Below are 71,516 nucleotides of genomic sequence, written 5' to 3'. Positions count from 1 at the left end.
ACCAGGATGTGGGTAGGTTTCTGCGGTCATATTGTCAAGACCGGCCGGGGGAGTGGGCGGCGTTCATCCCCTGGGCAGAAATGGCCCAAAACTCACTCCGCCACTAACCTTTCTCATTACCAGTGTGTACTGGGGTATCAGCCGGTTCTGGCACCTTGGCATCAGAGCCAGATCGAAGCTCCTGCGGTGGACGAATGGTTTAAGCGCTCGGAGGAGACCTGGGACGCCGCCCATGTGCACCTACAATGGGCAGTGAGGCGGCAAAAGGCTAGCGCCGACCGGCAATGGCTAGTAGACCGGCGACACCGACCGCCGCCTGAACAGTCGGCGGTCGGCGCCGCCCGTCTACTAGCCATTGCCGATCCACTTTTTTTCCCCCTTTGGTTTTGTCTTTGTTTTCACACACCTGTTTTCCATTTCACAATCATTTGTTCCTGTATTTAAACCCTCTGTTTCCCCCATGGTTTTGTGCGGGATTATTACATGTTCAGTTAGGTTTATTTTGATGGCTGGTTTTTTGACGGGTGCTGTGTTCACCCGTGCTTTATCTTTACCGTCTTGTTTTGGTCAAGTGTAATTGTTACCTTGTGCCTTGTTGAGTAAAGTACGTTGCTCACTCATTCTGCTCTCCAGCGCCTGACTTCATGCACCAGCTACACTCACCTTCTGACACAGGGGTGTATTCATTCCGCCAATTCTGTTGAAAAACATTTCTAAACAGAACGAAACAGGGATAAATATACCTTAATTTGTCCAAAATAAACTATTTTTTGCAACTGTTGGACTAATGATTGTACCCTAGATCAGCTAGATGCGGGCACGAGTGTGCAAGGCGGTATTGAATGTGTCAGTGTCTGTCACCTTGATTACTCAAATTTCTCTCAACCTGTGCACCTACGTTGTAAATATTCATTCTTAGGGTAGGTTGTAGCAACCTCATGATAGGTGTAGGGAACATTTGAGTATCATATAGTAGCCTAAACTTACCGATGTTACATTGAGCTGGGCGAATGGATGATGAATGACAGTCATCCAATATGCTGTAATAGAAATAAGGCCATGCTCAACAACAACAAAAAATCATCCTCCCTCATCTTAAATGTCACCGACTGCCACTGCACAATAAACATAAAGTTTAAATGCAGAGACTCCGAAATCTATAGCCTATCTCTGCTGCGCTGTATCAGCACAATGGACAGCGCCCTACAACAAGGCCATTTGGTAAAGAATATAGGCTACAAAACAGATAGATAGATAGATAGATAGATAGATAGATAGATAGATAGATAGATAGATAGATAGATAGATAGATAGATAGATAGATAGAGCAATTCCCCTATTACAAACAGCCTAAGTGAATGCAGGCGTAAGTAGTAGGCCTCGTAAAACAAAAGGCTATTGGATTCGGGTTTGGCCGGGGTAGGCAGTCATTGTAAATAATAATTTATTCTTAACTAACTTGCCTTGTTAAATAAAGGTTAAATAAAAAATGTAAATATTTAATTAAAAAAATAAAAAGTGGTCCGAAACCTGAATACCGACACGAGGGTCAAACAAATTCCCCTCTAAGACAATCACTGGTACAGCTGATTAGCTGTCTTGAGTCAAATATCTAGAAAAACTAATCTAAGTGAGACTGTCCTACAACACTCATCATCAATGGGAACCATCGAGATAGCTGGCTAGCTATCTTCCAGACAAAACAACAGTAGAAGATGGGAAAGGGGAGACCCCCATACAAGCTTGCCACTGAAAGGCCAACAACCTTCCTAAGGAGGGCTGGTTCCGGCAGAGATAAATGGCAAACAAAGGCATTCACACATAAATACATTCATGATTTTTTTTATTCCAAACAGGCAGCGGTTCATGTGTAAACTATATGATTACTTTGAGAATAGTTCTGAAATGTATCGAAGATAAGTGTATTTTTTTCTCTCTCTCTCTCCCTCTCCATGTGGTTGAGTAAAAGCACCATATTGTGTCAGTCCGCTAGGGACCTTTGTCTCATGTATTATGGGTGTTTGTTTATTTTTGTTTATTTACTAGTTAGCTAGTAAAAAAAGAATTAAACCAATTTGTGTACTACTGAATCATGAGTAAGGCTGGGGTTTTTGCAGATGGATGAGGTTACAACTGTTCAGAATGATATGATAAGAGGTAATGATTAATAAGAGGTCAGTTTATAAGGTCTATATCTATTATATCGATAGAGTTTAATTTGGGAGATGGTAACTATTTAAACAACCTCTTCCATGGAGCCCCAAGTTCCTAATGAGTTAATTGTTACATGATTAATTTAATCGGGTAACAGTTAAACATAGTTAGTGGATTAAATAAATAACAGTCATCAGATCAATAAAAGTAAAGTCACAACACTAGCTAACCAACAGCTGTAATGATGTATTTGAGAGACAACAAGTGCTCATTGTGCAAATGTATTTATGTTTTCAATAAACATTGGAAATTAAATATAGCTTCTGTCAACAATCTAAGCCAACCCCGTCTGTTTTGCCTTATAGTTGCACACCTGGCAGATTTGTTGCAAAACAACCAACCTGTCTATGGCACGAAATATCCACTGCGCCCTATCAGCACCTTGGACAGCGTCCTACATATTAAAGCAAGATTTTTGATAAACCAAGCAGCTAGATTGTTTCAATCTTATCTTTTCAAAAGACTTGCAGCCTCCTTGATGCTCTGTGGAACTTCCTGAGTAATCAATCAATCCATTCTCCCCTAAATCTTATTGTAAGAGCCCTCTCAAATGTCAGTTGGATTAGTTGAGCTTTCCTCGAGTGTAGCATGCTTTTTCTGTGCTGACTGAAAAAGTTTGTCAAAGTGGAAAATGAGTTCTCGCATGTAGCTGTGGACGCCCCAAAAGTCAGTTCATGTTTCAGTGCAGTAAACATTGTCGGCATAGCAGAGAGCGGCCCAGAGAATCGTTGCAGGATATCAAGTAGGGTCCATTTGTCCACATTGGAGCCAGAGCGGGCGATTTCAGCAAAAACTGCCGAGTGACACTAAACTCAGCTTTCACCAAATCTGTTTTGCTTTGATCAGCAGTGGTTTCACCTTTTTCACATCTAGAAAGTGGCTCTCTGGGTCAAGGGCACACAGGGCCTCCTCAGCTGGCTGTTGCGTTCTCTGAATTGTTCTGACATTTCACCAACGACAGCATCTAACGTGCTGAAGAACAGTCTTTTACACTCAGTCTCTTCTCCTCTGTCCTGCTGGCCTACTGTACTGTCCACCATGTATTGCTGGAGATTTGTACTTACATAATGTCATAATTTGATTGGAGCTGGTGGTGGTGTGTAAGTAGCACTGCACTGTGCCCCAATGGCTTCAAAGGAACTCGCTGTCGCACCTCAGCTTCTCAACGTACTCCAATGCACAGCCGACCACTTTGACTCCAGTGTAAAGATCCATTGCTTTTGCCTGGAGTAGTTTGTTTGGAGGATCGAGAAGACTGAACATTTTGTACACCATGGTGGTTGTAAACTTAAAGCTGGGATCCGTCACCGCCTTCAGCGGCCCTGTAGCCTCGAGTCTTACTTCTGTGTTGTAGGAACACATTCATTCGAAGTCAGAGAGGAACTTCACACTGCCATCACAACTTTTAACAACAACACAGTAGCCAGGATTCCAGTCCACCTTTGATCCAGTAGTCTTTTCGAGGTTTCTCTGGTGTACAGGGTAGCCATTGTTGGTTTATTTAAGAACCTGTAGAGTGAGTCACAGACATTATAAAAGTCCTCCAGTGCTATTTCAGATTACATTGCGTAATCGACCACTAAGTGAGTCTGGTGGTTTTAACAGTGAATATATGGCACTTCTCTGTTTACTTTGTCCTGCAATATTCTCTGCATACCCCCCTTTTTACCTGACATCACACTCACGCCGTCATAACATTGACTAAGTATGTTTTCTGTGTCAATGCCTACCTTTGTTAGCTCGGTAAGAACAAGGTTTGTAAGTGATAAAGCATCACAGTATTTTGAAGTTGCCATTCATTTTCATTAGATTATAGTCATTTAGCAGACGCTCTTGTCCATAATGACTTACAGTACATTCGGAACGTATTCACACCCCTTGACTTTTTCCACATTTTACTATGTTACAGCCTTATTCTAAAATGGATTGAATAAAACAATCTATCCTCATCAATCTACACACCACAATACCCCATAATGACAAAGCAAAAACAAAATATTGGAAATCTTTGCTAATTTATTAGAAATAAAAAACATAGATACCTTATTTACATAAGCATTCAGACCCTTTTCTCTGAGATTTGAGCTCAGATGCATCCTGTTTCCATTTATCATCCTTGAGATGTTTCGACAACTTGATTGGAGTCCACCTGTGGTAAATTCAATTAATTAGACATGATTTGGAAAGGCCCACACCTGTCTATATAAGGCACCCACAGTTGACAGAGCATGTCAGAGCAGAAACAAAGCCATGAGGTTGAAGGAATTCTCCGTAGAGCTCTGAGACAGAATTGTGTTGAGGCACAGATCTGGGGAGGGGTACCAAAACATGATCAATGGAAACGTGATGCACCTGAGCTCAATTTCGAGTCTTATAGTAAACGGTCTGAATCGTTATGTAAGTAAGGTATCTGTTTTTTGTTTTTTTAATAAATTAGCAAACATTTCTAAAAACCTGTTTTCGCGTTGTCATTGTGGGCTATTATGTGTAGATTGATGAGGGATTTTTTTTAATATACATTTTAGAATAAGGCTGTAACATAACAAAATGTGGAAAAAGTCAAGCGGTCTGAATACTTTCAGAATGCACATGGGGATATTTGTGTTGACACCGATGTTTCCATAGCACTTCAAACTAGTTTTTCTTTCCACAGTGCAGTGCATTTCAAATGCTTTTTGTATGATAACTGCCTAGCAAATCCAAAATCTTTGGTACAATCAATAGCATTCATCCAGTTAAAATACTCAGCTTGAGCGAAGTCCTTGTCTGCGTTAGCATTGGATCCAACAGAGAACTTTCGACATGGGAAACAAAATTCTGCATCAAGCAAGTATTCCGGGCACTCTCTTCCTATGAAGCAGTTGCTATTAAATTAATGTTTTTGGACAGAACCTGCGGCAAGGGTAGGATTTTAGAATTTTAGGATAACCTGGGCTGGCTCCTCCAATACTGCTGGGCTTGGCCGTCACCTCGGTGGTTTGATGCTGCTTGCAACTGCTCATCACTCTCCTTCTCCATTGTTTGGGTACTTTGGCAAAGCCAATTTCTGATATCCATCGTGGCAGATTAGCTGGTTTGAGCTAGCTAAATAACACTTTGTACAGCTAGCTAAGAAGCAAACTGACTTGGTAATGGTGTGGTGTGAGGCAGAGTTGAGTGAAGCAGCTTCAACAGTAAACTTATAAATCAAAATAAAATAGTACATGCGGAAGTGTATCATGTTTTTCCCCCCACTTTTCATGGAAACCCAAAGGAGTCATACCTAACCGCCCAGTGGCTGTCCATACCCCTGCTACACACACACTGTGGTGCAATCTGTCCATTGTGATGTCGCATTGGAGATTAAGATTTTAATATTTTTTTATTTTAATTTATTTTTTTGTGTGTGAATTTTACCCCTTTTTCTCCCCAATTTCGTGGGAACCAATTGTTTAGTAGCTACTATCTTGTCTCATCGCTACAACTCCCATACGGGCTCGGGAGAGACGAAGGTTGAAAGTCATGCGTCCTCCGATACACAACCCAACCAAGCCGCACTGCTTCTTAACACAACCCGGAAGCCAGCCGCACCAATGTGTCAGAGGAAACACCATGCACCTGGCAACCTTGGTTAGCGCGCACTAGAGATGAACGTACTTTGGTGCGAAAAGTGCAAATACATCCCAGAACAACAGCAAAGGACCATGTGAAGATGCTGGAGGAAACAGGTACAAAATAATCTATGTCCACAGTAAAATGAGTCCAATATCGACATAACCTGAAAGGCTGCTCAGCAAGGAAGAAGCCACTGCTCCAAAACCACCACAAAAAAGCCAGACTACGGTTTACAACTGCACATGGGGACAAAGACTGTACTTTTAAGAGAAATGTCCTCTGGTCTGATGAAACAATAATAGAACTGTTTGGCCATAATGACCATTATTATGTTTGGAAGAAAAGAGGGGAGGCTTGCAAGCCGAAGAACACCCATCCCAACCGTGAAGCACGGAGGTGGCAGCATCATGTTGTGGAGGTGCTTTGCTGCAGGAGGGACTGGTGCACTTCACAAAATAGATGGCACCATGAGGAAGGAAAATTATGTGGATATATTGAAGCAACATCTCAAGACATCAGTCAAAGCTTGGTCACAAATGGGTCTTCCAAATGGACAATGACCCCAAGCATACTTCCAAAGTTGTGGCAAAATGGCTTAAGGACAACAAAGTCAAGGTATTGGAGTGACCATCACAAAGCCCTGACCTCAATCCCATAGAAAATTTGTGGGCAGAACTGAAAAAGCGTGTGCGAGCAAGGAGGCCTACAAACTTAACAAAATTCACCCAACTTATTTTGGGAAGCTTGTGGAAGGCTACCCGAAACGTTTGACCCAAGTTAAACATTTTAAAGGTAATGCTACCAAAAACGTCTGACTCACTGGGAATGTGATGAAAGAAATAAAAGCTGAAATAAATCATTCTCTCTCCTATTATTCAGACATTTAACATTCTTAAAATAAAGTGGTGATCCTAACTGACCTAAGACGGGGAACTCTTACTAGGATTAAATGTCAAGAATTGTGAAACACTGAGTTTAAATGTATTTGTCTAAGGTGTATGTAAACTTCCGACTTCAACTGTACTTAGTTTTACCTGCATTCAATACTAATTGCAATACTAATTTCTGTAATACAATGAAGGTAGACTGTAGTTCATATAGAGCCTGGTCAATCATGGGGCAACCTGCACATCTGTTGTTGTTTTTTCTGTTACTGCCACACACACACCATCTCTCCTCACGGAACTCTTGTCTCCCTGGATGCAACTTCTGCCTGCTCATTGGCTGAAGCGGAGAATGCCCTTGCCGCCGGTTGGCTCAAAGTCTGTCCACTTTGTTTTGACATATAAGTGTAACTGTTGATCTGAACTGTGGCGTACGAATAGCCGTCCCACAAATGACAAACCCCGCACCCCATCCTGCACAGAGTGGATTCAGACAGCGATGTACATAGATCCTGTCCTGCTAGAGAGCCTATATACCTTACTAAACAGGTTAATATCCTAACATATTTTAGTTCATATATTATAAGCCTAACATTTCTACAGCGAATAGGAGAAAATATTTTTCTGATATTCTAGTGGATATTAAATGAAATTTTTGTTCAATCTCCTCTTTGTATTTGAAGAAGAAAAAGGCTCACCATGCTCTCTGCTTGTCTGGAGTTCCTGGGGATGGGGTTGTGCCTAGTGGGCTCGCTCCTGGTCATGATCGCGTGCGGGCTGCCCATGTGGAAGGTGACGGCGTTCATCGATATGAATATCGTGGTCGCGCAGACCAACTGGGACGGGCTCTGGATGTCATGCGTGGTGCAGAGCACCGGCCAGATGCAGTGCAAGATGCACGACTCGGTGCTGGCGCTCAGCCATGATCTGCAGACAGCGCGCGCCCTCACGGTGATCTCGGCGGTTCTTGGGGTGGCGGGGCTGGCGGTGACTATTGCCGGGGCGCAGTGCACTAACTGTATCAAGACCGAATTGGTGAAAGCAAAAGTGGTGCACGCCGGTGGGGTGGTCTACATAATCAGCGGTCTATTGGTATTGGTTCCCCTCTGTTGGATGGCCAATAACATCATAGTAGACTTTTACAACCCAGATGTGTCCTCGTCCAAGAAGAGGGAGATAGGAGCGGCCATCTATATCGGCTGGGCCGCCACAGCCCTGCTCCTTCTGGGGGGAACCATGCTGTGCTGCTCCTGTCCCCAGCGAGGCAAGAGTGCCTATCCCATCAAGACCATCTCGGCCAACGGAGACTTCGACAAGAGACATTATGTGTAGGTGATGAAAAGAGAGTTTTGCGCACATCCAAACTTGCCACAGGAGCCGGACAGACAAGTTAATGTCTACCCTTCTTGTTTGATGCCCATCACATACGTTATCTTTATTGTGGTCACCTAGAACGGAGGCTTTGATAAGGGAAATTATGTGTAGGCTAGACGATATCAGGATAATTTTTTTCATTTGGTTTGATTGTCTGTTATGCATGCCGACTTCACCAAACTTTAACTTCCTCAGTTTGAAATCAGTGTATATTTTTTTCGAACATATATTTCTGTGTGTTGTAGGCTACACCGTTGTGTAGGGGTCTGGCGACCAGAAAATAAAAACAGAAATGTTGCCAATGAAGCCATACACACCGAGAGCGCAGCTAACCAAGGTTACATTTTTGGTTGATCTTCAAGCTATCCATTGTGTAGCGTTTTTTATAAACTCTTGTATTTGCATATTACTATTTCATCAGTATTATATAGGCTAAAGGTAAAGGTAAAGATGTTTTAAATGTTGATGTTATCATTTGACACTAGGCTATTGTCTGGCCAGAGTGGTCTGTCAAGTCTGTGTGCTCTGTGAATAAAGCCTATTGTTCTCAACTGGCTTTAGTGTCTGCATGTAAGTTGTAAATAGCTACATACATAGAAGCAGGGACTGGTTTTCAACATAGTTAATAACTTTAGGTTCCCACACTGGACGTGTCCTTTGTAAGCAGTGAATGCTACTCAGAACAATGTGCCCTCATATGATGATCAAATGAGCTTATTTGCATTTGAATGCTGTTGTATTGTACTGTATAACTAGCTGATTGTGGACCTATCTGTTTTCCTGGCCCTCTTTAAACTATTGGGCAATTGATGTTTTATAATAAAAATGAAATCACAAACCCCCTTGTGTTTCTGTGTAGTATTATTGTCTGTTACATGTGCATTAGGCTATTTTTATTCTAATAGTATGTACTATTGACTGTTTATTAAGCACAGTTCACAATACAGTTCCAGTTGCATTACTGAGGTTTCTCTACATTGACCTTCTACCACACACACAAACATACAATATACAGTGCATTCGGAAAGTATTCAGACCCTTTCACTTTATCCACATTTTGTTACATTACAGCCTTATTCTAAAATTGATTAAATAAAAAATGATCCTCATCAAACTACACACAATACCCCATAATGATGAAGTGAAAACCGTTTTTAAGAACTTCTTGCACATTTATTGAAAACAAAAAACACAAATTCCTTATTTACATAAGTATTCAGTCTCTTTGCAATGACTCAAAATTGAGCTCAGGTGCATCCTGTTTCCATTGATCATCCTTGAGATGTTTCTACAGCTGTGGTAAATCAATTGATTGGACATAATTTGGAAAGGCACACACCTGTCTATATAATGTCCCACAGTTGACAGTGCATGTCAGAGCAAAAACCAAGCCATGAGGTCGAAGGAATTGCCCGTAGAGCTCCGAGACAGGATTGTATCGAGGCACAGATCAGAGATGTTCGATCGGGTTCAAGTCCATTCTCTGGCTGGGCCACTCAAGGACATTCAGAGCCTTGTCCCAAAGCCACTCTTGCAGTGTCTTGGCTGTGTGCTCAGGGTCATTGTCCTGTTGGAAGGTGAACCTTTGCCCCAGTCTGAGGTCCTGAGCGCTCTGGAGTAGGTTTTCATCAAGGATCTCTCTGTACTTTGCGCCATTCATCTTTCCCTTGATCCTGGCTCCACATCCAACCTGACAGAGCTTGAGAGGATCTGCAGAGAAGAATGGGAGAAATTCCCCAAATACAGGTGTGCCAAGCTTGTAGCGTCATACCCAAGAAGATTTGAGGCTGTAATTGCTGCCAAAGGTGCTTCAACAAAGTACTGAATAAAAGATCTGAATACTTGTGTAAATATGATATTTCAGATTTTTTATATTTAATACATTTGCAAAAATGTAAAAAAAAAACAGTTTTTGTTTTGTCATTGTGGGGTATTGTGTGTAGATTGATAAGGGGGGGAAATAATTTAATACATTTTAGAATAAGGCTGTAACAAAATGTGGAAAAAGTGAAGGGGTCTGAATATTTTCCGAAAGCACTGTGAATACATAAACATAGGACTGTGTGTAATCGTAGCCTCTGCTAACTCAGCACACCCCAACTTTCAACTTCTGGTTTACAATGACATAAACAAGGACTGATGAATGTATTACTGGTTGTTAAACTTGAATCAAAGTGACTGAAAAACACAAACTAATAACAGTGGTCCACAAACATTTATTACCCTGTGGCCTAAACGTTTGTCAAATGTTATTTGGAAAGCAGCAAATGTGAGTCTAACAGAAAGGGAGAACTACAGGACTGTTCTCTGAACACAGTACAGCACATCTCAAATAGCAATGTATAATTAAAGGAGGAAATGGAAAAACAAACATCCTGACATAGAATTTAACAATGGGTGAACAATTTATCAGATTTTCACTACAGGTTAGGGGTTAGGGATTAGGTGCTAGGGGGTAGAGGGTATAGAGCAGTGGTGCATTGTCGTAAACAACAGGTGTAGACTAACAGTGAAATGTTTACTTATGGAACCTTCCCAACAATGCAGAGAAAAATAGACAAATATTAGAAGAAAAAATAGAAAAAAAAATACAAATGATATACACACACACGAGGGGGGTGGGGGGGTACCAGTACTGAGTCGATGTGCAGGTTTGAGATAATTAAGGTAGATATGTACATACAGGTAGAAATAAAATGACTAGGCAACAGGATAGATAATAAACAGTAGCAGCAGTATGCGATGAGTCAAATGTAGCCATTAAGTCAAACTCAATGTCTGGACACCCGAATGTCTGCGGGTTGTCGCTTCTCCCTTGAACTTGATTAGGAACTCCCCTCACCTGGTTGTCTAGGTGTTAGTTGGACACAAATGGAAAGGAAATAATAAAAACCACTAGACCGTCCAGGAATGAGTTTGCCACCCCCTGGTATAGGGGCTAGGGGGTATGAGCTAGTAGGGTAGGGGCTGAGGGTGGATTTGGGATCGGTGTGCCTCTACTGAAGCCTGTCTGTGCCTGCAGTCCTCTTCAGGTCAGAGGTCAGGGTGGTGTCTTATCTGGTGTCGTTTCCGGTCGCCATCTTGGGAGAACCTCTTCCCACACTCAGAACAAATGTATGGTTTCTCTCCAGAACGCCTTTCCACAGTCAGAGCAATGGTGAGGTAGCTCTCCAACATGTACCTGCAGGTGACTATTTAACATTGCCTGTGTAGAGAACTTCTCCTCACACATAGAGCAGTGGTAACGTGTCTTTTCCTTGTGTTTCCGCTGGTGTCTTTTTAGATGTTCCAATCGAGTGAAGCTCTTACCACAATCAGAGCAGTGATTAGACTTATCTTTATGTGTATGCTGGTGTCTTCTCAAGTGATAGGCTCTGGTAAAACCTTTACCACAGTCTGAGCATTGGTGAAGTATCTTTCCAGCATGTTTCTGCTGGTATCTTTCAAACACGAGTAATGACTGGAATAGTTGGCCACAGTCGGTGCAGAGGTGAGGCTTTTCCCCGGCATGCACTTTCATGTGACTTCTTAGTTGTGCTGCTTTAGAGAAACACTCATCACAGTTAGTGCAATGGTATGATTTGTCAGTCATATGGCTTCGCTGGTGTTTTTTCAAATGTTCCGGTCGAGTTAAGCTTTTACCACAATCAGAGCATTGGTGAGATTTCTCTTTACTATGTGTTTTCTTGTGTCTTTTAAAATGATTGACTCAGGTAAAACTATTATCACAGTCTAAGCAGTGGTAGGGCTTGTCTCTGGTTTTAGAACTGTTGTCACAGGCATCATCGTCACCATCATCATAATCATCACCATCATCAACACCACCATCATAATTATCAGAGATTGGGGCAATTTTCTTCCCTTTCTCCAACGTTCTCTGACGCAGTTGCCTGTCTATATGTAAACTGTCCTTGCAGTCAAACATTGTCTCTGTAGAAGTGGTGTTTGCTGTGTCCATTAAAAGCTTTTGATGATTTGGCCCACAGTGAAGGAAAGCTAAGAGTCCCGATGCTGCTGTGTTGTCCTGGAATCGTGATATAACCGACAACTCTTCACTGCAACCAGTCAATTTTACATTCGGAACGTGAAAGAAAAATAATCGTTATTCAGTTAACTCAACAAGAAATATGATTAACGAAAGTACAAAGTAAACTCTAGTCTTCGCAAACGTGCTTGTTAGCTAACGAAGTATGCAGACGTCAACAGTGTGACGTCATCATACGCTTATCACGTGGTTTATGTTATAATAACCTGAGCCGCCGTGCACAGGTCAATGGGCAAAAGCGGTGCCGGGGAGCGCCAGTCTCAAATGGAACAGTGATCTGCAGCGCTCGGTCATGTTGTCTACAAGGCAGCATGTTGCATCGTCTAGAAACATACAACATATTTTTTCCATAAAATATATGTTCGAATTGTCAAACTAGTTTTCATTGGGAAGGCAGATAAGGCGTTTGTATCAAAAGCAATCACCTTTGTATGTGAAAACAGAATCCACCTCTTTACTCCATGTCCTTAATCTAGCTCAGGCCACGTCACTTTTGTTTTGAGCCAACTGCGCAGTGAGCTTTGAACAGGGCACCACCCCGGTGGCAGCCCGGTTCCAAAAAGTATGCTATCACTTTTCACCAGGTGCAACCTCCGGGGTAACCCGGGCCAGATAATCGAATCCCTCAGTAGTGTGTGATTTCGGTCCGCAATTCTGTGTATTCCACTATGTGGACATTCATACATTGATCGCCGCACCCTCCCCCCCTCGAGCGTCCCATTGGTTCCTGCATGTGGCTTGTGTTTAAGTGACACTTTTGATATTCTCCATTTCCCTTATTTGTCTATGCGATTGAAATGTGGGTCAAAATGAAATTACAAGTATTATCCGAGTTTTTCGTTTAGGCTGTGACATCATTGTAGTATAATTAATGTGCAACGTTTTATCTTAAAATGTATGTGTAATCTGTTGATGCGTTGGATGCCAGATGTAACAGATATAACAGGCACCTAACCCCTCTATTTTTTAAAGCTGTGAGGAGGTGATGTAATGAACAAAACAGACACAGAAGCCACAAACGTAACATTAACAGAACTACAGGAAGGCAGTGCTCAGTAGGCAGGGACGAAGGACACTTTCAACCGGTGTTTTAGCTAGCTAGCAGTGTCGTCCTTTTTTTGGTATTTTTATATCGGAAGATATCCTATAAGGTGTATTGCCGCCGCCTCCCACATGTGTACCGGAGTCCTAATTTAAAAATGGACCAATAGAAGTATAAAGAGGAGTTCCTGCAGATACAGGAATGGACACATGCAGGAACGCTCTGAATTGCAGGAGAAGGTGATCACAGCCTTCTCCATAATCTAGCCTACTGAGATAAATTACTGTAGTAGCCTTAACTGTTAATCCTTTGTTATGGGTCAGTTTAATGCACCATGCAAACTGTACAAAATTGATAGAAATATTGAATTATGAAGAAAGGTGTGAATTATAAAATAAGAAATTAACATAAAGCACTTTGAGGTCCAAGTGAAAAGATTCCACACACACACAGAGACAAACAGAGAAATTGAATAAGGGCCTCAGAGGGAAATGTCTGTCTCTGGTCTCTGCTGGGAGACTGCAGCTGACTGAATAAACGATGCAGATTTCACACATACATAATAATAAACACAAACATACAATATAAATACATACATTGGAGAGACTGTGTGTAATCGTAGCCTCTGCTAACTCAGCACACCCCAACTATCACCTTCTGGTTTACAATGACATAAACAAGGACTGATGAATGTATTACTGGTTGTTAAACTTGAATCAAAGTGACTGAAAAACACTAACTAATAACACAGTGGTCCACAAACATGTATTACCCTGTGGCCTAAACGTTTGTCAAATGTTATTTGGAAAGCATCAAATGTGAGTCTAACAGAAAGGGAGAACTACAGGACTGTTCTCTGAACACAGTACAGCACATCTCAAATAGCAATGTATAATTAAAGGAGGATATGGAAAAGCAAACAAAACAAACAACCTGACATGAAATGGTTCACATTTTAGCTGTTCTTTAAACCAGATATTTACTAGAGGGCATGGGCTAGCATGGGCTAGCTAGGAGCTAGAGGTTAGGAGCTAAATGTATGAGCTCGGGGTAGAGGGTATAGGGCAGGGATGTCAACTCAATATCTGGTGGGTCGAGTGTTTGCCGGTTGTCGCTTCTCCCTTGAACTTGATTAGGAACTCCCCTCACCTGGTTGTCTAGGTGTTAATTGGACACAAATGGAAAGGAAATAATAAAAACCACTAGACCCTCCAGGAATGAGTTTGCGACCCCCTGGTATAGGGGCTAGGAGGTAGGAGCTGGGAGGGTAGGGGCTGAGGGTGGATTTGGGACTGGTGTGCCTCTCCTGAAGCCTGTCTGTGCCTGCTGTCCTCTTCAGGTCAGAGGTCAGGGTGGTGTCTTATCTGGTGTCGTTTCCGGTCGCCATCTTGGGAGAACCTCTTCCCACACTCAGAACAAATGTATGGTTTCTCTCCAGTGTGAATCCTCATATGTATGATCAGAGCACTCCGTCGGAAGCAGCGTTTCCCACAGCAGGGACACTCATGAGGTCTCTCTCCTGTGTGAACCATCTGGTGTCTCCTCACACTGTTAGAGCGAGAGAAAGTCTTCCCACAGACAGGGCAGGAGTAGCTGGCCCTCTCCCCAGCGTGCCACTGGAGGTGGATCCGGAGTGTGGTGGACTGGACAAAACTCTTCCCACACTCTGAGCAGCTGTATGGTTTTTCTCCTGTGTGAGATCTCTGGTGCACCTTAAATGTGCTTGGCTTGCTGAAAGTCATTCCACAGTCACTGCAAAGGTAAGACCTCTTTTTTACAGTTTTTCGCTGATGTCTTTTCTGGTGGATCTCAAATTGTCTTTTGTCTGAGAACGCCTTTCCACAGTCAGAGCAATGGTGAGGTAGCTCTCCAACATGTACCTGCAGGTGACTATTTAACATTGCCTGTGTAGAGAACTTCTCCTCACACATAGAGCAGTGGTAACGTGTCTTTTCCTTGTGTTTCCGCTGGTGTCTTTTTAGATGTTCCAATCGAGTGAAGCTCTTACCACAATCAGAGCAGTGATTAGACTTCTCTTTATGTGTATGCTGGTGTCTTCTCAAGTGATAGGCTCTGGTAAAAACTTTACCACAGTCTGAGCATTGGTGAAGCATCTTTCCAGCATGTTTCTGCTGGTGTCTTTCAAACGCGTGTAACGACTGGAATAGTTTCCCACAGTCGGTGCAGAGGTGAGGCTTTTCCCCGGCATGCACTTTCATGTGACTTCTTAGTTGTGCTGCTTTAGAGAAACACTCATCACAGTTAGTGCAATGGTATGATTTGTCAGTCATATGGCTTCGCTGGTGTTTTTTCAAATGTTCCGGTCGAGTGAAGCTTTTACCACAATCAGAGCATTGGTGAGATTTTTCTTTGTTATGTGTTTGCCTGTGTCTTTTTAAATGATAGACTCGGGTAAAACTCTTACCACAGTCTAAGCAGTGGTAGGGCTTGTCTCTGGTTTTAGAACTGTTGTCACAGGCATCATCATCACCATCTTTATCACTACTGTCACCAGCATCATAATTATCATTACCATTATTATCATCATCACCATCATCATCACCATTATCATCGTTATAATCATAATCGTCATCAACACCATCATCACCACCATCATCATCAGAGATTGTGGCCATTTCCTTCCCTTTCTCCAACGTTCTCTGACGCAATTGTCTATCTGTATGTAAACTGCTGTCCTTGCTGTCAAACATTGTGTCCTTTAGTGCCACCCCCTCTACCTCAGGTGTCACACAGATTATTTTGCGATCTGTCTCTTTAAGAGAGAAAAGTTCAAGACATGACATGTCTTCATCAGAGTCATTTGAATCAGTTTCAGTAACCTGATGCACTTCTCCTTCTCTCTTTCCTGTTTTGGGTGACTTTTTATCACTCTGCTTCGATTTGCACATTTTCTGTATGTGTCCTCTTTTGTTACATTGTCTACAGTCTTTGTCTTTAAACCAACAATCGATAGGGTCATGTGACTTTTTACCACACCGAAAGCATGCCTGTGATTTATCTTGACGTCGGGTGTTCAACTTGTTCACTGTGCATTCCACTGTATTTTTCCTCTGTAACTCTCCTGTATCTTTTGCGGCAGTTTCCATTGATATGGCTATGTCCAATGCGCGCGCCAATGTCAGATCTATTTCTGATAAGAGCCGTTTCTGTGTGCTCTCGTTGTGTAACCCGAATACCAGCCTGTCTCTGAGCGCATCCGACAATCCCTGTCCGAACTGACAATACTGCGAGAGCTGGCGGAGCTCCGCAATGTACTCCGGTATTGACTCTGTCTTTTGCTGATTCCGTTTGTGAAATCGGAAACGTTCGGCTATGACCAGCGGCTTTGGATTTAGATGGGTCTGTAACGCGTTTACAATCTCTTTGAAAGTCTTCTCTTCTGGCTTTGTCGGTGCTGTAAGGGTACATAGCAAGTTATATGTTTTAGCTCCCATTACACCCATAAGTACCCCCACTTTCCTTTCAGCTTCTACATCGTTAGCAAAGCAATACTGCTCAAGTCTCTCGATATATGTAGCCCAATCCTCTATGGTGCTATCGAAATTGTCCATTTGCAGCAGCAGGTCCATTTTTGGGGTAGAGCTATCAACGTGATATCCTCAATATCAAGCAAATAAAGTATGTTTTAGTCTATTTTTCTCCCCGATGTTGGTGTTCATTACACGGTAGGAATTGTACTTCAAGCAGAGATAACGTTTACATGACTTCTTTCTTCTTATGAGTTTCCGGTAGACTAAGACGCTGTGTTGCGTATTGCTGCCTTTCACAGGTCGGAGTGTGAATTGCACATTTTGTCACAAAAAAAGGTGAGTTTACATAACTTCATCTTGTACGATCTTTTGGCTCATTCGACAGTGCAGACGATTTTAAAGGCGAGTCGAGACGGACTAATCTACAAATCACCTTGAATCATAAATTACTACTCAATGTTATTTGTAGATCAGTCAGTCGTTCACAATGTACCCATGATACATAGCGGTGTTGGTGCTCCTGAACATGGCCTATGACCTAATTGTTCAAATTCAAGCACAGAATGCGCAGTACTTGAATAAGTATCACTGCTCTAGTAGCAACATACATTAGTACCTAGGATACATGCTATATAATGGTATCACATTATTTCATACATAACACATTGTCTATGGAGATGCCTTTTATTCTGTATCCATTGGACGCGTTTGATTTGGGAGGATTTAGCCTTCAGTTAAGTAAAGATAGGACAGTGCTAGTCCAATAAAGGACTAAAGGAGTCTAACGTTACTCTTTAAAGTCCAAGAACCTACATGTTCTGTTCAAAGGTGAAATGGATTGGAAGCCAAAACATGTGACCAGATTCTCAATTGATGAATGGTTCTGGAAACATAAATCCCTCTACTTTCATTTCACATCAAAATTATTCCATAAATGCAAAATACAGACTTACTGTACACCAGTGGAGGCTGTTGAGGGGAGGATGATCCATAATAATGTCTGGAACAGAGCAAATTGAATGGAATCAAACAATGTGTTTGATGTACTGGATACCATTCCACTGATTCCTCTCCAGCCATTACCACGAGCCTGTCCTCCCCAATTTAAGGTACCACCAACCTCCTGTACTGTACTCTGGTTTAACCGGTTTTGGCACGGTTGCAGCCAACAGTATTTTTCAGTGATAACACTTGTGGAGTCTGTCTTCTGTTTACACACAGGTGTTAGGAGACACATATAGCTAATTAGCACAGGTAGTCAACTCTGTCTTCCGTAAACACTCACTGTAACATGGAGATATGGCCATGTGGGAACACTAACCCTATAAAGGTGTGTATAAATTTAACCTTTTATTTTTAGAAAATAATTTATTGCTGATATGATATAAGGTATTTATACTTCCAACCCGTACCGCAATTAATGCGTGTTAATATTCAAACCGAGATTCGTGGCTCTTAACAAAACTCTCCCATACAGAAGCCTTCATCCAATGTTCCTTATCTGTAGTGTAATGGAACTGTGAGTCATGATCAAGCTGGGCAAGGAGAATCCCAGCTAGCTAGTTAGCTGTCCCGCTACTGCTGTGTTGCCTTTTAACTGGTGATTAAATCTAAACTTTTCTCAATTAGTCGATCTAAGATTCTGACCGGGAACGGAAAACTTGTAGTTAGCTTACAAAAAAATATTGTTATCAAAAATAGCTAGGGAACTATCTACACTTTAAAAACATGCTAGCTAGCTTTTTTTATTTTTATTTTTTATTTATTAATAACAAATCAATACATAAAGCACATGAGGGAACACAAGCATACATAGATTACAAACAATAGACAATCGAGCTAGGGGGTTTAATATCACATTACAATTACACAAGGACCTTAAGGGACATGCATATACTTACAATTCTAACAGCTTTTTTGTTAGTAGAGCATTTAACCGTCTTAAAATACAGTTCAATTTCTTTTTGTAGGGTACGAAAATGTGGTTGTCTGTTTGTAAATTTACATTTGTGTATATGAAATTTGGCCAAAAGAATAATGAAATTAATTACATAAAAAGGATTCCGCTTATTTCTATTGTATGTAAAGAATCCAAACAGTACATCTCTCCACAATAGTGTAAAATCTTCATAAATGTGTTCAATTATAAACCTACTGATGTCTTGCCACAGTTTTCTTACATGCATACAATGCCCAAAAATATGCACAACTGTTTCTGGGTGGTCATTACAAAAGGAGCAATTTGAGTTGATGTTTTCCTTAAACTTCTTCATATAGTGGTTGGCAGGATAATATTTATGAATAATTTTAAAGGAAACTTCCATAATTTTGTTAACAAGTAGGTATGTGTGTGGCAACATCCAAACTTTTTTCCAACAGATATTATCAATAAATCCATTCCAATAAGGCATGACATAAGGTATATAGATACAACATCCTGCTGAAACAAGGATCGTATCGCTCTGTTGTTGAATGGACCAAAAGAGAAACAAATCTTTCCTACTGATGAGTCAACAGGGTCAATAGAAGGTAGGCTCTGAGGGTCAGGTCTTGACACGTTCCTGAATAACATAGCAACACCTGAGGGAATGGCATCTAAAACAATTGAAAAATCTTTAGGTGTTACAGGGACCTTGTAAAGTGATAAGAATTCTTTATAACTGAGTAAAAGACCCTCTTCATGCTAGCTAGCTACGGAGGTAAAATGTAAACAGAGCGACGTCATCCGCTTCTTCTTCTTGTGCATTTTCGGCAGCCTGTACGCTTTTGAGCATATGAACATCATCAGCTTTACCTCTCTCACGGTTTTCTATTGGTCGTCACTAGTTACCACAGTCACAAAGTCAGAGGGCCCGCCTAGTCGACCAATTAGATGAGGGAGTGTGATGCCGGCTCAGAAAGCCTGCCTACTCGACCAATCAGATGAGGGAATGTGATGATGCGTATGCCAGCTTACGCCTCGATCATACCGAGAGTTTATTTGCATTTTGGTACACCAGAAGTACATTAATTTCCAATGGAACGCTGTGTTTGCCTTGCAGCTTTGCGTTGCAGTGAGTTCTGTGTGGTGCATACGTTGGACTTATCGAATGTATGTGTCAAACTGCATGAGTGTACGGCTTGACAGAAATGGTAGCAGAATGAATGTTGATCTTTTGTTGCACACATATCCAGATGATGTTGCATACCAATTTGCGCGAAAACACTGTAGGTGTGATCGAGACGTTATGGTTCGTGGGAAATGCTGCATTTTCTAAACATCACATCTGAGCAGCATGGTGATGAAGAAGATTTCTGTCCATACTGAGGTCCATCTGGAAGAGGACAGAAGAGGACCTCTAAGAAGGTGTAGTGGGTCAATGTGCAGGCCATCATAAAGAGATCACAGACCTCACTTATCATCTTCAAAATGAGCAGTGCATGACGGACCTGTCTTCACATCTGCAAAGCCTATTGCTGGATATGAAGGCTCATGTTCCACAGCATAAATACATTTGCCTTTGGTTTAAATGTTTCACACCGGACATCTAAAAACTGGTAGGACAGAGTGAGTGGAACATTCTACCAATTGAGTACATTTTGAATAGGGCAACTTTTATTTCAACTAATTTTCTATCATAAAGAGGTAAACTTAATTTTAAAAAAAAAATCATATCAAGATGTTAAATAAATAAATGACCATAGTGAGTGCCCAAGTGCCAAATAACGTAACAGGATTGAAGTTTATCTTAAATCAGCCAATTTAACTGTGTATGTTTTACTTGAGGATTATTTGGGGATTTTGGGGAAAAAACATTCAAATCAAAGTGTACATTTTTGTACATGGAATTTTAAAAACAATACAGATATTGGAGTAAATAATAGAGATACAGTGCCTTGCGAAAGTATTCGGCCCCCTTGAACTTTGCGACCTTTGCCACATTTCAGGCTTCAAACATAAAGATATAAAACTGTATTTTTTTGTGAAGAATCAACAACAAGTGGGACACAATCATGAAGTGGAACGACATTTATTGGATATTTCAAACTTTTTTAACAAATCCAAAACTGAAAAATTGGGCGTGCAAAATTATTCAGCCCCCTTAAGTTAATACTTTGTAGCGCCACCTTTTGCTGCGATTACAGCTGTAAGTCGCTTGGGGTATGTCTCTATCAGTTTTGCACATCGAGAGACTGACATTTTTTCCCATTCCTCCTTGCAAAACAGCTCGAGCTCAGTGCTGTTGGATGGAGAGCATTTGTGAACAGCAGTTTTCAGTTCTTTCCACAGATTCTCGATTGGATTCAGGTCTGGACTTTGACTTGGCCATTCTAACACCTGGATATGTTTATTTTTGAACCATTCCATTGTAGATTTTGCTTTATGTTTTGGATCATTGTCTTGTTGGAAGACAAATCTCCGTCCCAGTCTCAGGTCTTTTGCAGACTCCATCAGGTTTTCTTCCAGAATGGTCCTGTATTTGGCTCCATCCATCTTCCCATCAATTTTAACCATCTTCCCTGTCCCTGCTGAAGAAAAGCAGGCCCAAACCATGATGCTGCCACCACCATGTTTGACAGTGGGGATGGTGTGTTCAGCTGTGTTGCTTTTACGCCAAACATAACATTTTGCATTGTTGCCAAAAGTTAAATTTTGGTTTCATCTGACCAGAGCACCTTCTTCCACATGTTTGGTGTGTCTCCCAGGTGGCTTGTGGCAAACTTTAAACAACACTTTTTATGGATATCTTTAAGAAATGGCTTTCTTCTTGCCACTCTTCCATAAAGGCCAGATTTGTGCAATATACGACTGATTGTTGTCCTATGGACAGAGTCTCCCACCTCAGCTGTAGATCTCTGCAGTTCATCCAGAGTGATCATGGGCCTCTTGGCTGCATCTCTGATCAGTCTTCTCCTTGTATGAGCTGAAAGTTTAGAGGGACGGCCAGGTCTTGGTAGATTTGCAGTGGTCTGATACTCCTTCCATTTCAATATTATCGCTTGCACAGTGCTCCTTGGGATGTTTAAAGTTTGGGAAATCTTTTTGTATCCAAATCCGGCTTTAAACTTCTTCACAACAGTATCTCGGACCTGCCTGGTGTGTTCCTTGTTCTTCATGATGCTCTCTGCGCTTTTAACGGACCTCTGAGACTATCACAGTGCAGGTGCATTTATACGGAGACTTGATTACACACAGGTGAATTGTATTTATCATCATTAGTCATTTAGGTCAACATTGGATCATTCAGAGATCCTCACTGAACTTCTGGAGAGAGTTTGCTGCACTGAAAGTAAAGGGGCTGAATAATTTTGCACGCCCAATTTTTCAGTTTTTGATTTGTTGAAAAAGTTTGAAATATCCAATAAATGTCGTTCCACTTCATGATTGTGTCCCACTTGCTGTTGATTCTTCACAAAAAAATACAGCTTTATATCTTTATGTTTGAAGCCTGAAATGTGGCAAAAGGTCGCAAAGTTCAAGGGGGCCGAATACTTTCGCAAGGCACTGTATATAGATAGATAGATCTACATTTTTAGGTCCTCAATTTTCTTCTTCCAACAGGGGTGGGGAGACATTTTTTCAGTTTCAAAGTTAAGTTCCTGCAATTCTACACATTTTTCCATGACTTATGCCATGTTAATATGATATCTGGTGAGCGTGACAAACACAATCAGTAGGGCCCTCTGGAGGTCCGGTTGGCAATTCAGATAGACTAACTAGACTAAATTAGCAATCTTAATTTTTTTACTGACATGGGATAATTGAGTGAGTTTCAATGAGTGACATAACAAGAGGTACATTTCTGATGCACAACTAAGTTTTGAAACTGCCCCTTTTGTATTCTACTATTCTAACTCATACTTAGTAACAAAATGTTAAAAATATCAAATGAACTGCAATATGCTGTCTTCAATCAACTCAGTGTGCAGTTCAATTGAATTGCATATTAAGTTCAACTAGTTATACTGCAGTAGGACTGTAACATGCAGTTTATATTGTAGTTTATTTGCATTATAACTGTGCCGCTACTGTTTTTTTGTTTTTCGAAAAAATTTGAGGTCCGGACCTTGGTTTCCTCATATGTAGGGTTAAGACAAGTAACTATGAGTAAGGGCAAACATCATGATAAAGCCTGCAAGCGGAGTTTGAATAAGACATCCGATTTGCATTTAGAAATGTTGGTTTTATTATGGATAATAAATAACCAAATCATTGATGGATCACTAGACAAAACAAATGCATTTCTCTCGTCTGCCCCTGCATGCCGGTCGGCATACGGTCATCACACTCCCTCATCTGATTGGTCGTTGCCTGCAAACTGTAAGCCAGCATACACGTTCAACATTCATCTGATTGGTCAAGTAGGCAGACCTTCTTACTTTGTGGCTAACTAGTGACCTTTTCGGTGATCAGAAGCCTATCACGTGGTTTCTGTGCATAATGTAGGCTACTGGGATAAATAACTGTAGTTGTAGCTAGTATCCTGCTTTGCTAAATCATTTTTTGTTGTTTTCCATCTATTGAATGCACCATGAATACTGTACACAATGATGAATGGATAGAAATATAGTTACGGAAAAAATTATGAATGTGGTTCCTCTGTAGGTTTCTTCCTAGGTTCCTGCCTTTCTAGGGAGTTTTTCCAAGCAACGGTGCTTCAACATCTGCATAGAGGGGTTGGTTGTTTAGCAACAAAACAGATGCGTGCGCAACTATGGGGCAAAACAAATGGAGTTTGCTTAGATTGTTGACAACATGTAAGCTATATTTCATCTCCAATGTTGATTGAAAACAAATACATTTGCACAATGAGCACTTGTCTCTCAAATACATAATTACAATTGTTGGTTAGCTAGCTAGCAGATTTTAGCCATAATATGGGAAATAGTAAAAACCACTAGACCGTCCAGGAATGACTTTGCGACCCCCTGGTATAGGGGCTAGGGGGTATGAGCTAGTAGGGTAGGGGCTGAGGGTGGATTTGGGTGCCTGTGTGCCTGTACTGAAGCCTGCCTGTGCCTGCTGTCCTCTTCAGGTCAGAGGTCAGGGTGGTGTCTTATTTGGTGTCGTTTCTGGTCACCGTCTTGGGAGAACCTCTTCCCACACTCAGAACAAACGTATGGTTTCTCTCCAGTGTGACTCCTCATATGTATAATCAGAGCACTCCGTCGGAAGCAGCGTTTCCCACAACAGTGGCACTCATGAGGTCTCTCTCCTGTGTGAACCATCTGGTGTCTCCTCACACTGTCAGCTCGAGAGAAAATCTTCCCACAAACAGGGCAGGAGTAGCTGGCCCTCTCCCCAGCGTGCCACTGGAGGTGGATCCGGAGTGTGGTGGACTGGACAAAACTCTTCCCACACTCTGAGCAGCTGTATGGTTTTTCTCCGGTGTGAGATCTCTGGTGCACCTTAAATGTGCTTGGCTTGTTGAAAGTCATTCCACAGTCACTGCAAAGGTAAGACCTCTTTTTTACAGTTTTTCGCTGATGTCTTTTCTGGTGGATCTCAAATTGTCTTTTGTCTGAGAACGCCTTTCCACAGTCAGAGCAATGGTGAGGTAGCTCTCCAACATGTACCTGCAGGTGACTATTTAACATTGCCTGTGTAGAGAACTTCTCCTCACACATAGAGCAGTGGTAACGTGTTTTTTCCTTGTGTTTCCACTGGTGTCTTTTTAGATTTTCCGGACGAGTGAAGCTCTTACCACAATCAGAGCAGTAATTAGACTTCTCTTTATGTGTATGCTGGTGTCTTCTCAAGTGATATGCTCTGGTAAAACCTTTACCACAGTCTGAGCATTGGTGAAGAATCTTTCCAGCATGTTTCTGCTGGTGTCTTTCAAACGCGTGTAACGACTGGAATAGTTTCCCACAGTCGGTGCAGAGGTGAGGCTTTTCCCCGGCATGCACTTTCATGTGACTTCTTAGTTGTGCTGCTTTATAGAAACACTCATCACAGTTAGTGCAATGGTATGATTTGTCAGTCATATGGCTTCGCTGGTGTTTTTTCAAATGTTCCGGTCGAGTGAAGCTTTTACCACAATCAGAGCATTGGTGAAATTTTTCTTTGTTATGTGTTTGCTTGTGTCTTTTTAAATGATAGACTCGGGTAAAACTCTTACCACAGTCTAAGCAGTGGTAGGGCTTGTCTCTGGTTTTAGAACTGTTGTCACAGGCATCATCATCACCATCTTTATCACTACTGTCACCAGCATCATAATTATCATTACCATTATTAGCATCATAATCATCGTCACCATTATCATCGTTATAATCATAATCATCAACACCATCATAATCATCACCACCACCATCATCATCATCAGAGATAGTGGCCATTTCCTTCCCTTTCTCCAACGTTCTCTGACGCAATTGTCTATCTGTATGTGAACTGATGTCCTTGCTGTCCTTTAGTGCCACCCCCTCTACCTCAGGTGTCACACATATTATTTTGTGATCTGTCTCTTTAAGAGAAAAAAGTTCAAGACATGACATGTCTTCTTCATCAGAGTCATTTGAATCAGTTTCAGTAACCTGATGCACTTCTCCTTCTCTCTTTCCTGTTTTGGGTGACTTTTTATCACTCTGCTTCGATTTGCACATTTTCTGTATGTGTCCTCTTTTGTTACATTGTCTACAGTCTTTGTCTTTAAACCAACAATCGACAGGGTCATGTGACTTTTTACCACACCGAAAGCATGCCTGTGATTTATCTTGACGTCGGGTGTTCAACTTGTTCACTGTGCATTCCACTGTATTTTTCCTCTGTAACTCTCCTGTATCTTTTGCGGCAGTTTCCATTGATATGGCTATGTCCAATGCGCGCGCCAATGTCAGATCTATTTCTGATAAGAGCCGTTTCTGTGTGCTCTCGTTGTGTAACCCGAATACCAGCCTGTCTCTGAGCGCATCCGACAATCCCTGTCCGAACTGACAATACTGCGAGAGCTGGCGGAGCTCCGCAATGTACTCCGGTATTGACTCTGTCTTTTGCTGATTCCGTTTGTGAAATCGGAAACGTTCGGCTATGACCAGCGGCTTTGGATTTAGATGGGTCTGTAACGCGTTTACAATCTCTTTGAAAGTCTTCTCTTCTGGCTTTGTCGGTGCTGTAAGGGTACATAGCAAGTTATATGTTTTAGCTCCCATTACACCCAGAAGTACCCCCACTTTCCTTTCAGCTTCTACATCGTTAGCAAAGCAATACTGCTCAAGTCTCTCGATATATGTAGCCCAATCCTCTATGGTGCTATCGAAATTGTCCATTTGCAGCAGCAGGTCCATTTTGGGGTAGAGCTATCAACGTGATATCCTCAATATCAAGCAAATAAAGTCGATGTTTCACCCAAATGTCGGTGCCCATTGCATGGTAGGAATTATACTTAAAGCAGAGATAACATTTACATTACTTCTTCTTGGTAGTTTCCGGTAGACTAAGACGCTGTGTTGCGTATTGCTGCCTTTCACAGGTCGGAGTGCGAATTTCACATTTTGTCACAACTTCTTCTTGTACGGTCTTTGGGCGCATTCGACATTGATTTTAAATACGAGTCAATAATCACCTTGGATAACTACAAATGTTATTTGTAGGTCAGTCAGTCATTCACAATAAAGGTTAAATAGTATATATTTTTTTTAATGATAAATACCGGTTTTGATGCCCTCGAACACAGCCTTTGAATTCGTTATTCAAACTCAAGCGCAGTGCATTGTTGCGCATGCGCGGTACTTGAATACGTATTACTGCTCTCGTAGCAACATACATTAGTGCCGAGGATACATGCTATATAATGGTATCACATTATTTCATACATAACACATTGTCTATGGAGATGCCTTTTATTCTGTATCCATTGGACGCGTTTGATTCGGGAGGATTTAGCCCTCAGTTAAGTAAAGATACAGTAGGAGAGTCCTAGCCCAAAAATCCACTAAAGGAGCCTAACGTTACTCCTTACAGTCCAAGGGCCTACATGTTCTGTTTAAAGGTGAATTGGCTTTGGAAGCCAAAACAGCCAAATACTCCATCTAAATGTGAACAGATTCTCAATTGCTGTATGGTTCTGGAAACATAAATCCCTCTACTTTCATTTCACATCAAAATTATTCCATAAATGCAAAATACAGACTTTTAATCGATTTTCTCACAGTTGCAGCAGACAGTATTTTTCAGTGACAACATTTTTGTCTTCCGTTTACACACAGGTGTTAGGAGACACATGTAGCTAATTAGCACAAGTAGTCAACACTGTCTTCCATTTGTTTTCTGTAAACACGTGCTGTAACATAGAGAAATGGCCGTGTGGGAACACTAACCCTATAAAAGGTGTGTATCAATTTACCCTTTTTATTTTTAGAAAATTATTTCTTACTGATATAAGGTCCTTTCACTTCCAAACCCGTACCGCAAGTGATGGGGCTCTTAACTCCCTCATACAGAGAACTCCCACCCAATGTTCCCTCAAAAACTTTTGGGCACTGAGAAAATTTCAGGTCTGCTGAGGGCAAACTGTCAAGCAAAGATCCACTGAGTTTGAAGGTAGGCCTTGAAATCCATCCAGAGGTACATCTCCAATTGACTCAAACAATGTCAATTAGCCTATCAGAAGCTTCTAAAGCCATGACATAATATTCTGGAATTTTACCAAGCTGTTTAAAGGTAAGGTCAATTTAGTGTATGTAAACTTCTGACCCACTGGAATTGTAATACAGTGAATTAATCTGTCTGTAAACAATTGTTTACATGCACAAAGTAGACGTCCTAACAGACTTGCCAAAACTATAGTTTGTTAACAAGAAATTTGTGGAGCGGTTGAAAAACAAGTTTTAATGACTCCAACCTAAGTGTATGTAAACTTCCGACTTCAACTGTATATGTCCGTTACGTTTATGGGGGGTCAATTAAGGAATAAATCCTCTTCTGCAAACCACTGGAAACTAGGACAACATGAGAGGATATTTTTAAAGTACTGGACAGCTTTGTGACATCAAATGGACTTTGGTGGTCAAGATGTTTTGGTATCTATAAAAGCCATGACAGCAGTTGCTCCCGACGTCACTTGGGTACACTGCAGCATCCACCGAGAGGCTCTTGCTGCCAAGGGAATGCCTGACAGCTTGAAAGATGTTTTGGACACTACAGTGAAAATGGTTAACTTTGTTAAAGCAAGGCCCCTGAACTTGTGTATTTTCTGCATTATGCAATGATATGGGCAGCGACCATGTAACGCTTTTACAACATGCAAAAGTGCGCTGGTTATCAAGGGGCAAATTATTGACATGTTTTTTTTGATTGAGAGACGAGATTAAAGTTTTCTTTACTGACCATAATTTTCACTTGTCTGACCGCTTGCAAGACCACTCACACGACTGGCCTATCTGGGTGATGTTTTTTCTCGCTGAATGATCTGAATCTAGGATTACAGGGACTCTCCGCAACTATATTCAATGTGCGGGACAAAATTGAGGCTATGATTATGAAGTTGGAGCTCTTTTCTGTCTGCATTAACAAGGACAGCACGCAGGTCTTTCCATCATTGTATGATTTTTTTTGTGTGCAAATGAACTCAAGCGTAAGGACAATGTCAAATATGATATAGCAAAGCACCTGAGTGAGTTGAGTGTGCAATTACTTTCCCGAAACAGACGACACAAACAACTGGATTCGTTATCCCTTTCATGCCCTGCCTCCAGTCTACTTACTGATATCTAAACAAGAGAGCCTCATCGAAATTGCAACAAGCGGTTCTGTGAAAATTGAATTTAATCAGAAGTCACTGCCAGATTTCGGGATAGGGTTGCGTTCAGAGTTTCTTGCCTTGGCAAATGGCTCTGTTATGACACTGATGCCCTTTGTAACCACCTATCTATGTGAGAGTGGATTCTCGGCCCTCACTAACATTAAAACTAATTACAGGCACAGACTGTGTGGAAAATTATTTAAGACTGAGACTTTCTCCAATACAACCCAACATTGCAGAGTTATGTGCATCCTTTCAAGCACACCCTTTTCATTAACCTGTGGTGAGTTCACAATTTTTGATGTACAAATAAGGTTGTATATGTAAGATGGATAAATAAAGAACAAAATGGTTTATTATTATTTGTGCCCTGGTATTATAAGAGCTCTTTGTCACAACCCGGCTCGTGGGAAGTGACAAACTCTCACTCATTCTTAAGCGACTCCCAAACCCACATGCGGGAGCGTAATCATCGCCTGAAACTAATTAGCATAACGCAGCGGACATAAATATCCCTAGAAAATATTCCTATTCATGAAAATCACAAATGAAATATATTGAGACACAGCTTAGCCTTTTGTTAATCACCCTGTCGTCTCAGATGTTCAAAATATGCTTTACAGCCAACGCTATACAAGCATTTGTGTAAGTTTATCATAGCCTAGCATAGCATTATGCCCTGCTAGCAGCAGGCAACCTTGTCACGGAAATCAGAAAAGCAATGAAATTAAATAGTTTACCTTTGATAAACTTCGGATGTTTTCACTCACGAGACTCCCAAAATATTATTTTTGTAGGCGAAACAGCTCCGTTTGTTCTTCACGTTTGGCTGAGAAATCGCCCGGAAATTGCAGTCACCACAAGGCGAAAAATATTCCAAATTAGCTCCATAATATCGACAGAAACATGGCAAACGTTGTTTAGAATCCATCCTCAAGGTGTTTTTCTAATATCTATTCGATAATATATCCGTCGGGACAATTCCTTTTTCTCTAGGACCGATTGGAGTAATGGCTACCTCTGTACTTTACTCGAGAATCTCTCTCGGAGCCACCATGTGACCACTTACGCAATGTGTCCGCATACGGCTATTCTTCAACAGAAATGCGTAAAACTACGTCACAATGCTGCAGACACCTTGGGGAATACGTAGAAACGTAGAAAGCGTAAGCTCGTTGATGGTACAGTCACAGCCAAATAGGGAGTGATTGGAATGCAGCGCTTTCAAAACCTGGGGTACTTCTGGATTGGATTTTTCTCAGGCTTTTGCTTGCAACATCAGTTCTGTTATACTCACAGACAATATCTTTACAGTTTTGGAAACGTTAGTGTTTTCTATCGAAAGCTGTCAATTATATGCATATTCTAGCATCTTTTCCTGACAAAATATCCCGTTTAAAACGGGAACGTTTTTTTTCCCAAAAATTAAAATACTGCCCCTAGAGTTCCAATAAATGTATTGCATAGTGTGTGTGTGTGTGGCAGGCTTACAATGATGGCAAAAAAACATTTGAGAGTGCGCTGACCCTGGTGCACATAGCTTGAGGTTTGAAGGGGTACAGGACTATAAAAAGTTTGGGAACCACTGAATTAGAAAAACCAAAAGTTTACCTTGATGTGGAAGAGTTCCAGTGTTGGAAGCCATAGCCAGCTAGCTAACATAGCAGCCCTCTGTTTGAGCCGGGTGTTTAAGTAGGCTAAACTAGCTAGCTGCATTTGCTAGCTGTGAAAGTGAAACAAAAATACACTAAATATAGCTAGCTCCCGCTTGAGTCCTTCATTTTTGAAGAAATTAATTTAACTGTTCAACTTTTGTATTTCTCGCTCTTTGAGTCAACTACTCACCACATTTTATGCACTACAGTGCTAGCTAGCTGTAGCTTATGTTTTCAGCACTAGATTCATTCTCTGATCCTTTAATTTGGTGGACACCATGTCAGTTCATGCTGCAAGAGCTCTGATAGGTTAGAGGACGTTCTCCGGAAGTTGTCATAATCACTGAGTAAGTAATTGGAAGGGAAATATGAGCCTCCTAGATTTTATATTGAAGTCAATGTACCCAGAGGAGGACTGAAACTAGTTGTTCTCTGGCTACACCATGGTGCTACCCTACAGAGTGCAGTTGAGGCTACTGTAGACCTTCATTGCAAAACAGTGTGTTTTAATCATTTTTTTGGTGACAGGAATATATTTAATATAGTTTTATCTCAAAAGGATCACTTAAAAAAAAAAAAATGTTTCACTATTAACCTTTTTATGAAGGGAGCCTCCACTGACCCCTACCTTCTACCACAGCGACCATCTTATTTTTGGGAAGCCTACTTGATTCGGAGTTCGGACATAACATTTGTATGTGAAAATTATGCATACTTTAAGCTTTTCCGAACTTACTTCACTCGTGCATAAGCATATGGAGAAGCTTACGCTGCTGTTTCTGGCACATGCGCAGATCAAATAAACAGCTACAGTTAATGTAGTATGTCGGCTGACGTAGACTCAAGCCAATCGCAGAATGTGACGACAGAACTGAATTAATGTTATTGGTTCAGAGTGTGTTTTGATATTTTAACCTGCATGTCGTGATCGCGTTTGGTGCGGGGGGCAAAATAAATAAATGCATGTTGGCGCACGCGCACAGCCGGTTTGGGTTTCGTGTCAGGATCAAACTAAACTCTTCACACTGCTAAAGCGTCTGGCACCGGAAGATGAGGATGATTCCCGAGCTGTTCAATGCCCTCGTGCTGATGGCCGGGTTGGGCTAGACGGGCAAGTTATCAAACAACGTCGTAGCCCTCCCTATACAACCACTTCAGGTATCGTATTTAAATACACGTGCACAAACACACACAGTGTTAGGTCTGGATTCTTCGAAGTGTTGAGTGACAAAGTGCTGACAAAAGTTCGACGCAAATAATATTGGGTTGATAGATTGAGTAATGGATTGTTTCTCTGCCCCCTGCTCCAGTCACCTCCACCTCAGACCTGCATGGTCTGTTGTTTACAGTGTCGTATGGCGGAAGGACTCACCATGTACACAAATGCATCTCTCCCCCCACTCCTACCCATCTTCGTATTCCACCACCTATAGTTGAAGTCGGAAGTTTACATACACATACGTTGGAGTCATTAAAACTAGTTTTTCAATCACTCAACAAATTTCTTGTTAACAAACTATAGTTTTGGCACATCCTTTAGGACATCTACTTTGTGCATGACAAGTAATTTTTACAACAATTGTTTACAGACAGATTATTTCACCTATAATTCACTGTATTATAATTCCAGTGGGTCAGAAGCCTCCTATCCCTACACCAGCTTCTCTCCCTATACCTCCTTTCTACACCAGCCCCTCTCCCTATACCTCCTATCCCTACACCAGCCCCTCTCCCTATACCTCATATCACTACACCAGCTCCTCTCCCTATACCTCATATCCCTACACCAGCTTCTCTCCCTATACATCCTTTCTACACCAGCTCCTCTCCCTATACCTCCTATCCCTACACCAGCTCTTCTCCCTATACCTCCTATCCATACACCAGCTCTTCTCCCTATACCTCCTATCCCTACACCAGCTCCTCTCACTATACCAGCTCCTCCTACACCAGCTCCTCTCCCTATCCCTACACCAGCCCCTCTCCCTATACCTCCTCTCTACACCAGCTCCTCTCCCTATACCTCCTATCCCTACACCAGCTCCTCTCCCTATACCTCCTATCCCTACACCAGCTCCTCTCCCTATACCTCCTATCCCTACACCAGCTCCTCTCCCTATACCTCATATCCCTACACCAGCTCCTCTCCCTATACCTCATATCCCTACACCAGCTCATCTCCCTATACCTCATATCCCTACACCAGCTCATCTCCCTATACCTCCTATCCCTACACCAGCTCCTCTCCCTATACCTCCTATCCCTACACCAGCACCTCTCCCTATACCTCCCATCTCCAAACCAGCTCCTCTCCCTATACCGCCTATTCCTACACCAGCTCCTCTCTCTATACCGCCTATCCCTACACCAGCACCTCTCCCTATACCTCCTATCCCTACACCAGCTCCTCTCCCTATACCTCCTATCCCTACACCAGCTCCTCTCCCTATACCTCCTATCCCTACACCAGCTCCTCTCCCTGTCCCTACACCATCTCCTCTCCCTATCCCTACACCAGCTCCTCTCCCTATACCTCCTATCCCTACACCAGCCCCTCTCCCTATACCTCCTATCCCTACACCAGCTCCTCTCCCTATACCTCCTCTCCCTACACCAGCTCCTCTCCCTATACCTATCCCTACACCAGCTCCTCTCCCTATACCTCCTCTCCCTACACCAGCTCCTCTCCCTATACCTCATATCCCTACACCAGCTCCTCTCCCTATACCACCAGCTTCTCTCCCTATACATCCTCTCTACACCAGCTTCTCTCCCTATACCTTCTCTCTACACCAGCTTCTCTCCCTATACCTTCTCTCTACACCAGCTCCTCTCCCTATACCTCATATCCCTACACCAGCTCCTCTCCCTATCCCAGCTCCTATCCCTATACCAGCTCCTCCTACACCAGCTCCTCTCCCTATCCCCACACCAGCTCCTCTCCCTATACCTCCTCTCTACACCAGCTCCTCTCCCTATACCTCCTATCCCTACACCAGCTCCTCTCCCTATACCTCCTATCCCTACACCAGTTCCTCTCCCTATACCTCCTATCCCTACACCAGCTCCTCTCCCTATACCTCCTATCCCTACACCAGCTCCTCTCCCTATACCTCCTATCCCTACACCAGCTCCTCTCCCTATACCTCCTATCCCTACACCAGCTCCTCTCCCTATACCTCCTCTCCCTACACCAGCTCCTCTCCCTATACCTCATATCCCTACACCAGCTCCTCTCCCTATACCACCAGCTTCTCTCCCTATACATCCTCTCTACACCAGCTTCTCTCCCTATACCTTCTCTCTACACCAGCTTCTCTCCCTATACCTTCTCTCTACACCAGCTCCTCTCCCTATACCTCATATCCCTACACCAGCTCCTCTCCCTACCCCTACACCAGCTCCTCTCCCTATCCCAGCTCCTATCCCTATACCAGCTCCTCCTACACCAGCTCCTCTCCCTATCCCCACACCAGCTCCCCTCCCTATACCTCCTCTCTACACCAGCTCCTCTCCCTATACCTCCTATCCCTACACCAGCTCCTCTCCCTATACCTCCTATCCCTACACCAGTTCCTCTCCCTATACCTCCTATCCCTACACCAGCTCCTCTCCCTATACCTCCTATCCCTACACCAGCTCCTCTCCCTATACCTCCTATCCCTACACCAGCTCCTCTCCCTATACCTCCTATCCCTACACCAGCTCCTCTCCCTATACCTCATATCCCTACACCAGCTCTTCTCCCTATACCTCCTATCCCTACACCAGCTCCTCTCCCTATACCTCCTATCCCTACACCAGCTCCTCTCCCTATACCTCATATCCCTACACCAGCTCTTCTCCCTATACCTCCTATCCCTACACCAGCTCCTCTCCCTATACCTCCTATCCCTACACCAGCTCCTCTCCCTGTCCCTACACCAGCTCCTCTCCCTATACCTCCTATCCCTACACCAGCTTCTCTCCCTATACCTCCTATCCCTACACCAGCTCCTCTCCCTATACCTCCTATCCCTACACCAGCCCCTCTCCCTATACCTCCTATCCCTACACCAGCTCTTCTCCCTATACCTCCTATCCCTACACCAGCTCCTCTCCCTATACCTCGTATCCCTTCACCAACCCCTCTCCCTATACCTCCTATCCCTACACCAGCTCCTCTCCCTATACCTCCTATCCCTATAGCTCCCCTCTACACCAGCTCCTCTCCCTATACCTCCTATCCCTACACCAGCTCCTCTCCCTGTCCCTACACCAGCTCCTCTCCCTATCCCTACACCAGCTCCTCTCCCTATACCTCCTATCCCTACACCAGCCCCTCTCCCCATACCTCCTATCCCTATAGCTCCTATCTCTACACCAGCACCTCTCCCTATACCTCCCATCTCCAAACCAGCTCCTCTCCCTATACCGCCTATTCCTACACCAGCTCCTCTCTCTATACCGCCTATCCCTACACCAGCACCTCTCCCTATACCTCCTATCCCTACACCAGCTCCTCTCCCTATACCTCCTATCCCTACACCAGCTCCTCTCCCTATACCTCCTATCCCTACACCAGCTCCTCTCCCTGTCCCTACACCATCTCCTCTCCCTATCCCTCCTATCCCTACACCAGCCCCTCTCCCTATACCTCCTATCCCTACACCAGCTCCTCTCCCTATACCTCATATCCCTACACCAGCTCCTCTCCCTATACCTCATATCCCTACACCAGCTCCTCTCCCTATACCTCATATCCCTACACCAGCTCCTCTCCCTACCCTTACACCAGCTCCTCTCACTATCCCTACACCAGCTCCTCTCCCTCTCCCTATCCCTATACCAGCTCCTCTCCCTATACCAGCTCCAGCTCCTCTCCCTACACCAGCTCCTCTCCCTATCCCTACACCAGCTCCTCTCCCTATCCCTACACCAGCTCCTCTCCCTATACCTCCTATCCCTACACCAGCTCCTCTCCCTATACCTCCTATCCCCACACCAGCTCCTCTCCCTATACCTCCTATCCCTACACCAGCTCCTCTCCCTATACCTCCTATCCCTACACCAGCTCCTCTCCCTATACCTCCTATCCCTATAGCTCCTATCGCTACACCAACTCCTCTCCCTATACCTCCTATCCCTACACCAGCTCCTCTCCCTATACCTCCTATCCCCACACCAGCTCCTCTCCCTATACCTCCTATCCCTACACCAGCTCCTCTCCCTATACCTCCTATCCCTACACCAGCTCCTCTCCCTATACCTCCTATCCCTATAGCTCCTCTCCCTATACCTCCTCTCCCTATACCTCCTATCCCTACACCAGCTCCTCTCCCTGTCCCTACACCATCTCCTCTCCCTATCCCTACACCAGCTCCTCTCCCTATACCTCCTATCCCTACACCAGCTCCTCTCCCTTTACCTCCTATCCCTACACCAGCTCCTCTCCCTATACCTCATAACCCTACACCAGCTCCTCTCCCTATACCTCCTATCCCTACACCAGCTCCTCTCCCTATACCTCCTATCCCTACACCAGCTCCTCTCCCTATACCTCCTATCCCTACACCAGCTCCTCTCCCTATACCTCCTATCCCTACACCAGCTCCTCTCCCTATACCTCCTATCCCTACACCAGCTCCTCTCCCTATACCTCCTATCCCTATAGCTCCTATCTCTACACCAGCTCCTCTCCCTATACCTTCTATCCCTACACCAGCTCCTCTCCCTGTCCCTACACCAGCTCCTCTCCCTATCCCTACACCAGCTCCTCTCCCTATACCTCCTATCCCTACACCAGCTCCTCTCCCGTTACCTCCTATCCCTACACCAGCTCTTCTCCCTATACCTCCTATCCCTTCACCAGCTCCTCTCCCTATACCACCTATCCCTACACCAGCTCCTTTCCCTATACCTCCTATCCCTACACCAGCTCCTCTCCCTATACCTCCTATCCCTACACCAGCTCCTCTCCCTATACCTCCTATCTCTACACCAGCTCCTCTCCCTTTACCTCCTATCCCTACACCAGCTCCTCTCCCTATACCTCCTATCCCTATAGCTCCTATCTCTACACCAGCACCTCTCCCTATAACTCCTATCCCTACACCAGCTCCTCTCCCTATCCCTACACCAGCTCCTCTCCCTATACCTCCTATCCCTACACCAGCTCCCCTCCCTTTACCTCCTATCCCTACACCAGCTCTTCTCCCTATATCTCCTATCCCTTCACCAGCTCCTCTCCCTATACCAGCTCCTATCCCTACACCTGCTCCTCTCCCTATACCAGCTCCTATCCCTACACCAGCTCCTCTCCCTACACCAGCTCCTATCCCTACACCAGCTCCTCTCCCTACACCAGCTCCTCTCCCTACACCAGCTCCTCTCCCTATACCTCCTATCCCTACACCAGCTCCTCTCCCTATAGCTCCTATCCCTATAGCTCCTATCTCTACACCAGCTCCTCTCCCTATACCTCCTATCCCTACACCAGCTCCTCTCCCTATCCCTACACCAGCTCCTCTCCCTATACCTCCTATCCCTACACCAGCTCCTCTCCCTTTACCTCCTATCCCTACACCAGCTCTTCTCCCTACACCTCCTATCCCTTCACCAGCTCCTCTCCCTAAACCAGCTCCTCTCCCTATACCTCCTATCCCTACACCAGCAAACTCTCCTTCCAGACTCATATCAAACATCTCCAATCGAAAATCAAATCAAGAGTCGGCTTTCTATTCCGCAACAAAGCCTCCTTTACTCACGCCGCCAAGCTTACCCTAGTAAAACTGACTATCCTACCGATCCTTGACTTCGGCGATGTCATCTACAAAATGGCTTCCAACACTCTACTCAGCAAACTGGATGCAGTCTATCACAGTGCCATCCGTTTTGTCACTAAAGCACCTTATACCACCCACCACTGCGACTTGTATGCTCTAGTCGGCTGGCCCTCGCTACATATTCGTCGCCAGACCCACTGGCTCCAGCTCATCTACAAGTCCTTGCTAGGTAAAGCTCCGCCTTATCTCAGTTCACTGGTCACGATGGCAACACCCATCCGTAGCACTCGCTCCAGCAGGTGTATCTCACTGATCATCCCTAAAGCCAACACCTCATTTGGCCGCCTTTCGTTTCAGTACTCTGCTGCCTGTGACTGGAACGAACTGCAAAAATCGCTGAAGTTGGAGACTTTTATCTCCCTCACCAACTTCAAACATCAGCTATCTGAGCAGCTAACCGATCGCTGCAGCTGTACATAGTCTATTGGTAAATAGCCCACCCATTTTCACCTACCTCATTCCCATACTGTTTTTATTTATTTACTTTTCTGCTCTTTTGCACACCAATACCTGTACATGACCATCTGATCATTTATCACTCCAGTGTTAATCTGCAAAATTGTAATTATTCGCCTACCTCCTCATGCCTTTTGCACACATTGTATATAGACTCCCCCTTTTTTTTCTACTGTGTTATTGACTTGTTAATTGTTTACTCCATGTGTAACTCTGTGTTGTCTGTTCACACTGCTATGCTTTATCTTGGCCAGGTGGCAGTTGCAAATGAGAACTTGTTCTCAACTAGCCTACCTGGTTAAATAAAGGTGAAATAAAAAAAATAAAAAAATAAAATCTCTACACCAGCTCCTCTCCCTATACCTCCTATCCCTACACCAGCTCTTCTCCCTATACCTCCTATCCCTACACCAGCTCTTCTCCCTATTCCTCTTATCCCTACACCAGCTCCTCTCCCTATACCTCCTATCCCTACACCAGCTCCTCTCCCTACACCAGCTCCTCTCCCTATCCCAGCTCCTCTCCCTCTCCCTATACCAGCTCCTCTCCCTATACCAGCTCCTCTCCCTATCCCTACACCAGCTCCTCTCCCTATACCTCCTCTCTACACCAGGTCCTCTCCCTATACCTCCTATCCCTACACCAGCTCCTCTCCCTATACCTCCTATCCCTACACCAGCTCCTCTCCCTATACCTCATATCCCTACACCAGCTCCTCTCCCTATACCTCATATCCCTACACCAGCTCCTCTCCCTATACCTCCTATCCCTACACCAGCTCCTCTCCCTAGACCAGCTCCTCTCCATATACCTCCTATCCCTATAGCTCCTATCTCTACACCAGCTCCTCTCCCTATACCTCCTATCCCTACACCAGCTCATCTCCCTGTCCCTACACCATCTCCTCTCCCTGTCCCTACACCAGCTCCTCTCCCTATACCTCCTATCCCTACACCAGCTCCTCTCCCTTTACCTCCTATCCCTACACCAGCTCCTCTCCCTATACCTACACCAGCTCCTCTCCCTATACCTCCTATCTCTACACCAGCTCCTCTCCCTTTACCTCCTATCCCTACACCAGCTCTTCTCCCTATACCTCCTATTCCTTCACCAGCTCCTCTCCCTATACCTCCTATCCCTACACCAGCTCCTCTCCCTATACCTCCTATCTCTACACCAGCTCCTCTCCCTTTACCTCCACCAGCTCTTCTCCCTATACCTCCTATCCCTTCACCAGCTCCTCTCCCTATACCTCCTATCCCTACACCAGCTCCTCTCCCTATACCTCCTATCCCTACACCATCTTCTCTCCCCACACCAGCTCCTCTCCCTACACCAGCTCCTATCCCTACACCAGCTCCTCTCCCTATACCTCCTATCCCTACACCAGCTCCTCTCCCTATACCTCCTATCTCTACACCAGCTCCTCTCCCTATATCTCCTATCCCTACACCAGCTCCTCTCCCTGTCCCTACACCAGCTCCTCTCCCTATACCTCCTATCCCTACACCAGCTCCTCTCCCTATACCTCCTATCCCTACACCAGCTCCTCTCCCTATACCTCCTATCCCTACACCAGCTCCTCTCCCTATACCTCCTATCCCTACACCAGCTCCAATCCCTATACCTCCTATCCCTACACCAGCTCCTCTCCCTATACCTCCTATCTCTACACCAGCTCCTCTCCCTATACCTCCTATCCCTACACTAGCCCCTCTCCCTATACCTCCTATCCCTACACCAGCTCCTCTCCCTATACCTCCTATCCCTACACCAGCTCCTCTCCCTATACCTCCTATCCCTACACCAGCTCCTCTCCCTATACCTCCTATCCCTACACCAGCTCCTCTCCCTATACCTCCTATCCCTATAGCTCCTCTCCCTATACCTCCTATCCCTATAGCTCCTCTCCCTATACCTCCTATCCCTATAGCTCCTATCTCTACACCAGCTCCTCTCCCTATACCTCCTATCCCTACACCAGCTCCTCTCCCTGTCCCTACACCATCTCCTCTCCCTATCCCTACACCAGCTCCTCTCCCTATACCTCCTATCCCTACACCAGCTCCTCTCCCTATACCTACACCAGCTCCTCTCCCTATACCTCCTATCTCTACACCAGCTCCTCTCCCTATACCTCCTATCCCTACACCAGCTCCTCTCCCTTTACCTCCTATCCCTACACCAGCTCCTCTCCCTATACCTCCTATCCCTACACCAGCTCCTCTCCCTATACCTACACCAGCTCCTCTCCCTATACCTCCTATCTCTACACCAGCTCCTCTCCCTATACCTCCTATCCCTACACCAGCTCCTCTCCCTTTACCTCCTATCCCTACACCAGCTCCTCTCCCTATACCTCCTATCCCTACACCAGCTCCTCTCCCTATACCTCCTATCCCTACACCAGCTCCTCTCCCTATACCTCCTATCCCTACACCAGCTCCTCTCCCTATACCTCCTATCCCTACACCAGCTCCTCTCCCTATACCACCTATCCCTACACCAGCTCCTCATCCTATACCACCTATCCTTACACCAGCTCCTCTCCCTATACCTCCTATCCCTATACCAGCTCCTCTCCCTATACCTCCTATCCCTACACCAGCTCCTCTCCCTATACCACCTATCCCAGCTCCTCATCCTATACCACCTATACCTACACCAGCTCCTCTCCCTATACCACCTATCACTACACCAGCTCCTCTCCCTATACCACCTATCCCTACACCAGCTCCTCATCCTATACCACCTATCCCTACACCAGCTCCTCATCCTATACCACCTATCCCTACACCAGCTTCTCTCCCTCTGCTCTGAATGTGTTTGCGTTACATGGCCGAGGAGAGAAATGCTTTATTCAGCCTCACTCAGGGTTCCTACTGGAACCTATTACTGGACAGATATGATGGGAAGGACCGCCACTCCATCGATCCTTCCTCCCAGTCCTTCAGCACCACCCCTGGGCCAGCATGTGTGAGAGGTGGGACCATCAGCGTCAGGAAGAGAGTGTTTAACCAGGTAAGAGAAGATGTGCCTAATCCCAAATGTTTGCCAAAACCCTATCCACTGGTAGAGATCTGAGAAGATTTAATTGGTACAAGTAATAGGGTTAAACTTCCACTCAGCCTATTTCCAAATCTTCTCAGGTCTCATTTGTGATTGGGACCGAGAGTGGGGGCAACAGATGAAGAGGGAGAGACCGGGGCAAGGAAGAGGGGGAGACCGGGGAGAGGATAGTGGGGGAGCAGGGGGACAATTGATGAGAGAGAGGGCGACATAAGTGCAGCTTGAGGTAGTTGTGTAACGCAGAAGACAAATTTCAATATCTCTCAAAAAGGACAAGACAATGCAGCATAACATTGCTAATGAGTGTATATTTACTATAGGTGTATATTTATGTATTATGATTATACAAAGTATTTGTCTTTGTGTGTGTGTGTGTGTGCGTGAGTGTTTGTAGGAGACCAGTGGGCCACCTGTCTTTTCAGTCTCTAAATCCAGAACAAATTCAAGAATGCATACAGTATTATATAGAGCCATTATTGCATGGAACTCGCCTCCATTTCATATTGTGCAAATGAACAGCAAACCTGGGTTAAAAAAACAGATAAAGAAACACATCATTGCACAATGCGTCTCTCCTATTTGACCTAGATATTGTATGTATTGATATGTAGGCTGTATGACATTTAAAACACTTTTCTTTTTTAAATGTTCTGTTCTTGTCTATTAATGTTCTGTATTATGTCATGTTTTGTATGGACTCCAGGAAGAGTAGCTGCTGCTGCTTTCACAACAGCTAATGGGGATCCTAATACAATAACCAATACCAAAGTGTATCAGTTTGAAGGCCTGGTAACTGATGTGGTGTGGGACCGAGTCCTCTCCCCAACCTCAAAACGTAACTAGTTGACGTCGGAAATTTACTCCAACTTAGGTTGGAGTCATTAACTCGTTTTTCAACCACTCCACAAATTTCTTGTTAACAAACTATAGTTTTGGCAAGTCGGCCAGGACATCTACTTTGCATGACACAAGTCATTTTTCCAACAATTGTTTACAGATTTTTTCACTCACACTTCCAGTGGGTCAGAAGTTTACATACACTAAGTTGACGGTGCCTTTAAACAGCTTGGAAAATTCCAGAAAATTATGTCATGGCTTGAGAAGCTTCTGATAGGCTAATTGACATAATTTGAGTCAATTGGAGTTGTACCTATGGATGCATTTCTATGCCTACCTTCAAACTCAGTGCCTCTTTGCTTGACATCATGGGAAAATCAAAATAAATCAGCCAAGACCTCAGAAAAGTCTGGTTCATCTTTGGGAGCAATATCCAAATGCCTGAAGGTACCACGTTCATCTGTATAAACACCATGGGACCACGCAGGCGTCATACCGCTCAGGAAGGAGACGCGTTCTGTCTCCTAGAGATGAACGTACTTTGGTGCGAAAAGTGCAAATCAATCCCAGAACAACAGCAAAGGACCTTGTGAAGATGCTGGAGGAAACAGGTACAAAAGTATATGTATCCACAATAATACTAGTCCTATATCTATTGGGAAGGACCGCCACTCCATCGATCCCTCCTCCCAGTCCTTCAGCACTACCCCTGGAACAGCACATTCATAGCCATGAAGTGCTTTGAAAGGCTGGTCATGGCTCACATCAACACCATTATCCCAGAAACCCTAGACCCACTCCAATTTGCATACCGCCCAAACAGATACACAGATGATGCAATCTCTATTGCACTCCACACTGCCCTTACCCACCTGGACAAAAGGAACACCCATGTGAGAATGCTGTTCATTGACTACAGCTCAGCGTTCAACACCATAGTACCCTCAAAGCTCATCACTAAGCTAAGGAACCTGGGACTAAACACCTCCCTCTGCAACTGGATCCTGGACTTCCTGACGGGCCTCCCCCAGGTGGTGAGGGTAGGTAGCAACACATCTGCCTCGCTTATCCTCAACACTGGAGCTCCCCAGGGGTGCTCAGTCCCCTCCTGTACTCCCTGTTCACCCATGACTGCATGGCCAGGCACGACTCCAACACCATCATTAAGTTTGCTGATGACACAACAGTGGTAGGCCTGATCAACGACAACGACGAGACAGTCTATAGGGAGGAGGTCAGAGACCTGGCCGGGTGGTGCCAGAATGACAACCTCTCCCTCAACGTAACCAAGACCAAGGAGATTATTGTGAACTACAGGAAAAGGAGCACTGAGCTCTCTGATGCGTACCTGGTGTCCACATCACCAACAAACTAGAATGATCCAAACACACCAAGACAGTCGTGAAGAGGGCACGACAAAGCCTATTCCCCCTCAGGAAACTAAAAATATTAGGCATGGGTCCTGAGATCCTCAAAAGATTGCATCACTGCCTGGTACGGCAATTGCTCAGCCTCCGACCGCAAGGCACTACAGAGGGTAGTGTGTACGGCCCAGTACATCACTGGGGCAAAGCTGCCTGCCATACAGGACCTCTACACCAGGCGGTGTCAGAGGAAGGCCCTGAAAATTGTCAAAGACCCCAGCCACAGACTGTTCTCTCTACTACCGCATGGCAAGTGGTACCCGGAGTGCCAAGTCTAGGACAAAAAGGGTTCTTAACAGTTTTTACCCCCAAGCCATAAGACTCCTGAACTATTTGTATTATGTCCCCCCCCCCCAACCCCTCTTCTACTCTGTTTATCTTATATGCATAGTCACTTTAACTATACATTCATGTACATACTACCTCAATTGGCATGACCAACCAGTGCTCCCGCACATTGGCTAACCGGGCTTTCTGCATTGTGTCCCACCACCCGCCAACCCCTCTTTTACGCTACGGCTACTCTCGGTTCATCATATGCAGTCATTTTAACCATACCCACATGTACATACTACCTCAATAAGCCTGACTAACCGGTGTCTGTATATAGCCTTGCTACTGTTATTTTCAAATGTATTTTTACTGTTGTTTTATTTCTTTACTTAACTACACACACACACACACACTTTTCTATCGCACTATTGGTTAGCGCCTGTAAGTAAGCATTTCACTATAAGGTCTACACCTGTTGTATTCCGCGCACGACACAAATAAACTTTGATTTATATCGACAGGATCTGAAAGGCCGCTCAGCAAGGAAGAAGCCACTGCTCCAAAACCGCCATAAAAAAGCCAGACTACGGTTTGCAACTGCACATGGGGACGAAGACCATACTTTTTGGAGAAATGTCCTCTGGCCTGACGAAAGAAAAATAGAACTGTTTGGCCATAATGACCATCGTTATGTTTGGAGGAAAAGGGGGAGGCTTGCAAGCTGAAGAACACCCATCCCAACCGTGAAGCGCAGGGGTGGCAGCATCATGTTGTGTGGGTGCTCTGCTGCAGGAGGGACTGGTGCACTTCACAAAATAGATGGCTTCATGAGGCAGGAAAATTGTGGATATATTGAAGCAACATCAAGACATCAGTCAGGAAGATAAAACTTGGTTGCAAATGGGTCTTCCAAATGGACAATGACCCCAAGCATACTTCCAAAGTTGTGGCAAAATTGCTTAAGGACAACAAAGTCAAGGTATTGGAGTGGCCATCACAAACCCTGACCTCAATCCCATAAAACATTTGTTGGCAGAACTGAAAAATGGTGTGTAAGCAAGGAGGCCTACAAACCTGACTCCGTTACACCAGTACTTTCAGGAGGAATTGGCCAAAATTCACCCAACTTATTATGGCAAGCTTGTGGAAGGCTACCTGAAACATTTGACCCAATTTAAACAATTTAAAGGCAATGCTGCCAAATACTAATTGAGTGTATGTAAATTTCTGACCCACTGGGAATCTGATGAAAGAAAGAAAAGCTGAAATAAATCTCTACTATTATTCTGACATTTCACATTCTTAAAATAAGGTGGTGATCCTAACTGACCTAAGGCAGGGAATTTTTACTGGGATTAAATGTCAGGAATTATGAAAAACTGAGTTTAAATGTATTTGGTTATGGTGTACGTAAACGTCCGACTTCAACTGTACATGTCTGGGTTGCAATACCCTGGCCCAGGCTACTACAACAATACCCCTCATAATGTGCTGACCTGGTCCAAGGCCATCTACTCCACTCCTGGAGGAAAACACCTTGAACTCCTCCAATGCCTATCAGAGGCCATTACCAATGAGAGGAAAGAGGAAGTATTTGAAAGGAGGGCGCAGAGAGAGGGTGTGGCTATAGGGAAGAGTAGTGAATGAGGGGGTTTGTTTCTCTGGGTCGAGTTACCCCGGTGGTTGTTTGAAAAGGGTGAAAAGTGATTGCATTTGTTTTGGATCCATGCTGTCTCCTGGGTGTGAACCTTGTGCCCCTCTGGCTGATGGCGAAGTCGGCTAAAAACAAAAGTGTTTCCTGATGGGTCCCAAATCAAATTAAGTTGTACTCTGGATGATGATTTTGATACATGATTTAAATACTTAAAATTAAGAACTTGGCATATTAAAAGCAATTGATGAGAAAAAAGTGATTTTTCTATGGGGAGGCTTAACCTAGGTCTGTGAAACCAGCCCTTTGGGCAAGATTAATACTGAAATGTTGCCATGTCACTAAACAGCCACAGAGCATAACTATTTAACATTAAAAGATTCAAGGGAATAATCATGTGATCTTTTGTTTTTAATTTCATTATGTACCATAAAATTACGATAAAACATGTACAACAGCAATTTGAGGCACAAGCTTGATGGGCTTTGTAGCTACACAACCCATCATTTAGACTTTTGAAACACAAGAGCTCCTGTATAGCTGCGTCATTCAGTTTCATCTGAACAGATCACACAACTGATATTAAACATTCAATGCAACAGTCCTAATAACTAACAGCCATAGAGACAAACAGGTTAAACCACTTCCCAGTTGTTGCAGTTCCATAACAGTCTCAAAATATCATATTGTCAATGTACAGCCTAGAGAGCAGCATCAGAACAGGCACAGCAGGAAGGTTCTGAGGTGTGTGTCCGTGTTTAAAAACTCAAATGCATTTCTCCCCTGCTTGAAGTAATCATTGATTATTTTCCAACATGGTGATAACTAACTACTAGTCTCACCCACCAGCCTAGGCTGAGGATGAGGTTAGACAACAGCAGTAGAATCCTTGTTTAAAACTACCCAATTTGGTGAATAAATATTTCCAAGAAAGAGAACAGGGAGGAATGCACGTTAAAAGTGTTCAAAGGGCCATTGATTTCCCTCATTGCAGGTGAAGGCAAGACAGTCCAGACACTGCACTGCCCTCGTGTGGCTTGAATTAGCACTGCACCTCACACAGACAACAGGGTCACTCACACTCAGGACGCAACCGCATACTGGACATTGTAGATAGAAATGGCATGAACAGAACTGAAATGATTCCTCACTATGCATGTTTAAGAGACATGTCAGTTCTACACAATACATTTCTATCTGATCACCACCCAGGACAGCACCTTTCTTTTTGTCTGATTTGGACAGAGCTAGTCATCTTCACCCTGGTTATCCACAATGAGGACATGAGTCCACTAACTTCTATTATGTTACCAGATAACATCAGTTTAAGGCAGATAATAATGTTTTAAAGGCAGAAAGGAAGATGCATAGCTTCATGTTGATTTCAAAAGTAACAAATTGCTTGGATTGTTTAGTAATTGTTGCAGTAATATGAGTCAGAGGTAGGGTGCAAGTTGTCCTGAACCCTGGCCTGATGGTGTCCCATTGGAGTGGTAGGTAGGTGTCACTCCCCATTGGCCCGTAGGTGTCACTCCCCATTGGCCCAGGGAATGATGTTCTCTCCATAATAGTTGAGGTTAGAATTTGGGCGTTGGGCAATCTGGTCCAAGATCTGTGGTTAAGGGCAACTTCTACCCAGAGCTGTGTGAGCCTGTCTCCATGCCTGGCATTCCTTCCAGTTCAGTAGCTGACCGGCGCTGATGTGACTGTGCATCACTACACTGCAGTCCTGAACGCAGCCCTGGGTGTAGTAGCTGTTATGAGCCAATCTGAAATGGTACCCTATTCCCTATATAGTACACCACTTTTGGCCACTGGAATCTATCCAGAAGTAGTGCACTATGTAGGGAATATACGGCCACCATTTGGGTCTAAATCGCAAGTCTCTATGACGCATACTCCTTCAGCAGCTGGCCGGCTATCACCAGTCTCTGGATTTCACTGGTGCCTTCATAGATCTCAGTGATTCGCGCGTCACGGTAGTGCCTCTCCGCTGGCATGTCTGTCACGTAACCCATTCCCCCAAGAACCTGGATTGACTTTTAGTTCCACAGATAGAGAAAAAGGGGTAAATATTTTTAAGGGTTTAGCATCTGAGAAATGTCAATGAATTCCATATTGATTATTGATTGATTCAGTCACTAGTTGTAGAAATAAGGACATGACAGGCTCTCTGATGCGTACCTGGTGGCCGCAGAAGGTAGCAGCCTCAGACGCTGCTAGTTTGGCCATGGCTGCTTCCTGTGGGGACAGGAAGGACGAAGTACAACGTTATGTAATATGACAGAGAGGATGGTGTGTGTGGTGTGGTGGGATGTGTACCTTGGTGAAGGGTTTCTTGGCGTCTTTTAGCATTGCAGCCTTCCAGGTGAGGAGACGAGCACTTTCAACAGCTACAGCCATGTCTGCCAACTTGAACTGAAGCATAGAGATACACACCCTTCAAGTGGAACTGACAGTATCCATTCCCGAATGGAGGCAGCAAACAATGTATCAAGCCCACTGTGATTTATAATCTGATAGCAAAGTTTTTTGGACTACCAAGAACTATTGAATTATATTAATCATGCATTGAGCTGCATCCAACTATTCTACCAACAATACCTTAGTGTACGTCATATAATGTTGAGTCAAATAGAACCTATTTTTTTAAACGTCTTATAAAGTTGGTTTTGTAGCATAAACTGAAAATGTGATATTTTTGACTGATATTAATATGTCTGTTTGTTTCATATCTGCAAAGTAGTACAAACATGGTCAGTTCCACTTTAATATAAGACACCTTAACATTTAAACAAACTTTTACATACACACACACCTGTACAGCCTGCAGCTTGCCAATGGGCGCGCCGAAGGCGGTGCGTTTGTGAGCGTAGTCCGCAGCACAGTCCAGAGCAGCCTGAGCAATACCCAGGGCCTGGGAAGCTATACCTATACGCCCACTGTCCAGGGTTTGCTGTGGGGGGGGGGGGGGGGGGGGGGGGGCAGTACACACAGACAAGCACATAATCACTCACATTGACTATGTACACACACAACCAACACCCCACCCCCACCTATAAACCGACCATGGCTATCTTGAAGCCAGATCCTCGTGACCCCAGCATGTTGCCCAGGGGTATCCTACAGTCCTCCAGGATGAGGTTGGCCGTGGAGGTTGCTCTGATGCCCAGCTTGTCCTCCTTCTTCCCCAGGGACAGGCCAGGATGGGGCATGGGCACCAGGAATGCACTGATACCCTATGGGGGGGGGAACAACACACTGAAATGCATGTATAAGTTACATTTATTATAATATCAAAATACTGAGAAACAGAGAGAGTGAGCGAGTGAGAGAACAATAAGGAATATAGGGGGTTTCACTATGACTCGACTCCAACTACGGTGTATCTAACCTTGTGTTTGAGTGACTTGTCAGTGGTAGCGAATATGACAGTAGCCGAAGCATCCCAGCTGTTGGTAATCCAGGCTTTAGTCCCGTTCAACACCCACTCTTCTCCCTCCTGTCTGGCTAACGTAGACGCTGCCCCTGCATCACTACCATTACCTACACAGATGGGGGAGAGAAAGAGAGAGAATCAACAACCACTCATCTTCCCTAGTTGGAGTGTAGTAGTAAATGGAGGGCCCTGGGGCACAGTGTGTGTTGTGTGCGTCTGTGGTGTACCTGGTTCACTCAGAGCGAAGCAGCCAACTTTCTCTCCAGTCGTGAAGGGAGTGATCCACTGTTCCTTCTGCTTCTGTGTTCCAAACTTCAATATTGGCCCTATGTACAAAGACTACACACACATACCCTTTAGTATCAGTGTTAGATACAGCGACAACATAAAACACACACACCCTTACGTACGTTGTTGACCGAGACCACACATCCAGTGCTGCCGCAGCCCCTACTGATCTCCTCCACGGCCAGAGAGTAGGCCAGGTAGTCCATTCCTGCTCCTCCCAGCGCCTCAGGAACCTCTACAGCCATCACCCCCATAGCACCCAGCTCTCGCACCTGTAGAAACACACACATGGATGCATTAGAGGGTGTGTGTGTGTGTACTTCATATTCTGTGTTCTGCGTGTGTGCCTGTTTAGTGATGCGTGTTGGTTCACACGCCTTCAAATTGCTAATAACCCATCCACAACCACCTGACTGATTTTCACTGAGGCCCCACCCGACCCAAACACGAAAATAGGCCGATAGAAAATGAGTCAGAGAAGGCGTACCAATCTTTTTGACAGGGGGTGCCGGATTTCTTTTTTTAAGCCTAGATATGTTAATCAACTTGTCTATAATTAGAAATATGCAGCTTCTCATCTGTCATTACTGCCCTAGAAGACTAAATAAGCCTTTGCTTACCAGAATGTATAAAGTAAATATAATATAAATACATAATATATCCTTTGTCAAGATAAACCATCCACCTGACAGGTATATCAAGAAGCCGATTAAACAGCATGATCATTACACAGGTGCACCTTGTGCTGGGGACAATTAAAAGGCCACTCTAAAATGTGTTGTTTTGTCACGCAACACAATGCCACAGATGTCTCATATTTTGAGGGAACGTGAAATTGACATTCTTAGTGCAGGAATGTCCACCAGAGCTGTTTCCAGAGAATTTGTCAATTTCTCTACCATAAGCTGCCTCAGAAAGGGGTGCTCAGGAGTATTTCTGTCTGTAATCAAGCCTATTCTGATTGAACGGGCATGGCTCCCAAGTGGGTGGGCCTATGCCCTCCCAGGCCCACCTATGTCTGCGCCCCTGCCGAGTCATGTGAATAGGGCCTAATGAATTTATTTCAATTGACTGATTTCCTTATTTAACTAGGCAAGTCAGTTAAGAACAAATTCTTATTTACAATGACGGCCTACCAAAAGGCTTCTTGCGGGGACGGACGGTGGCTGCGATTAAAAATGTAAAATAAATAAAATAGGACAACACACATCACAACAAGAGAGACAACACTACATAAAGAGAGATTTAAGACAACATAGCAAGGCAGCAACACTTACAACACAGCATGGTACAAACATTATTGGGCACAGACAACAGCACAAAAGGCAAGAAGGTCGAGACAACAATACATCACATAAAGAAGCCACAACTGTCAGTAAGTGTCCATGATTGAGTCTTTGAATGAAGAGATGGAGATAAAACTGTCCAGTTCGAGTGTTTGTTGCAGCTCGTTCCAGTCGCTAGCTGCAGCGAACTGAAAAGAGGAGCGACCCAGTGTGTGCCTTGGGGACCTTTAACAGAATGGGCTGCAGTAGATATCTCAGATAGGGGGGAGTGAGGCCTAAGAGGGTTTTATAAATAAGCATCAACCAGTGGGTCTTGCGACGGGTATACAGAGATGACCAGTTTACAGAGGAGTATAGAGTGCAGTGATGTGTCCTATAAGGAGCATTGGTGGCAAATCTGATGGCAGAATGGTAAAGAACATCTAGCCACTCTAGAGCACCCTTACCTGCCGGTCTATGAATTATGTCTCAGTAATCTAGCATGGGTAGGATGGTCATCTGAATCAGGGTTAGTTTGGCAGCTGGGGTGAAAGAGGAGCGATTACAATAGAAGAAACCAAGTCTAGATTTAACTTTAGCCTGCAGCTTTGATATGTGCTGAGAGAAGAACAGTGCACCATCTAGCCATACTCCCAAGTACTTGAATGAGGTTACTACCTCAGGATTTAGAGCTCAAGGTAGTCATCACACCTGTGGGAAGAGGGGCATTCTTATTACCAAACCACATGACCTTTGTTTTGGAGGTGCTCAGAACAAGGTTAAGGGCAGAGAAAGCTTGTTGGATACTAAGAAAGCTTTGCAATAGAGCATTTAACACAAAATCCAGGGAGAGGCCAGCTGAGTATAAGACTATCATCTGCATATACAGTGGGGCAAAACAGTATTTAGTCAGCCACCAATTGTGCAAGTTCTCCCACTTAAAAAGATGAGACCTGTAATTTTCAACAGACAAAATGAGAATAAAGAAATCCAGAAAATCACATTGTAGGATTTTTTATGAATTTATTTGCAAATTATGGTGGAAAATAAGTATTTGGTCACCTACAAACAAGCAAGATTTCTGGCTCTCACAGACCTATAACTTCTTCTTTAAGAGGCTCCTCTGTCCTCCACTCGTTACCTGTATTAATGGCACCTGTTTGAACTTGTTATCAGTATAAAAGACACCTGTCCACAACCTCAAACAGTCACACTCCAAACTCCACTATGGCCAAGACCAAAGAGCTGTCAAAGGACACCAGAAACCAAATTATAGACCTGGACCAGGCTGGGAAGACTGAATCTGCAATAGGTAAGCAGCTTGGTTTGAAGAAAATCAACTGTGGGAGCAATTATTAGGTAATGGAAGACATACAAGACCACTGATAATCTCCCTCGATCTGGGGCTCCACGCAAGATCTCACCCTGTGGGGTCAAAATGATCACAAGAACGGTGAGCAAAAATCCCAGAACCACACAGGGGGACCTAGTGAATGACCTGCAGAGAGCTGGGACCAAAGTAACAAAGCCTACCATCAGTAACACACTACGCCGCCAGGGACTCAAATCCTGCAGTGCCAGACATGTCCCCCTGCTTAAGCCAGTACATGTCCAGGCCCGTCAGAAGTTTGCTAGAGAGTATTTGGATGATCCAGAAGAAAATTGGGAGAATGTCATATGGTCAGATGAAACCAAAATATAACTTTTTGGTAAAAACTCAACTCGTCGTGTTTGGAGGAGAAAGAATGTTGAGTTGCATCAAAAGAACACCATACCTACTGTGAAGCATGGGGGTGGAAACATCATGCTTTGGGGCTGTTTTTCTGCAAAGGGACCAGGACGACTGATCCGTGTGAAGGAAAGAATGAATGGGGCCATGTATCATGAGATTGAGTGAAAACCTCCTTCCATCAGCAAGGGCATTGAAGATGAAACGTGGCTGGGTCTTTCAGCATGACAATGATCCCAAACACACCGCCCGGGCAACGAAGGAGTGGCTTCGTAAGAAGCATTTCAAGGTCCTGGAGTGGCCTAGCCAGTCTCCAGACCTGAACCCCATAGAAAATCTTTGAAGGGAGCTGAAAGTCTGTGTTGCCGAGCAACAGCCCCAAAACATCACTGCTCCAGAGGAGATCTGCATGGAGGAATGGGCCAAAATACCAGAAACAGTGTGTGAAAACCTTGTGAAGACTTACAGAAAACGTTTGACCTCTGTCATTGCTAACAAAGGGTATAAAAACAAAGTATTGAGATAAACTTTTGTTATTGACCAAATACTTTTTTTTCCACCATAATTTGCAAATAAATTCATTAAAAATCCTACAATGTGATTTTCTGGATTTTTTTTCTCATTTTGTCTGTCATAGTTGAAGTGTACCTATGATGAAAATTACAGGCCTCTCATCTTTTTAAGTGGGAGAACTTGCACAATTGGTGGCTGACAAAATACTTTTTTGCCCCACTGTAAATGGATGAGAGAGCCTCCTACTGCCTGAGCTATGTTGTTGATGTAAATTGAGAAGAGCATGGGGCCTAGGACCGAGCCTTGGGGTACTCCCTTGGTGACAGGCAGTGGCTGAGACAGCAGATTTTCTGACTTTATACACTGCACTCTTTGAGAGAGGTAGTTAGCAAACTAGGCCAAAGACCCCTCAGAGACACTAATACTCCTTAGCCGGCCTACAAGAATGGAATGGTCTCATAATTGACTGTCATGACCTTTAAGATCCTGAAATAAATAATTCATATTTCTCCACTCCTGTTCAAAATGTAGATTTGGTGTATCAGTAATGCAATAAAGTGTTTAATTCTGCAGGAGTTAATAAACAAAAAAAAATAAATGCAACAATTAAGATTTTACTGAGTTACAGTATATAAGGAAATCAGTCAATCGGAATAAATCCATTAGGCCCTAATCTATGGATTTCGAATGACTGGGAAATGGTCACAGATACCTTAAAAAAACGTAGGGGAGTGAATCAGTCAATATCTGGTGTGATCACCATTTGCCTCATGCAGCACGACACATCTCCTTCGCATCTAGTTGACCAGCCTGTTGATTGTGGTCTGTGGAATGTTGACCCTCTCCTCTTCAATGGATGTTTGAAGTTGCTGGATATTGGCAGGAACTGGAACATGCTTTCGTACATGTTGATCCAGAGCATCCCAAACATGCTCAATGGGTGACATGTCTGGTGAGTATGCAATTGTGTTTGTTGCCCGTAGTTTATGCCTGCCTGCCTGCCTGCCTGCACCATAACCCCACCATGGGGCACACTGTTCACAACGTTAACATCAGCAAACCGCTTGCCCACAAACGATGTCTGCCATGTGTCCGGTACAGTTGAAACCAGCTGTCAATCATGAAGAGCACACTTCTCCAGCGTCCCAGTGGCCATCGAAGGTGAGCATTTGCCCACTGAAGTCTGTTACGACGCCAAACTGCAGTCAGGTCAAGACCCTGGATATGATGAGCACGCAGATGAGCTTCCCTGCGCAAGTTTCAAAAAGCATTTGGCGAATGGCATGTATTTGGCGCTCGTACAGTCAGGCTCTGAAGCTTAGGCTTACGCACTAATGACATACGAATAATGAAAAACTTCAATTTAGCCTATAGATATGAACTGCACAAGAATTATGCATTTTTAATGCATTTTTCCCCTTTTCAACCTGCCTGCCACCCACACAATATTTCATGACCCTAAACCCACCATTCCGGAAGATATAACCAGGAGTAGCGATGGGCTTTTGACGTTTGACTGTTCGAGTACTAGCATAACAATTCCTCATTGAACACTGCATGGTGATAAATTGAGGCGATGACATCTATTTGGGGAGTAGGCGTAATGATTCTGATGAAAATACGCTCTGTTTTAATCAAACAAATATTTGTACATATTTTCAGTGTGGAACCTGTCTATGTTTATGGAGGTTATAGCCTGGGCTAATTGGCACTAGCAGTTCGCAAGGTAGCCAAAGCAGAAAATAGACGGGATGCAATTATTCCAAAACTGCAGCTTGTTGTTGGAACACATATTTACCTACAAATCAACCAGTCCATTGTGAATTTGTGATAAAACTGTCTTCATTTGGCAAGGAGTGTAGATTGTGTATCCCTTCAGAGCCATTTATGCCCACTGTTTGTATAGGCATTTCTGTAGGCCTAACAGGAGAATGTGTGCAAATTCAGCAGGTGTGTGTAGAGGGAGTGGTCGGAACGCAAATGAGTGAAAGAGATATGGAGGGGAAAGGGAATTTAGGGAGGAGAACTGATGCCTTGGATTCTTTTTTGTTGTGCCCCGCAAATGCAAATGTACAAGTGGAACACTAAGGAAAGCAAATTAACGTTTCCTTCAAGACAATGGGGGGGGGGGGGGGGGGGGGAATCCACAAAGCACATTCTACCAAATAGTTTTAGTATTTTATTGGATTATTTTTATCCCCTCTGGTCAAAGATCGAGTTTTGACATCCAATCGAGGACTCAATTACTCATACCTAAAACCCCCGGGACTGTAGGTTATGAGTCTACCCGAGCATCACTAGTGTGTGTACCTGTTGCGCTGGGAAGAGGTGTTCCTTATCAAGTTTGCCAGCTATAGGACCCAGCTCTCTGTCTGCGTAGTCTCTACAGGTTTGTCTCATCATCTGGTGCATCTCTGGTAGCTCAGCTAGAGAGGACAGAGACCTACAGCCACTGACACACAAGCCCAGGGCTGGAAAGGGGGATAAAGACAGAGAGAGAGAGAGGCTTTAGTATTGTAAGAGCTGCTCATGTCTAGCATGAATTCACAACATCATAACTCGACTGTTAGACAGTGTTACATGAATACAACTGCCCAGGTCGACCCTGAGTGACAACCAATCATTGTAAATAGACCCAACACACCCGCACCAGGGCCGTCACCAGAGTTTCATACCATTCAGGGATCAGTCCCGAAGACCAGGGGCTAAGGGGTTTGCAGGTCAGAGAAAAATGTTTGCCTTTTCTAAAATAATTGATTGTAACGCTAGATCATTTTACATGACTGAAGACAATACAATAATATTTTATATACCACACAAATTACCTAAATGACAAGTTACTGACATTGACATAGAGATCAATAAAATGAATGACCCAAATCATAAATTAAACCAATAGCATTAGGCCAATGAAAAAGGTCCCACAGTTAACAGTGCATGTCAGAGGAAAAACCAAGCCGTGAAGTCGAAATAATTGTCCATAGAGCTCAGAGACAGGATTGAGTCGAGGCACAGATCTGGTGAAGGATACCAAAAAATGTCTACAGGCATTGAAGGTATCCAAGAACACAGTGGCTTCCATCATTCTTAAATGGAAGAAGTATGGAACCACCAAGACTCTTCCTAGAGCTGTCCAAACTGAGCAATCAGGGGATTAGGGCCTGGGAGGTGGATCAGGGTAAGGGAGGTGGCCAAGAACCCGATGGTCCCTGACGGAGCTCCAGAATTCCTCTGTGGAGATGGGAGAAACTTCCAGAAGGACAACCATCTCTGCAGCATTCCGCCAATCAGGACTTTATGGTAGAGTGGCCAGATGGAAGCCACTCCTCAGTAAAAGGCACATGACAGCCCACTTGGAGTTTGCCAAAAGGCACCAAAAGTACTCTCAAACCATGAGAAACAAGATTCTCTGTTCTGATGAAACCAAGACTGGACTCTTTGGCCTGAATGCTAAGCGTCAAGCGTCATGTCCGGAGGAAACCTGGCACCATCCCTACGGTGAAGCATGGTGGTGGCAGCATCATGCTGTGGGGATGTTTTTCAGCCACATGGACTGGGAGAAAAGCAGCCAACAAGTGCTCAGCATGTGGGAACTCCTTTGACACTGTTGGAAAAGCATTCCAGGTGAAGCTGGTTGAGAGAATGTCAAGAGAGTGTAAAGCTGTCATCAAGACAAAGGGTGGCTTTTTGAAGAATCTCAAATATATTTTGATTTGTTTAACACTTTTTTGGTTAGATTCCATGTGTTATTTCATAGTTTCGATGTCTTCACTATTATTCTACAATGTAAAAAATTGTAAAAATAAAGAAAAACCCTTGAATGAGTAGGTGTTCAAAATTTACACTACCGGTCAAAAGTTTTAGATCTTGAATGATGTAGGCTAAGTAGCCTAACTATTGTTTAACAGAATTTTAGCACAGATAGAGTTAAACACAGCAACTTGTAATTAGTTTAAATCAAATAATATTTTAGCATATAGTGCGTGCTGTTGAGTTGTGTTTGAGGAAAAAACGTTTTTTCTACATTTCAGCATAATCATCCTAAATTGTCATAAGAAAAGACGTGGTGTTTTTGGTATAACAGTAGCCTGACATTATCTATGCTATTATATTAGGTTTGTTATGTACAATATTCATTAATCATGAAGTGATCTTGCGAAAAAGTACCATTCTGAGAAGTGGCGAAGCATCACTCCACTGCGCACTGGCAGCACGACACCCTTGATTATAACGGTTGGATGACTTTGTGAGTGTCACGTAACCATAGCTCTATTAACTAAGCGGCGCATTCAGTTGACTACAAAAAAAATACATGTACACCATTGCAAAAGATTCAGGGCTGACCCAAAATCATTCAGGGCCCCAAAAGCAAGGTCCTGGTGACGTCCCTGGCACGCACACACACAGTACCATCCACAATACATAACTGTCTAGCTAAATCTCGCCACACTGACAACCCCCTGCCTGTGGGGTAAAGGTTGGAGACTGGACATGAAGATGACCTAATGATGATGATGCATGTTGATAAAGTTAATATCAGCAGCATACCACCCTGCATCCCACTGCTGGCTTGCTTCTGAAGCTAAGCAGGGTTGGTCCTGGTTGGGAGACCAGATGCTGCTGGAAGTGGTGTTGGAGGGCCAGTGGGAGGCACACTTTCCTCTGGTCTAAAAAACTATCCCAATGCCCCAGGGGAGTGATTGGGGACATTGTCCTGTGTAGGGTGCTGTCTATGGGATGTTAAATGGGGTGTCCTGACTCTGTGGTCACTTAAGATCCCATGGCACTTATTGTAAGAGTAGGGTGTTATCCCCAGTGTCCTGGCTAAATTCACAATCATCCCCTCAAACCATCATAGTCACCTAATTATCCCCTCTCCCCTGTAACTATTCCCCAGGTTGTTGCTGAAAATGAGAATATGTTCAGTCAACTTACCTAGTAAAATAAAATAAAGAGAATAAATAAATCAAATAAAGAGAGTGGATGAAAGTAGGCTGTGATTATTCAGTAGCAAATGACTAGTCATTTAACTTTGCAAATTCCCTCAAGAAGTAAATAATAGCGATAATAATCGTTAATAATAGCGATAATAATCCCTTATATCAATTTATATTGGTTGGCTGTTAAAAGGATCCACCCCTTTAAAAAATGTTTTATCCTAAAATGACATACGAAAATCTAACTGCCTGTAGCTCGGGACCTGAAGCAAGGATATGCATATTCTTGGTACCATTTGAAAGGAAACACTTTGAACTTTGTGGAAATGTGAAAGGAATGTAGGAAAATATAATACAATATATCTGGTAAAAGCTACCATCATCTTTGAAATGCAAGAGAAATGGCATAATGTATTATTCCAGCCCAGGTGCAATTTAGATTTTGGCCACTAGATGGCAGCATTGTATGTGCAACGTTTTAGACTGATCCAATGAACCATTGTATTTCTGGTCCAAATGTTGTATCAAGACTGCCCAAATGTGCCTAATTTGTTTATTAAATAACTTTTATGTTCAAAATTGTGCACGCTCCTCAAACAATAGCATGGTATTCTTTCACTGTAATAGCTACTGTAAATTGGACAGTTAGATACATTCTTGTTAAAGCTTTCTGCCAATATCAGATATGTCCTGGGAAATGTTCTTGCTACTTACTAATGCTAATCACATTAGCCTACATTAGCGCAACTGTGCCATGGACGGGGCACCGATCCCAAAGAAGTTCACTATACTGAACAAAAATAAAATGCAACATTCAACAATGTCTAAGAGTTACAGTTCATATAAAAGGAAATCAGTCAATTAAAATAAATTCATTAGGCCCTAACCTATGGATTTTAGATGACTGAAAATACAGATATGCATCTGTTCGTCACAGATACCTTTAAAAAAAGGTAGGGGTGTCACCACCATTTGTCTTATGCAGCATGACACATCTCCTTTGCATAGAGTTGAATAGTCTGTTGACTGTGGCCTGTGGAATGTTGTTCCACTTCTCTTCAATGGCTGTGCAAAGTTGCTGGATATTGTCGGGAACTGGAACACACTGTCATAAACGTCGATCCAGAGCATCCCAAACATGCTCAACAGGTATCATATCTGGTGAGTATGCAGGCCATGGAAGAACTGGGACATTTTCAGATTCCAGGAATTGTGTACAGATCCTTTTGACATGGAGCTGCGCATTATCATGCTGAAACATGAGGTGATGGCAGCAGATGAATGGCACGACAATGGGCCTCAGGATCTCATCATGTTATCTCTGTGCATTAAAATTTCTGTTGATAAAATGCTAATGTGTTTGTTGTCCATAGCTCACGCCTGCCCATACCATAAGTTCACCATGGGGCACCTTGTTCACAACATTGACATCAGCAAACTGCTCACCCACACAACACCATAAACATGGTCTGGGGTTGTGAAGTGGTTGGATGTCGGCTTATGGTAGAGAAATTAACATTCAGTTCTCTGGCAACAGCTTTGGTGAACATTCCTGCAGTCAGCATGGCAATTGCACGCTTCCTCAACACTTGAGACATCTGTGGCATTGGGTTGTGTGACAAAACTACACATTTTAGAGTGGCCTTTTTTATTGTTCCCAGCACAAGGTGCATCTGTGTAATGATCATGCTGTTAATTCAGTTTCTTGATATGCCACACCAGTCAGGTTGATGGATTATCTTGGCAAAGGAGAAATGCTCACTAACAAGTATGTAAACACATTTTTTACACAACATTTAAGAGAAATAAGATTTTTGTTCATATGGAAAATGTATGGGATATTTTATTTCAAGTCATGAAACATGGGACCAACACTTTACATGTTGAGTTTATATTCTTGTTCAGTGTAGGTGAAAGGTCACCTCTGTCCTCTCGCTTTTAACCTTTATCCCAGTGCGAGCGCTTGCCCGAGAAAACACTTGGGTGGACAACGAACCCGATACATTGAAATGCGAATAGATTAATTACAATCTGTGTATTACATAGCTAACCACCAAACAAAAGTCAGTGCAAACAATGGTTACTTAACGTTAACTGGTTGCAGTCCTTACTTAACCCCATTCAAGTTCAAATGCCTCGAAAGCTATTACTAGCTCAACTAAAGCCAGACTAATTTACTGCCATTGCAAATGCAGCATTCTAGTAATGCATAAAAGCTGTGAATCGTTTTTGGGGCTAGCTAAGAAGCCAACTAAACGCTCGATATGCAACTAGCTGTCGTTACTTAGCATTGGTCTTTAGCTAGCTAGCTCATTACCAAATACTAGCATAAGCTACTAGCCGAGTAATGTAGCTAGCACCCCGGCACATGACTGTCAGTCTATTCATTGTCGAAGGATCAACAAACAGAATAAGTACAATATCCCTTTGTATTCGAGAGACAAATTAGCATTTTTCAAAAGTTTGTGTATTGATTGTATACTGACTGACCTTTTCCAGCTTTGAAGAGTGCTGCCATGTTGTTTATTCTTGACTTGCTGCTTGAAACCAGACAGCTGGAGTCGCTATCAACCCACGTGACATAGTTCGAGTGACGTCTGTATTTTTTGTTATGGTTATGTAGCCTGCATTTCTTTAATAAATATATATTTTTATTGCAGATTAACCAGTATACAACCAGACAATGATAACATTTGCTAGGGGGTACAACAAATGACAGATTATACAAAGACCTTAAAAGATACACACATATTGATTGCTGTCACAGCTTTCGTATTAGAAGAATGTAGAATGGTCTTAATGTACTGCTCGAATTCCTTATAGAAAACACGGAAGAGTGTTTTTTTATTAGTGAATTTACATTTATGAATATTACATTTTATCATTAGCACAATTAGATTTATGAGGTAACATTGTTTTTCTTTATATTTATTATGGTTAAGGAAACCGAGTAGCACCTTCTCCCATAACAAACAAAAGCCATCAAGAATATTAACAATTATAAAACTGTGAATATCTTTCCATAATTTCTTTACATGTAGACAATGCAAAACTGTTTCTGGATGCTCAACACAAAATGTACAGTTTATGCTAATGTATTTGTTGAGTTTCTTCAGGTAATGATTCGCAGGGTAATACTTATGGATCATTCTGAAAGAGACCTCTGACCTTGTTAACAAGCAGGTATTTGTGTGGTAATAACCAGACCTTTTTTCCAACAGATATTATTGACAAATGTATTCCAGTAAGTTGTGACATAAGGAATAGATACAATATCCCCTTGAAATAAAGAACGTATAGATCTGTTGTTCTGAGGGAGCAAGGAGAAACATATTTTCCTATTGGAGAGTCAACTGGATTAAGTTAGGGTAGGTCAAGAAGGTGAGGTGGCCTACATTTCTTATCAGAATTATTTAGCTACATGTTTACATCAGTATAGCGGCAGCTTTTTGTTGCAGAACTGGTTGATGTTAAAACAACCGGATGCTCTGTTGTAACCTAAAATTAGCTCATTTCATAATTTTCCTATTTTAATGATGATTCATCATGTCTACATCTTTTTCTTTGGCCATTTTATGGGACCATTGGCCAAAACTCAAAGGTGAACATTTTAAATCCCTCACATTTGTCAAATTTTGTGTTTTGTCATAAACTGACCATAACTCCTACGTCATAGCTCTAGATAGGAAACACATTTCAAGGTCCCATTGAATAACCTTATACAAGCTTTATCTACATGCATCCTCATGGTTAGGTAATAATAATTTAAACTGTTCAATCTATAGCTTAGAGACAGGGGGACTGTGCTGTCTGTCAGTGGTGAGAGGGGCTGTGTTCAACCTTTAACCCCTCGCTAATCAGATGGTCCTTTCTCAGTCTAACAGGACAGATGGAGAGGTGAGGGACAGAAGGAAGAGAGAGAGAGATGGACACAGTGAAGGAGGGAGAGACCGAGAAATACAAAACATTGGGAGAAAGCAGTCAGACAGACATAAGGGAAGAGAGAGAAATAAACAGTGAATAACAAACCGTGAAAGACAGTGAAGCACAAAATGCTGTGGTAAAAATGTTGCCACAGGCTCTGAATAAAAGTAGTCCAGGCAAAAGGAATTCAAGTTTTTCAAAACATGTTTATTATTTGGCATCATAAAAAGTCATTTAGGTTGTTCCAGTTGGTACGATGCTGTCATTCTATCCCTTTAGGATGGAGGGATGAGGGTGGGTGAAGGGAAGGAAAGGAAAGGAGGGATATGGTTGGAGAAATAAAAAGCGCCTGTTGGGCGGGTTGAGTGAGGGAGGGCTGGCTGCAGTTACAGCGTCCGTCCACCAGAGTTCCCTCACTTGGTGGCGGAAGTGAGGTTGAAGCAACCACGCTGATGGAACTGCATGTCCCTGACGCGACGCATGGACTGGATCTGGGGCTGGAAGGCACAGAACTCGTTGTAGTGTCTGTAGTCACCACACTCAAACAGGTACTGGTAGCCTCTGTATCCGGGGTACTGGTAACCCACCCACCTGGAGAGAGGAGGAGATAGAGAGGATCAGTTTAGTTAAGTTACCGTATATTTAGATTTATAGTATTTCTAGGGTGTTTTTAGATTAAAATGAAGTCATATAATGGAGTTCTACAGTCATAAATGTACCTGTGATATTTTATGACACAAAAACATGACACAGTCCTCCCCATGACTAACTGAATACTTCCCTTGTAGGCACGGGACCTGCAGCTCTGCCTTAGGCTCTGGGCCATATGTCACTCTACTGCTACACATGTATTACTACTCTATTTCTAGCTTCTCCTGCAGATATGAGCTTTATCACTGATATAGCTGATGATTTGTCAGTTTATTTAACCAGGTTCTCAGCAGCAGAGTAGCCCTACTGCTGTGATACATATAAATATAGATGTGGTGTGCGTGTATAAGGATGAGTGCATGTGTGTGTGTGTGTGTGTACTCACACTCCGCCAGGCACCCTCACGCTGCCCACCCTGTCAGTGAAGCCGTGCGCCCAGAGGGTGGGCACGTCATCCTCCTGGATCTCCATCTTATTGCCCTTGAAGTCAGAGAGCTCAAACAGACAGATCTTGTGCTCCATGCTGTCCTGATGAGGGAAGGAGGGAGAGAGGGAAGGAAGGGGAGGAAGGAGAGAGAATGTCAGGGTACAGTGTTGGAGGTTAATTCCACTAGCTACTGTATTAGCCCTGGTCACCAGATGTTTTTGCTTTAGCAAACTCCTTTGTCATTGTCATGTTGGGAATGTGTGTGTGAAAATGTGAGAGTGTGTTTGTGTGTGTGTTTGGCATGAGTCTATGTGTGTATGCGAACGTGTTTTATGTGTGTGTGTGTGTGTTCCTCACCATGCGGATGGGTCTGAGGGACATGAGGCAGTCGCTACGGTAAGAGTTGCTCCAGGTATCCCAGCGAGGGTACTCTCCCTTCTCCAAGATGAACATCTCCCCACGGAAGTTAGTCTGCTCAAAGGCAACAAAGCTGGAGAGGGGGGGCCATCAGGGACAGGGGGGGCACAAGGGGGAGATGGGGGAGAGAGGGATTAGAAGACGGGATGAAATGAGTGTGAAGAACTGTGAAAGAGTACAGGATCCGTGTCTCAGTGATCACATCTCAGATGTTAAAGTGTTCCTGTGTTTTGGACTAGAATATAGTGGAGCTTACTGATTGTGTAATCATACCCTATAGGTGTATGTGTGTGTGTGATCTTTCCCTGTAGGTGTATGTGTGTGTGTGTGTGTGTGTGTGTGATCTTTCCCTGTAGGTGTATGTGTCCACTTACGGGCCGCACTCAACGATGATACTGCGCACTCTCTCCATGCCGCGGTCACACACGTTCATGCACTCATTCTGGATCTCCATCATTCTGCCCTGGAAGTTCTCCTGGTCGAACAGCATGATCTGCAGGGGTCCGAGTTTAGATGACATCATCAACAGGAGAGGTCAAGGGTGAGGCACTGTCATTATTCCAGAAATATTGTATTCTATATTTGCCATTTTACCATAGAATTAGAATGAATATGGTGCCTTTTACTACTGCAGGTATGTAACTACTGTAGGACTCAGAGCCCTTTACAGTTGGGGCTGGTAACTACAGTAACTCAATCTATCAATCAGTTAGAAAGCTCCATTATCACTCTGACTACCTGGACAGGAGCTTCCTTCCACTAAACCCAAAGCCCCCTGTACTGCTGTGAAGGCCGTAAGATGTCTGGGGTCATCTTAGATGTCTGGGGTCATCCACTGACTGAGTAGCAATGTTTACAATCACAACAGACCTCCTGTATAATGCTCTATCCATAGTCAATTAACCCTGCTCAAATAAAGGCTAAAGGCAAATGGCTAACTTTAGACAGTTTGCTGCTCCCACACAATGGGTGGACATTACTCTTTTTTCTGCAGTTACCATTTGAATCCAGCTCCTGTGCCAAGTGGGCTGTGTCTATATATAATGGAGATGTGGTGACTCACTTTGAAGTTTCCCATGCCAGGGTCTCCGGTCTTGGTGGCCTTGCTGGTGGCAGCGGGGGCAGGGGCTCCCTTGTCCTTAGCATCAGTTCCCTGACTGGAGGCGGACTTGGCGGTCTGAGACATGGTGAGGGATCAGGAGATTCTGACAGGGAGAAGGGGTAGAGGGAGGGACAATGGAGGGAGGGGATGGAGAGATGAGTGTGGGAAGAGAGGGGGCAAGGAGAGGATGGAGGGATTGGAGAGAGGGGACAGGGAGAGGAGAGGTATGTCAGAGGAAAGAGAGGGTGGAGCAACCAGAGACAGTAAAAGGGAGTATTGACGGAAAGAGGGCAAGTGAGGAGGATAGAGATGCAAGTAAAGAGAGGGAAAGAGAATGGAGGGGTAGGTAGAGAGATAGATTGAGAGAAAGAGGGACAAGGAGAAATACATGTAAAAACAGTCAAAACACAATCAGGTAAAGGTGTGGTATCTATGTTCTTACTACAGAATGAATGTTTGTTGATTGTGTGTTACTATTTTATTTTTGTAAATAACTAAGGCAGGACACAGAGGCCACACACTTCCATAGGATGGATCAGAATCACCAATAAGAAAGTAACCATCCAATGTAGCAATCCAGCCTGGGGTCTGAGTGCCTCATGTAGGCCCTGAGGCCTGGGCCTCTGTTAGGGGCTCTGCCCCGCTCGAGGGTGACACACCCAGACATTGTAGGCTGAGAGGAGTGGGCCCTTGTGTACTGTTTGCCGCTGTGGATTGTGTGTGTGGGTGGGGTGTGTCCTTACCTGTGTGTACAGCTTGTAGTGCCGTGTGGGGTAGGCTGGCTCGTGCTGGCCCCCTCAGTGCAGAGCCCTAGCTTTTATACCCTGGCAAGGGCCGAAAGCCGGGGCTCGCAGGACAATAAAAACACAAGCGTCATCAGAGTTGATCTGGACCAAAGCACCCCAGGTCATCGCATCACCCAGAACGCCCCCCCCCCCCCCTTGCTGCCTGTAAGCACTTTACTGTCAATGGAAAGCCCTGACAATGGCACTTTCCCCTCTGTTAGTGTGCTGGGCCTGTAAACTATAACAGCATATAGAGAACAGGAATGCATAGACCTGAAGGGCGCAAGGAGTTAATCCTCTAACACAAACACACGCAGCTGCATGCACACACACATGCATGCACTCATGTACAGACACACACACACACACACAGACACATACACACAGACACACACACACAGTGTTTCTCTCTTATCTTTCTCTTACTCTAACAGGAAAAACTTTACATGGTATAGCCATGACTGATTTACTCCGTTCCTTCTTCTACTTCTTCTTCTTCTTCTTCTTCTATGTAGTTCCAAGCACAATGTGTGAAACGTAGTTTATGAATAAAGTTAAGATCACTATTCATATTTTTTTTATTATAATAATTTATTATAATTATTATCGGAGAAAGGATATGGATATGTAACCAGGTGATAACGTCTCACAGCACTGTCTGTCTGTCTCCCACACATGTTTTACATGGATATAATGCTAATATACAGGCAGTATCACACAGCATTTTAAAACACAGAAAAGGATGCTAAAGGAAGATAGAGGAGAAATAGTAGAGCCTGTATGACACTGATGAAGCCTTAATCCTTGTCTTTTCTCCTTTCTACTACTCTCTTCTTTCTCCTCTTTCCTTACCCCCCCATCTCCCCGTCTCTCTCTACCCCCTCACCACAGGTCTTTATGGAAAGTGTTCATGTTCTACACACATTGTCCAATCAAGTACAGGTCCCTCCATTGTATAGGTCAATGTTAATGATCATGAAGTTATGGTTTTAAGAATAAAGATTACTTTTTCAATGTTGTGGATATCGTGATCCTTGAAAGATTGATTGATTGTTTGTTTGTTTGATTGGTTAATTAACTAATTTAGATAGATACAGTTCCTTCAGAAAGTATTCACACCCCTTGAATTTTTCCACATTTTGTAATGTACATACACTTACTTTGGAGTCATTAAAACTCGATTTCAACCACTCCACATATTTCTTGTTAACAAACTATAGTTTTGGCACATCCTTTAGGACATCTACTTTGTGCATGACACAGTCATTTTTCCAGCAATTGTTTACAGACAGATTATTTCACTTATAATTCACTGTATCACAATTCCAGAAGTTAAAGTAAACTAAGTTGACTGTGCCATTAAACAGCTTGGGAAATTCCAGAAAATTATGTTGTGGCAGCATCATGTTGTGGGGGTGCTTTGCTGCACGAGGGACTGCACTTCACAAAATAGATGGCTTCATGAGGAAGGAAAATAATGTGGATGTATTGAAGCAACATCTCAAGACATCAGTCAGGAAGTTAAAGCTTGGTCGCAAATGGGTCTTCCAAATGGACAACGACCCCAAGCATACTTCCAAAGTTGTGGCAAAATGGCGTAAGGACAAAAAAGTCAAGGTATTAGAGTGGCCACCACAAGATGTCTGCCGGCAGGCACAATGGCTTCGGAAAGTATTCCTTCTTATTGGCAGGGACTAGGGAGTTCTTTAGGAAAAAAATAAACAGAATAGAAAAGCACAGGAAAATCCTAGAGGAAAATCTGGTTACGGTTGCTTTCCAACAGACCAATTCACCTTTCAGCAAGACAATAACCCAAAACACAAGGCCAAATACAGTACCAGTCAAAAGTTTGGACACACCTACTCATTCAAGCGTTTTTCTTTATTTTTGTTATTTTCTACATTGTAGAAAGTAGTGAAGACATTAAAGCTATGAAATAATACAAATGGAATCATGTAGTAACCAAAAAAGTGTTCAACAAATCAAAATAGATTTTATATTTGAGATTCTTCAAAGTAGCCACCATTTGCCTTGATGACAGCTTTCCACATTCTCTCAACCAGCTTTAGCTGGAATGCTTTTCCAACTGTCTTGAAGGAGTTCACACATATGCTGAGCACTTGTTGCCTGCTTTTCCTTCACTCTGCGGTCCAACTCATTCCAAACCATCTCAATTGGGTTGAGGTCGGGTGATTGTGGAGGCAAGGTCATCTGATGCGGCACTCCATTACACTCCATTGGCACTCCATTGGTCATTGTCCTGTTAGAAAACAAATGATAGTCCCACTCAGAGCAAACCAGATGGAATGGTGTATCGCTGCAGAATGCTGTGGTAGCCATGCTGGTTAAGTTTGCCTTGAATTCTAAATAAATCACAGACAGTGTCACCAGCAAAGCACCCCAACACCATCACACCTCCTCCTCCATGCTTCACGGTGGGAACCACACATGCGGAGATCATCTGTTCACCTACTCTGCGTCTCACAAAGACACAGCGGTTGGAACCATAAATCTCAAATTTGGACTCATCAGACCAAAGGACAGATTTCCACCGGTCTAATGTCCATTGCAAGTCTCTTATTATTATTGATGTCCTTTAGTAGTGGTTTCTTTGCAACAATTCGACCATGAAGGCCTGATTCACTCAGTCTCCTCTGAACAGTTGATGATGAGATGTGTCTATTACTTGAACTCTGTGAAGCATTTATTTGGGCTTCAATTGCTGAGGCTGGTAACTCTAATTAATTTATCCTCTGCCGCAGAGGTAACTCTGGGTCTTCCTTTCCTGTGGCGGTCCTCATGAGAGCCAGTTTCATCACAGCACATGATGGTTTTTGCAACTGCACTTGAAGAAACGTTCAAAGTTCTTGACATTTCTGGATTGACTTACCTTCATGTCTTAAAATAATGGACTGTCATTTCTCTTTGCTTATTTGAGCTGTTCTTGCCATAATATGGACATGGTATTTTACCAAATAGGGCTATCTTCTGTATGCCACCCCTACCTTGTCACAACACAAATGATTGGTTCAAACACATTAAGAAGGGAAGAAATTCCACAAATAAACTTTTAACAAGGCACACTTGTTAATTGAAATGCATTCCAGATGACTACCTCATGAAGCTGGTTGAGAGAATGCCACAAGTGTGCAAAGCTGTCATCAAGGCAAAGGGTATCTACTTTGAAAAATCGCAAATGTGAAGTATATTTTGACTTTCTTAATTACTACATGAATCCATATGTGTTATTTCATAGTTTTGATGTCTTCACTATTATTCTACAATGTACAAATAAAGAAAAACCCTTGAATGAGTAAGTGTGTCCAAACTTTTGACTGGTACTGCATATACTGGAGTTGCTTACCAAGACAACATTGAATGTTCCTGAGTGGGCTAGTTACAATTTTGACTTAAATCGGCATGAAAATCTATGGCAATAATTCAAAATGTCTATCTAGCAATGATCAACAACCAATCCTAAAAATAATAACGTGGAAATATTCTACAATCCAGGTGTGCAAAGCTCTTAGACTTACCCAGAAAGACTCACAGCTGTAATCACTGCCAAAGGACACTGGAACACATGTTGTTTTGGCATGAGAAAACTATGCTATAATGTGTATAATTTGTTCATAAAGTGTGTGACTGGTTATTTTAGCCACATACAGTACATTTAGCATTAGCCACATTGCGGTAGCATAGTCATAGCAGTGGTGTGAAGTACTTAAGTAAAAAGTACTTTAAAGTACTACTTAAGTTGTTTTATGGGGTATCTGTACTTTATTTTTTATATTTTTGACCACTTTTACTTTTACTTCACTACATTCCTAAAGAAAATAATATACTTTTTACTCCATACGTTTTTTCTGACACCCCGAAAAGTACTTATTACATTTTAAATACAGGAAATTATCAGATTCCCGCACTTATCAAGAGAACATCTCTGGTCATCCCTACTACCTCTGATCTGGCGGACTCACTAAACACATATGCTTCATTTGTAAATGATGTCTGAGCGTTGGAGTGTGTCCTTGGCTAGCCGTAAAAATAAAAAAATAAAAAATTGTGGGGTTTGCTTAATATAGGCAATCTTAAATGATTCATACTTTTACTTTTGCTACCTAAGTAATTACACTTTTTCTTTACATACCTAAGCAATTACATGTAGTATATTTAAAACCAAATGCTTTTAGACCTTTACACAAGTAGTATTTTACTCTGTGACCTTTACTTTTACTTGTCATTTTCTATTAAGGTATCTTTACTTTTACTCAAGTATGACAACTGGGTACTTTTTCCACCACTGGTCATACTGTAGCTCTGATGATAGCCAGATAGCTTTATAATTAACTCATAGCAGTACAGTACAGTACAGTACCAGAAAAGTGCCTGTCTGTGTTAACAATAGAGTGACTGGCTAGTCAAGCAGTAGTCAACAGAGAGAAGAGCAGAGACAGGACTGTCACTAGCCTACCTCTCTCTGACCGGAGCCTGTGGATGGATGGTACAGTGCATTCAGAAAATATTCAGACCCTTGACCTTTTCCACATATTGTTATGTTACAGCCTTATTCTAAAATGGATTAAATACTTTTCCCCCCTCATCAATCTACACACAATACCCCAAAATGACAAAGTGGTTTTTAGAAATGTTGGCAAATGTATTAAAAATACAAAACAGAAATACCTTATTTACATAAGCATTCAGACCCCTTGCTATGAGACTCGAAATTGAGCTCAGGTGCATCCTGTTTCCATTGATCATCCTTGAGATGTTTCTACAACTTGATTGTAGTCAACCTGTGATAAATTCAATTGATTGGACATCATTTGGAAAGGCACACACCTGTCTATATAAGGTCCCTAAGTTGACGGTGAATGTCAAAGCAAAAACCAAGCCATGAGGTTGAAGGAATTGTCCGTAGAGCTCTGAGACAGGATTGTGTAGAGGCACAGGTCTGGGGAAGTATACCAAAAAATTGCTGCAGCATTGAAGGTCCCCAAGAACACAGTGGCTTCCATCATTCTTAAATGGAAGACATTTGGAACAACCAAGACTCTTCCTTGAGCTGGCTGCCTGGCCAAACGGCGCAATCAGCGGAGAAGGGCCTTGGACAGGGAGATGACCAAGAGCCAGATGGTCACTCTGACAGAGCTCCAGAGTTCCTCTGTGGAGATGGGAGAACCTTCCAGAAGGACAACCATCTCTGCAGCACTCTACCAATCAAGCCTTTATGGTAGAGTGGCCGGAGGGAATCCACTCCTCAGTAAAAGGCACATGACAGCCCACTTGGAGTTTGCAAAAAGGCCCCTAAAGGACTCTCAGGCCATGAGAAACAAGATTCTCTGGTCTGATGAAACCAAGATTGAACTCTTTGGCCTGAATGCCAAGTTTCACGTCTGGAGGAAACCTGGTACCATCCCTACGGTGAAGCATGGTGGTGTTAGCATCATGCTGTGGGGGTGTTTTTCACTAGCAGAGACTGGGAGACTAGTCAGGATCGAGGGCAAAGATGAAAGAAGCAAAGTACAGAGAGATCCTTGATGAAAACCTGCTCCAGAGTGCTCAAGATGTCAAACTGGGGTGAAGCTTCACCTTCCAACAGGACAACAACCTTAAGCACACAGCCAAGACAACGCAGGAGCGGCATCGGGACAAGTCTCTGAAAGTCCTTGAGTAGCCGAGCCAGTACCTGGACTTGAACCCGATCGAATCTCTGGAGAGACCTGAAAATAGCTGTGCAGCAACGCTCCCCATCCAACCTGACAGAGCTTGAGATGATCTGCAGAGAATAATGTGAGAAACTCCCCAAATACAGGTGTGCCATGCTTGTAGCGTCATCCCCAAGAAGACTCAAGGCTGTAATCAAAGGTGCCAAAGGTGCTTCAACAAAGTACTGAGTAAAGTGTCTGAATACTTATGTAAATGTGATGTTTCAGTTTTTTATAAATTAGCCAACATTTCCAAAAACCTGTTTTTACTTTTTCATTATGGGGTATTGTGTGTAGATTGATGAGAGAAAAAAAACACTTTAATTAATTTTATATTAAGGCTGTAACATAACAAAATGTGGAAAAAGTCAACAGGTCTGAATACTTTTTGACTGTGCGTAGGGTTAAAGTGACTAGACAACAGGATAGATAATAGGCAGCAGCGGGTAGCCATTTGATTAGCTATTCAGCATTCTTGTTTGGCAGTTTTATGGCTTGGGGGTAGAAGCTGTTAAGGCTCCTGTTGGTTCCAGACTTGGTGCACTGATACCGCTTGCAGTGAGGTAGCAGAGAGAACAGTTTATACTTGGGTGGCTGGAGTCCTTGACAATCTCAGTCCTCTGTCACGTTTATTGGCTTGAATGTATCCCTCAATCTCTATGTTTCTTTCTCTCTCTCTCTCTCTCTCTCTCCCCTCCCGCTTTCCTTACTCTCTCACCCCCTTATCTTTCTCTCTCTGTCTCTCTTTTTCCTTCTATTGCTTTCTTTCCTTATCTCTCTTTCCTTCTCTCATTCCCCTCTCTCCCCCATTTTTTACACTCTCCCTCTCTCCCTTTTTCTCTGCCAAAATAGATCTCTACATTCCAGCAGCAAATGGAGCCTCCTGCTACTGTGTGTTATAAAACATGGAAGCATGTCCTGATCATACTGACTGATTAACTATGATTAATGACAGGAATAACTAAGAGACACACCATCAACACTACATGCTGTGGCTCAATGTGGGCTAACAGAATAAAAAAGAAAAACAACAACTTTGTCAACAATCTAAAAGTCTTCCAGGCACAAGTTTAACTGTGTACATTTATTTTGAAGACGCTCGGTTTGAGTCCTGTCAACCTTCTACAATGACATTAAACTGATGATGTCATAACAATGAAGTCTTATCACACTTTACACACATATCAATTTACACACAATACCCCATAATGACAAAGCAAAAACAGGTTTTTAGACATTTTTGCAAATATATTCTAAATAAAAAAAACTGAAATATAACATTTACATAAGTATTCAGACACTTTACTCAGTATTTTGTTGAAGTTCCTTTGGCAGCGATTATAGCCTTGACTCTTCGTTGGTATGACGCTACATGCTTGGTACACCTGTATTTGGGGAGTTTCTCCCATTCTTCTCAGCAGATCCTCTCAAGCGCTGTCAGGTTGGATGGGGAGCGTCTCTCCAGAGATGTTCGATCGGGTTCAAGTCCGGGCTCTGGCTGGGCCACTCAAGGACATTCAGAGACTATTCCCAAAGCCAGTCCTGTGTTGTCTTGGCTGTGTGCTTAGGGTTGTTGTCCTGTTGGAAGGTGAACCTTCGCCTCAGTCTGACGTCCTGAACGCTCTGGAGCAAGTTTTCATCAAGGATCTCTCTGTACTTTGTTCCGTTCATAATTCAATTCTGACTAGTCTTCCAGTCCCTGCCGCTGAAAAACATCCTCACGGCATGATTCTGCCACCACCATGTTTCACTGTAGGGATGGTGCCAGGATTCCT

General features: G+C 43.4%; 6 protein-coding genes across 6 annotated transcripts; 2 read left to right on the top strand and 4 right to left on the bottom strand.

Moving 5' to 3' along the window:
* The first annotated feature begins 7,095 nt into the window (after window positions 1-7,095).
* On the top strand, window positions 7,096-8,904 carry LOC110523410 (claudin-4). Its single transcript, XM_021602087.3, has 2 exons — window positions 7,096-7,241; window positions 7,376-8,904. Exons 1-2 carry the CDS (start codon window positions 7,192-7,194, stop codon window positions 8,022-8,024), a joined length of 699 nt encoding a protein of 232 aa, XP_021457762.3. The 5' UTR covers window positions 7,096-7,191; the 3' UTR covers window positions 8,025-8,904.
* A 4,554-nt stretch (window positions 8,905-13,458) lies between these two features.
* LOC110523408 (uncharacterized) lies at window positions 13,459-18,046 on the bottom strand. Its single transcript, XM_090234167.1, has one exon. The coding sequence runs from the start codon at window positions 16,741-16,743 to the stop codon at window positions 14,494-14,496; it is 2,250 nt and encodes a 749-aa protein (XP_090090293.1). The 5' UTR covers window positions 16,744-18,046; the 3' UTR covers window positions 13,459-14,493.
* Window positions 18,047-23,510: 5,464 nt separating this feature from the next.
* LOC110523409 (uncharacterized) lies at window positions 23,511-28,553 on the bottom strand. The gene has a single exon (XM_021602086.3). It carries the CDS (start codon window positions 25,906-25,908, stop codon window positions 23,662-23,664), a length of 2,247 nt encoding a protein of 748 aa, XP_021457761.3. The 5' UTR covers window positions 25,909-28,553; the 3' UTR covers window positions 23,511-23,661.
* A 2,516-nt stretch (window positions 28,554-31,069) lies between these two features.
* On the top strand, window positions 31,070-40,499 carry LOC149983197 (uncharacterized). The gene is made up of 3 exons (XM_090236586.1): window positions 31,070-31,116; window positions 36,174-36,619; window positions 40,121-40,499. The coding sequence occupies exons 1-3, from the start codon at window positions 31,070-31,072 to the stop codon at window positions 40,381-40,383; spliced, it is 756 nt and encodes a 251-aa protein (XP_090092712.1). The 3' UTR covers window positions 40,384-40,499.
* Window positions 40,500-44,946: 4,447 nt separating this feature from the next.
* acads (acyl-CoA dehydrogenase short chain) lies at window positions 44,947-59,320 on the bottom strand. The gene is made up of 10 exons (XM_036977038.2): window positions 59,215-59,320; window positions 54,098-54,258; window positions 48,403-48,552; window positions 48,220-48,331; window positions 47,948-48,099; window positions 47,622-47,792; window positions 47,372-47,509; window positions 46,876-46,971; window positions 46,738-46,794; window positions 44,947-46,592 (listed from the first exon to the last, which is right to left on the bottom strand). Exons 1-10 carry the CDS (start codon window positions 59,240-59,242, stop codon window positions 46,440-46,442), a joined length of 1,218 nt encoding a protein of 405 aa, XP_036832933.1. The 5' UTR covers window positions 59,243-59,320; the 3' UTR covers window positions 44,947-46,439.
* Window positions 59,321-60,834: 1,514 nt separating this feature from the next.
* crybb1 (crystallin, beta B1) lies at window positions 60,835-64,071 on the bottom strand. The gene is made up of 6 exons (XM_021602081.3): window positions 63,989-64,071; window positions 63,207-63,348; window positions 62,518-62,636; window positions 62,084-62,216; window positions 61,685-61,827; window positions 60,835-61,239 (listed from the first exon to the last, which is right to left on the bottom strand). The coding sequence occupies exons 2-6, from the start codon at window positions 63,327-63,329 to the stop codon at window positions 61,062-61,064; spliced, it is 696 nt and encodes a 231-aa protein (XP_021457756.1). The 5' UTR covers window positions 63,330-63,348; window positions 63,989-64,071; the 3' UTR covers window positions 60,835-61,061.
* Between the last annotated feature and the right edge of the window lie 7,445 nt (window positions 64,072-71,516).

The sequence above is a fragment of the Oncorhynchus mykiss genome, chromosome 5 (assembly GCF_057628025.1).
Source record: "Oncorhynchus mykiss isolate SJ-2025 chromosome 5, ASM5762802v1, whole genome shotgun sequence".
NCBI classification, from domain to species: domain Eukaryota; kingdom Metazoa; phylum Chordata; class Actinopteri; order Salmoniformes; family Salmonidae; genus Oncorhynchus; species Oncorhynchus mykiss.
The sequence above is the reverse complement of the archived record's forward strand: the minus strand, read 5'-3'. Positions and strand labels throughout refer to the sequence as shown.

Bases quoted from the DNA above. Each gene is read 5' to 3' on its own strand.
- crybb1 (XM_021602081.3), bottom strand. From the start codon at position 63,329: ATGTCTCAGACCGCCAAGTCCGCCTCCAGTCAGGGAACTGATGCTAAG. The intron at 62,217-62,517 runs GTAAGTGGACAC...CCCCCTCTCCAG, and splicing joins ATCATCGTTGAGTGCGGCCC to CTTTGTTGCCTTTGAGCAGA. The intron at 61,828-62,083 runs GTGAGGAACACA...TTCCCTCATCAG, and splicing joins CCCTCAGACCCATCCGCATG to GACAGCATGGAGCACAAGAT.
- LOC149983197 (XM_090236586.1), top strand. From the start codon at position 31,070: ATGAGGATGATTCCCGAGCTGTTCAATGCCCTCGTGCTGATGGCCGG. The intron at 31,117-36,173 runs GTTGGGCTAGAC...TCCCTACACCAG, and splicing joins GCCCTCGTGCTGATGGCCGG to CTCCCCTCCCTTTACCTCCT. The intron at 36,620-40,120 runs GCTCCTCTCCCT...CTCTGCTCTGAA, and splicing joins CACCTCCTATCCCTTCACCA to TGTGTTTGCGTTACATGGCC.
- LOC110523408 (XM_090234167.1), bottom strand. From the start codon at position 16,743: ATGGACCTGCTGCTGCAAATGGACAATTTCGATAGCACCATAGAGGAT.
- LOC110523410 (XM_021602087.3), top strand. From the start codon at position 7,192: ATGTACATAGATCCTGTCCTGCTAGAGAGCCTATATACCTTACTAAAC. The intron at 7,242-7,375 runs GTTAATATCCTA...TTGTATTTGAAG, and splicing joins CTATATACCTTACTAAACAG to AAGAAAAAGGCTCACCATGC.
- LOC110523409 (XM_021602086.3), bottom strand. From the start codon at position 25,908: ATGGACCTGCTGCTGCAAATGGACAATTTCGATAGCACCATAGAGGAT.
- acads (XM_036977038.2), bottom strand. From the start codon at position 59,242: ATGGCAGCACTCTTCAAAGCTGGAAAAG. The intron at 48,553-54,097 runs GTACACACACTA...GTGTTTCTACAG, and splicing joins ACCTCTTCCCAGCGCAACAG to GTGCGAGAGCTGGGTGCTAT. The intron at 46,593-46,737 runs GTACGCATCAGA...TGGAACTAAAAG, and splicing joins CTACCTTCTGCGGCCACCAG to TCAATCCAGGTTCTTGGGGG.